The following is a 72,089-nucleotide window of genomic DNA, read 5'->3' as shown; positions in this document are numbered from 1 at the left end:
TCAAGAGGGGCAAGCAGAGCTGAACAAGTGTTAGATAAGGTTGCTAAAAATAGAGATGAAAGATAGAGGGCAGTGGCAGTTAATCAAGAAAAGCAGTGAGTGGGAGTGGGGGAGAGCGTAGGGATAGTGTAGGGTATGTAAGTAATGCCGATAAAAGTTTAGAGTAGACACTTTAGTAGGGGCTAAGGTAAGGTTTGCAAGTAAAGGGTGGGGGTATTAGGACTATACATGTAATAAGGGGAACACAAAGAATTTAAGGTCGATAAAAATAACGATAAGGCAAGATAAAAACAGAAAAGGATAGATCAATAAATAGAGAAAGCACTATATAGATAGCGATAAAGAATTAATTAATAAACAAAATAATTAATTTAACTGCATATATTAAATGAAGTACAAGCAATATATATATATATATATATATATAAAATTTAACAAAGGGAAGCCATTAAATCGTAAGACCATAAAATTGAACACATTCGAGTTAGTAAAGGGGGTTAAAGTTCACTAGGTGGTGCTAAAGTGCCAATAAGCTGTAAGCACGTAAAAGTAATGAAAAAAGTGAGAAATTAAAGAGACTTAAAAGAGTGCCTTATTAAAGAAAAATTAAAGACAAGTGACCATGTAAAGAAACTTATAGGCACCCAACTTAAAAGAGTGCTTAATGATAGAAAAATTAAAAAGTTCTATAAAGTTCAGAGGTGTGGAGAGTGAAAATAATTAAAGAAAAAAGGGGGAATGTGTAAGCCACTGGTAGGAGGGTCGAAGTTCTATATAATGATTAATAACTATTAATTAAATATAAAAGTAAAAATTGGGAAAATCTAAAATGTGTGTCTATAGAGAAGGGTTAGGGGGTATGTGTGAGTGTGTGTGTATGTAAAAAGTGACTGAAATGTGTGTGTGTGTGTGAAACTCGAAAAAAGATGAGGCTATTTTAATGTATGTGTGTGTGTGTGTGGCCCACCCCCAACCCAGAGGTAAGACCACATGGTGGTGGGGAGTAAGCCCACCATGTGGAACTTCCTCCCTACCTAATAGTAAATGTAAAAAAATGGATGTCTATGATAAGTGTACAAGTGAAATAAAGCACACTGCCAACAGTAGATGCATAATTTATTTTTTGGAGCCAATGTTTCTGCACATAAAAAGTAATTAGTAATTAGATGAAAGGGACAAAAAATAATTCAAATGACAAACCATTGACTATGTTAAAAATTATCCTATCATTATGAATTAATTGTATGGTACTAGCCCGACCAAAGGCTAGTTGGGAGATCAGTGTGTGTGTTTAGATTTAATAATCCCATCAATAAATGAACCATACAATTAATTCAATCATATGGATTATTATAAAAAGATGCATTTGAGAAATGGATTGAAACTCTTTAGGAAAACTAAATTGAACTAGCTTTGAACGAAATTGTAATCCAAAAATTGGAATGGAAAACTAAGAGGAATGGCAATATAATTTTTCTTTATATTGAGTTTACAAACTTAAGCAAAGAATCAGTGCAACGGTGTCAAATCTGTCAGGTAGTCTAGGCTCCAAGGGCAAGGTCTACTTACCTGCCACCATCCAAGAAAAACTAGGTGTTAGAACATCATAGTCTCAATTGGGTAAATGCCTGTATTCCCAAGTGTGTTATTGCTTTACCTAGGTACATAGACGACCATCTAGATTCACGTGTAAATTTATGAAAGAACCATGCCATATGTACAATTGGTGTCACAGATCTAGCATAAAAGGGATACATTCGCGAGTGACTAAAGTGTGTGAGACAATCAGGGGGGTAGTCCTTGCCCTTACAAGAAAGCAATCAAATGGGGGGTAATCTGCACCCTTAGGTTAGACCAACTCAACATTTACAATGGGTGATAACCCAAGAGAGGTAAAAGACCTAAACAACTAGGTCTAAAGCCAAATGGATGTGAGGGGGATAAAAGTGTTAGGTATAGTCAATAAAGAATTAAAAGAGAAATAATTTACATATTCAATACTAAACTTACATGATCATAAAAATTGAATGAATTCCTAAGAACACCAAAAGGGGTTTAGATAAAGCTTTTATTAAAAAATCAAGCAATTAAATGGTCCTATAATTATATAAAGAGAGGGTAAGAGAGCATTAAAAGGCCAGGAGAGAACCTAAAATAAAGGCAAAAAAGAGAGACCTACAATTTAGACGATAACAAAAGTACTTAAAACTTTAATCTAGAATGGGTAAGCTAGACAAAAAGACTTTGAAAAGTTAGAAACATAAGAGAGATTTTCCTATAAAAACACAACTAGACACAATGTACTTCTTAAAGAATAAAAGCTACAAACATATAAAAGAATATATATATATATATATATATATAAGTGTATATATAAAGAGATATAAATCAATAAATCTGAGAGACAAATTAAATTCATACCATAATTAAGAAAATATCTTTAAAAAACACTAAAATTAGATGATAAAAAGCTAAAGGAGAAACAGCCACGTGGCAATGCATGGTAGTCAACGTAGTGGACAAGGGATTGTTAATGCTCTTAAGAAGGCCACGCCGCCAAGGGCAGCAATGCAAAAACTAGGCCATAGTCTGAACGAATCCAGCTATGAACCTCAGCAAATGCGAGCCTAGTGGCTCTCAGAGTTGGCTCAAAAATAGTTAGGCTGCTTGTAACCAATGCTCTACAAAGAAAAAACCGTTCGGCTACTTGCATGCCAATGCATGACGTGAAGAGTTCCAGCTATGGCGACACCATCAACAGTAATGCAGTCAGCTAATGGTCAGGCTATGGTGAGTCTCAAACATGGTGAGCAACTAAACACAGATCACGGTCACAAAGAAACTAGAATGAGATGAAGGTAGCTACGCAAAACACAAGTGCCTTCTACTATTGTTTTGTTAATAAAAAAGGGGTCAATGCACATGAAGAGAGTTTGCAGCAAGAGCCATGATAACTTGCGGGCAAGGGACACTAATATCAGTAAAAGGAGGGTCTCTCAAAGCGCAATCCATTTGGTAGGTTATGACGCAAATAGTTTATATGTAATAGAAGGAGGTGGCCATCAGAGTTGGAGCTAACACTAAGCAACGGAGCTTAAATGTAGTAGTAATGGTATAGAAGGAGGCATAGTAACTTAGGGCAGAATGCAGGGGGTTTCACCGAGTCAACGGGGTAAGGTGAATAGTGTCAAGGAAGTGAAGGCTTCGTCACCGTTCGTGAAAAGAAGTGTAGCCGACAATTGTAAGAAAAGCAAGTAACAACTAAAGAGACACGGCAACCATGACAATAGAGTGCAACCACACAAAAAAGAGACTACCATCTACAATCTTGTCCCAACCAAGGATGCGGAGGTTCCTTAATTAAGGAAAGACCAAGTGAGAAGCGTGAGTGTACTACATAGAAGAAGAAGAACATCTATCTCGCTACAGACTTGTGAGGAAGCCAGGCAAAACAAAAGCTTGAAAAGAAGAGGGAAGAAGAGGACCTTGAAAAACATGAAGTCCACATTGTAGAAAGTTATGTAGAAGAACGGTTTGCAGGGAGCATGTCAAGCAAAGAAGCTAACAAGTAACTAGCACAGAAGAGGTACCATGATGGAAGTGGTCGTACTCAACGTAAGAGGCAACACAAAGAGCAAAGATCCAGTGGGACGGTGTGCAGCCGAGGGAGAAAGTGTGGGGGTACCATCAAGAGGGGCAAGTAGAGCTGAACAAGTGTTAGATAAGGTTGCTAAAAATAGAGATGAAAGATAGAGGGCGGTGGTAGTTAATTAAGAAAAGCGGTGAGTGGGAGTGGGGGAGAGCGTAGGGATAGTGTAGGGTATGTAAATAACGCCGATAAAAGTTTAGAGTAGATACTTTAGTAGGGGCTAAGGTAAGGTTTGCAATTAAAGGGTGGGGGTATTAGGACTATACATGTAACAAGGGGAACACAAAGCAATTAAGGCCAATAAAAATAACAATAAGGCAAGATAAAAACGGACAAGAATAGATCAATAAATAGAGAAAGCACTAAATAGACAACGATAAAGAATTAAGTAATAAACAAATTAATTAATTAGACTGCATATATTAAATGAAGTACAAGCAATATGTATATATATATAATTTAACAAAGGGAAACCATTAAATAGTAAGACCATAAAATTAAACACATTCGAGTTAGTAAAGGGGGTTAAAGTTCACTAGGGGGTGTGCTAAAGTGCCAATAAGCTGTAAGCACGTAAAAGCAATGAAAAGAGTGACAAATTAAAGAGACTTAAAAGAGTACCTTATTAAAGAAAAATTAAAGACAAGTGACCATGTAAAGAAACTTATAGGCATCCAACTTAAAAGAGTGCTTAATGATAGAAAAATTAAAAAGTTCTATAAAGTTCAAAGGTGTGGAGAGTGAAAATAATTAAAGAGAAATTTGGGAAAAGCTAAAATGTGTGTCTATGGAGAAGGGTTAGGGGGTATGTGTAAGTGTGTGTGTATGTAAAAAGTGACTGAAATGTGTGTCTATGTGAGAAACTGGGAAAAAGATTAGGCTATTTTAATGTATGTGTGTGTGTGTGTGTGTGTGTAGAAGACATTTACAACACCCCTTTCCATAGTGAAGAGTAGACAAATTTGAAGTAGGAAAGAGAAATGTTAAATAGATAAAATTTTAAATAAGCATCCACAAAAAATGAAGTAGCATCATTAAAGGATGAACAATTTTTTCTAAAAGAGGGAATGTGAGTAGTAGAGCTTTGATAAGTCATTGGCAGCATCACTTTTGTTGAAGAGGGGAGTCTACCTACCTGCCACCATCCAACAAGAAAAATGATAAGAACCATAAGAACCAAGTTTTAACTTAGTTGGGAAGATAGGTGTCATAAACACCCCTCTCTTGTTATCGAGATCACAATAAAAATAGAAACTACACAATAGACTTAGCCAAAAAATGAAAGAGAATACATTGGGGTGTTTTTTTCGGGTTAGGAGAAGACAAGAGTAAAAAAGAAGGAAGTTAGGTAAGTGTGTGAAAAAGTTGTAAAGACAGAAAAATGGTATTTTTGGAAGAGAGTTTGAACATTTACAAGTAAATAATGGAAATATGGGGGAATTAAAATGGGAATTTTTTGGTACACATAGGAAAAAAGAAGGAAAGGTAAACCTAAAAGAAGGTTATTGGTGTATGAAGAGAAAAAAAGAAGGGGGAGGGTATTGAAAATATTAGTGGGAAAAGTTGGGGGACAGGGTTATTTTCTAAGCAAATGAAGTTGTTGGAGTGTTTAATGGGAAGAGAGGGAGAACAATAAAGGGAGGGAATGAGAGGAAGGTTAAGTAAATAGGTAGGAGGGACAAGAAAGGAAGGGGGGTTGTTATAACAAAGAGAAGAAGAGGGTAATAAAGAAGATAATAATAGGTAAGAAAAAATAAAAAATTTAAGATCTAAGGGGGTGCTTTAAAGAGCTAAAGAAAAAGAGGGGGGGGGTAATCAAAATGAAAAAAAGATGAAAAAACCTCTGAATCCATGTCTAGGGGTGATGAGGTGGTGAAGATCAAGCATGGCAAAGCGCACGCAAGATTTCCACTTCGGTTCTCATGGATAATGGCGTGCCAAACGTTTGTTGGTAGCCAAGGACCCCTCTATCTTACCCTTTAGCATCTTTCCAGAGGCTTGTTACTTCAACAAGTGGAGGTTGCCGCATTACAAGGACAATGTCATCCTTTAGGGGGCTTGGCCATTTGGTGAAGGCATGCCCTATGTTCCCCAGTCATCAAGGGGGGGGGCAAGGGGTAAAGTCAAGGCAATAGCAAGAGACCATCCCTCCTCCGCAACCAATAGTGTTGGCCTTCGCATTCCCAAGATCACCCATGAATTGGCTTGGATCCTAGTCCAAACCAAAAGAAACTAAGCAAGTCAAAATGCAAAAAGAAAAGCAAGAAGACAGAGCCAAGCTATGAGGCAAAGACTGACACCCATGGTCATAGACCCTCCTCTGTCATAGGTTCAAGACAAAAGCAGGGGGTAGAGGTACCTTTGGAGAGGTATGCTGAACAAGCAAGAGGATCACGTGAGATGGAGGCATGAACATCCCTGCCTCCCGATGGGTGAGGTGGTGATCCCTCCCCCTTCATGGTTGAGCAAACAACTTCGTCGTCAGCATTACCCCCGACAAAGCCACCAAATGTGGTGATCCCTATTGAAGTGCATGATTCCTTTGTTAGAGGTCAACATCTCCTAATGTCACCTAGAGAGAGGGCCTTGTTTGTGGGTGTGCCCGCCCAGTGAGTGAAGCTAGGATAGATGAGTGAGGGTCAGTGTTATGGGTGTGCCTGCTAATAGGGTTGGCAAGCTACCTAGTGCTGGAGGGGTTGTTGCCCACGTGCGGGTCTCTTCAGGGCCTTCTTGAGGCCTGCTGCGCTGCCGCGTGGCATCCCCTTTTGAGGCCCCTAGGGAGTCAACTCCCTTATGAGCAGGTCAGCTGGAGGGCAGAGGGCACAGCCCCTTCATATAGGCCCTACAAATCCCGGTGGAGAGCTAGGAGCAGCCGGCTCTAGAGCCTAGCCTGTCGTTGCCAAGCCCATGCATTAGGGCCTTGTGCAGCCCCATATAAGGGGCTGTTTGGGTCGGCCCCCTAGGGCTATGGGTCAGCCATGTAGGTAGCTGGTCGTCCCAACCCCTTGCTGGCTGACTAGGAGGCTAGGGGCTATTTATAGGCCCCCCCCAACTTGAGCATTCATTACTTCATTGCAGGGTCTAGCAGAGGTGTAGAGCCAGTCTAGTTAGCACTTGAGGAGCAGGGCAGTGGAGCGATTCATCCACTCCCTCGTGCTCCCTTCTACTTGGTTGTAGAGCTGTTTGTTCTGAGCTCTCAAGTAGCCCATTGGTTTTGAGGTTTTCCCCCAATTGTGGCAGGGTTTTCTCCAGAGATCACTTGCAGTGTGGGGATACGGTGGGCAAGGAATGGTCAAAGAGGACTTGCAGTCAAGGAAGAGTATGTGCAGAGAAAAGAAGCTGCACAACAGTCAATAAATGGAGAGGACAGTGGGGTCAATGAGCGCGGGACCTGAAAGTTTGATTGTAGAAGGTAAGGATTTAGAATCTATAGAGCTGGGAAGAGTACAAGGTACTGAGTGGTGCACACATGGGTGGGGTGCGGCAGTCGAGGAGGGGTGTTGGAGTCAAGGGACTTTGGGTAGTACACAGTGGAGAGTGCGGGCAGAAGGCGAAGTAAGGAAGAGGGGAGTGGCTGTGGGCTACGGGCTGTGGGTTGTAGCTAGCTAGGGACAGAGTTGCAGAGGGTAGTAGGCCATAGGTAAGTTTAGAGTTTGAGGTAGTAGGGGAACGCAGGGAGTGAGGTGGGAGTAGCTAGGTGAGAGGAGGGGGTTATTTATAGGGGAGAGATACCATAGGTCGGTGATAGGAAGTTAGAGGGTCGGGAGTTGGGGAGATGGAGGGCTAGAAGTCGGGTAATTTAAAGGGTTAGTTAATAGATGAAAAGGCGTTAAGCATAGGGAGTTTATTTTAAAGGGTTTTAGGAGTAGCTTAGGTGGTTAGGGGGGGTTAGGGTATATAGGTTTTTAGAAGGAATAAGAGAAAATAGGGAAAACGAAGGAAAAAAAGGGGGAAATAGAAAAAATAGGGGAAATACAGGGAAAAATAGGGGGAAAAGGGGGGAATAGGGGAAATTGGGGAAAATAGAGGGAAATTAGGGAAAAATAGGGGAGATTAGGGAAAGATAGGGAAAATTAGGGAAAGATAGGGGAGAATAGGGGAAAATTAGGGGAAATAGAAAAAATAGGGGAAGTAAGGGAAATATAGGAAAAAATAGGGGAAAAAATGGGGGAAAAGGGAAAAAAAGGGGGGAAAATTAGGGGAGATTAGGGGAAGGTAGGGAAAATTAGGGGAAGATAGGGGAGAATAGGGAAAAGTTAGGGGAAATTAGGGGATTTAGGGACAATAGGGGAAGCTAGGGGAGGTTATGGGAAATTAGGAAAAATTGGGGAAAATTAGGAAAAGTAGAGTAAAATAGGGGAAAATTAGGGGAAATTAGGGAAAAATAGGGGAAAAGTAGAGTAAAATAAGGGAAAATTAAGTAAAAAAAGAGAGTTTTAATTAATAAAAAGGAATTTAGTGAGAATAAATGTTGGAAAATTAGGAGAAGGGGGAAATTTTTTTTAAAATAAATTTTAAAGGAAAAGAGAAATGAGGGGAGTAAAAAAGGAAAAAATTAAAGAAAATAAAAAGGAAACCGAGGGGTATAAAGGGAGGATGGAAGTGAGGTGAGATAAGGATAATGAATTAAAGAAGTTAAGGGAAAATTTAAGGGGAACATTAAAGATGAAAAGAGGGAGGAAAAAATGTAAAGTAAATGTAAAGGGGGGAATGAATAGGAAGTGTGTGTGTGTGTCCTTGCCCTTACCCGAGGGGACATCGCATGGTAGGGGAAGAACACCCATTAGTGGATGTCCTACCCCACACCAAAAAGTCTAAAGGGGAGTCCCCTTATAAGCGTATGCAAAATGGGATAAGTGTTTATACATGGAGGTTGAATTTATGATCACCATGTCATACAATGGACATGGATGATTTATACTATTTCCATAACTATCTTTGAAACAATCAGGCATAGAGCACAATGTTTGCGTAGTCATGAAAATTCCACAAAACACAACCTTTGTTGAAATTTACCCATTAAGTTTCCAAATTGCCAATCTTAGAAAAGTTAGAGATCATCTTAAAATTTGGAAGGGATACAGAAGCATAAACCATAGAAATGTGCATAAGTCACACAAAACACATTAGGAAAAAGAGCTCAAGAATTTGTTATTCAAGCAGAGCTTGCATAATGAAGCTGTTAGTGCTTGATGTTTGTGATCCAACCTTTAGTTCTTTTTGTTGAAGCATCAATCGAAGCTCTTTCTTTTTCTCTAAAAGGAGTTGAGATCAATCACCAATTGGGAGAACCAATACTCTCTCTGCTAGAATATGCATGCCTATATCTACTCACATCATGCATACATTCAAGCTTCATCTCAAGCAATCTTCCATTATTCAACACCATACACATCCATAGATAAAGTTAAAGAGAAATCTCTCTCTCTCTCTCTCTCTCTCTCTCTCTCTCTCTCTCTCTCTCTCTTCCTACCCTCCCTCCTCCCCGTTGTCTCTCTGTCTCTGTCTCTCTCTCTCTCGTAGCACCACAACACTCAACATAAGAGACAATAGAGAGTCTACACAATGGTTGTTGCAGAAGTTTATAGATTGTATTGACAATTGTAATGGATGGCAAAGGAGGAGTTGGAACTTAGCTCTATACACTCATAGACTCATACATAAATGCCATTTGCACCAAGAATCTTGGGGAATCAAGCTGATGAGCTTGATCTCCAAATTTGATACTACACTAAGTCTAGTTTTCCCCTACTTTACAATTGGGATGCCACCCTTGCCTCTTCATTGAGGTTAGAATTCATTAATCTCTCCTTTACAACCAAGCACTACAATGCTTGCCTTGAGTTTATATTTTCTTGCATCATAGAGAGACACACCCTCTTGTTTCAAGAAAATACTTGAAGAAAGGTCTTTGAAATTCGGGTAAGAGATTTTAAATCACCCTTAAAAAATGTCATTGATGACCTTAAAACACATTCTTTATAAAAATTGCCTTCAAAACACTTTGAAATGGTATTTGATGAGGCTTTGATGAGGATGGAATTATGGCTTGATGAGACTTTTAAATGGAACTTAAAGAGGCTTAACCTTAATTTCAATGGAAGGGGTTTTGAAGGAAAAAGACATCCTGAGAGGAACTTGAAGTGAGATATGAGCTCAAACTATGTTTGAGTAAAAGAGGACAAAAAGAGGTTTAAAAACTTTCAACTTATCCTGACGAAAAAGGGATTTTTACTTTGAGAGAAGACAAATGACCATGTCAAGAATAAGATATGAGGTTACCATATATAGATGAGGTAATGATCAAAGTCTACCACATGGCAATTACAAATGCCATGTCATCCTCCTCCCGAGCTAGTGACTACTCTGACTATTGTGTTGTAAACCTATTTGCGAATCCATTTGGATGTAACAGTAGTCCTCAATCATCTTGATTTCATGGAGCATCAACTGCAAAAAAATCATGAACACACTCACAAATCCACTAGCCACATTTTATCCCGGTTGAAGAGGCTCTCCACTGCCAGTAACTATCCATGTGCATGGGCTAGAATAGCCCCTTACAAGGACTTAGGGTCATCCAATCTCTTAAATGACGGTGACATGAGAGGAGCAACCTCCACGCAACAATCACCACCATAATGATAAGTGGTTGCTATTGCGGCCCTCTCTAACTGGATCAACTTGTACAAAAGTTTTGAGGAATCATTCCTACATCGCTCGATAGGATGAAAATATTGTGAAGCACGAGCACACAGCTCTGTGCTTCTACTGTACTCACCTATGTTTGTGAACTCTCGACCTCCTGCAACCTCTTCTAACAGTTGGTTGCTTTCCAAATACTGGGGTGATTTCCTTGGCTCAACCCCTTTAGTCACAACTTTAAGTACCATGTCAACTTCTATCAAACCAGACTTTTGCACAATCTTTTCTTCCTCTCACTGATGAAGCAAAGCCAAGTGCTCCAAACCTTGTTTTCCCATTTGTTCTCCATCGTATGGGAACCATCTTGTCACAATGGGCTGAATGAGTTGCACATTTGGACCCAGTTCATCCGCATAGAGTAGAGCCAAGTTACTCCTACAACCATGTGGGACATAGATTTGTGTAAAGCCTTTAAGTCTCTTCCCATAACTTTCTATATAGCCTTCAAATCGTCCCATGGATGTTTGTATATGCTTTTGGTGCCCTCAAACGTCAGTAAGCAATTCCAAGCTTGATCTATATTTTCACTCCACGAAAATGGTTGTAGAATAAGTGCAGGATGTAATTCCAATGCCGGAGGATTTGCAACCAAAGGAGGGTGTGGAAGTGCTTGTGTTAATGCAGGAAGAGGAAACTGGTTCTGTGAATGCTACATGTGAGCTTTCTTCCTCTTCGTGCACTAGCACAAGCACTTTCACACCGTCCTTTGGTTGCAAATCCTCCTGCATTGGAATTACATTCTGCACTTGTTCTGCAACCACATTTGGGGTAGCAAAACCATATACAAACATCCATGGAGCATATACAAAAATTGATGGAGCATATACAAACATCCATGGATGATTTGAAGGCTAAACAGAAAGTTATGGGAAGAGATTTAAAGGCTTTACACAAATCTATGTCCCAAGTGCTAAACCTAGTTGTAGGAGTAACTTGGCCCTACTCTATTCAGATGTTGTGGGTTCAGATATGAAACCGGTTCTATGAATGCTACATGTGAGCTTTCTTCCTGCACTAGTGCAAGCACTTTCGCACCCTCCTTTGGTTGCAAACCCTCCTACATTGGAATTACATCTAGCACTTATTCTGCAACTACATCAATGGAAACCGGTTCTGTGAATGCTACATGTGAGCTTTCATGTGTTGCCACCACTGGCAAGACACCCATCTTCTCCACCTTCGACAAGACTAAGGATGAATCCCCTGCACCTGTGAGCCTTCCTGCGCTGGTGCAAACACTTGTGCTTCTACTTTCAGTGCTTCCCCTTTCTTTTTCCCTTTCCCCTTCTCCTCCTCTAGCAGATTCAATGCCCTTATGTAGGCTACTTCTTCTTTTAGGAACCCTTCCTTGAAGGATTTATACTTTCGGTGGGACACAACATTGACCATGAGCTTCACACACCCAGAATCTTGAATCAATCGGGCGTGTTTGCCATTTTGTAGCATTGTAAGCTGCATTCTGGAGCATCGTAGGTTGCAAAGGACAACATATGAAAACTGTCTTACTCTTCGGGTCATCATAGACAACCACCCGCTTAGACGCGACTGCCAAAAGGAATTCATGCACATCCATGAAGACATGATCCTGGCCTTCCGCCTGTCTAAAACTATCAGTCAAGCTTCGAGTCTTGGGCATGTTGTGTGCTTTACTGCTTGCAAAGCCTGAGACACAGATGTGTTTTCACTATTAGGTGTGTCATGAAACTTCTCTATGCAAGTTTCTTCTCTTATGACTAACCTTTGAGCAGTAGTTGCAACTAACATTGGGACACTCACATCGATAATGGCCATTATTTTTGCAAGATTGACACACAACCCCAATGTTTGGGACATCTAATTTTTGCCTATTTTTTATATTGTGTGCCTTTTTAAGATCATTCACATCAAATGCATAGTTTAAACCTTTCATCTACCCTCTGATCATGCCTCTGATCATGATCATGTTTTTAACTTCTTTCAGTGAGTTATCAAGAGGTGGAATTGGATAGGTTGGTGAGGGTGTTGAATCAAAGGATTCAATATAGTTATCAATAGGGGTGCAAGCCCCTATCTAATTGGGTTGGTCTCTTACTCACATCAATCAACTCATAAGTTTGTTGTTTATTTTCCTTTTCCCTCGGTCACTTGGTACTCACCTGCATAACCTATTAGCTGCTCTAGATGCTAAGTGCTACTAAGGATGCAAGGGGAAGTGAAGGAACCAAGCCCCAATCATGGAGTACTTTGGCAATTTTTGGTCAAGTTTTGCCCAACAAAAGTAGGTGTTTTCTTCCATGGCAATAACAAATAGGCTCACTAGGTAGTGGAATACCCCTATTGTGATCACAACCTCCGAGAGCATTCTTCAAAGATCCAATGGTCGTTGACCTGTCATTCTTACCTAAAATGGAGATGGCTTCAAATTTTTTATCTTCAACTTTTAACCAAGCTTTCAAAATAATGCTGACTCAATTATGATGCCTTGTCTATTTTGATGATGGTGATGATAGGCATTTCCTCATCTACCATCAATGTGTTAATTACTTGGATGGTGTCTAACAAATCAATGATGAATGTGTTTTGATCGCATCCTAGTGTGAATTGCCTTGCAAAAAACTCATGACAATATGAGGATAGTTTCTCGTCCCTTAGAACTAGTCACTATATTCGCATATATTGTCATCTTAGGTACTTTTGTGAGTATTGCTTTGCATTCTGCATCAATGTTAACTTCTCTCCTTTCAGAGTTGTTGTGGACAAGCTTGATAATAGTCTTGACATGTCCTTCTTCTGCATAGAAAAGTTACTATACCCTGGCTATTCCTTTGTCTTGATTCTATCATAACAAATGGACAACCGATGTCAATAAAGTCACATAGGAATCTAGGCCAAGATATGACAGGCCCCCATGCCCTTACCAAGGCCAAGGAAGAGGTTCGAACCAAGGGGCCACGATATATCGAGACCAAGAACCTATCATGGCCATATTTCACAAAGCCTCACAGTACTTGGTGCGACACACTAATTTGTGTGGCTAATGCATGAGCATTTTTTGGATCATTCTCATTGGCTCCAGCTCTTCCTTGAATGCCTAGCTCTTGCAATTTTTCTTGTGCTATGTGATCAGTGCTTCTTTCTTTACTGTGGGAGATGGGCTATTGTCTCCTTAGTCATCTTCTTTGGTTTTGGCTAGAGTGTGCCATTCTTCTCTATAGAAATGGCTTGGTTGAGAAGCTCTTCATAAGTTGTAGTTAAATTAAGTATCTCTAGTAGTTGGAGATCCATTGGCATCTCGCTCAACAACGAAGTTTACATTATCTTACTTTCTAACAATCTGCTCAATTGGTTGATCAAGATTCTCATTTGCAAGAAAAAATATTGAATTTTGTATCCCTTCTTTTGCATCAACATTGAGTTTGGTCCTAACATCTTCTTCGGTTACTTCTTGGAAAAACTACCTCAAGAAAGCTTTTTTCATGTGCTACCAACCTTGAAAGCATCCAGTAGGGAGCTAGTAAACCACCTTTATGCCATTCTCACCAACTTGCCCGGAAATCATCTAATGTAGTTATTTTTTGTTGTACATATATTGATTGCACACTCTCGGAGGAAATTTTACATGTGGTTGTAGGTTTCTTCGTGTTCTTCACCCTTGAAATCTTGAAACTTTACTTTGAGGGGTTGAGATCCTGTCTTTTGATGCCTTGGTACGAAGGGACTTCTCATACATAGCTTCTCCATTTTCTTGCCCTCGGGTCTTAGGGGTGCTATAACTTCGGAGAGAAATAGGTAGACCAGACCTAGACCTAGAGTCGAGGAATGGATGACTTGGATCTTGAAACTTGGAATAAGTGGGTCAGAGATCTAGCCTTGTACTGCTTACAGAGATGAGACTAGGGACACAAGGGGAGTATGAGGATAAGAAGGAGCAACAGTTCTCTACAGATCCACCCTTTTGGGGACCATTTCAGTAGAACAGAGAGAGACATTCCAGGTTTCTTTCGATCCGGATCTGTGACACATGGATAGCCGAGATTTGTTTCTTGCAGTGTGCTATTTTCCACCCGAGACCTCTCACTTTGCGAGGGATATTCAAGATGAGGCAGAGACATCTCCACTTGCAGCCCTTTATTAGTCCATTGTTGACTTCTCCAACCACGGAGAAGTCCTCCTAGTTAGAGACTTTAACACGAGGATAGATGCCCGTCAGGTACCACTCCTTGACTTCAGGGATGATTCCATTCTATTGCCAAACATTGACCTTGAGGACGCAAGTATGCTATGGATTTCGGTTAATAGACGAGGTCCATTACGTGCTTCCATTACCTCATCCACCCTGATGTCTTGAGGATGATGATGAGATTGATATGTAGTCGATCACTAACATGACTATGTTGTACTTAGTACTTAGTACTACCATTCTGCATTGGTGTGGATGCTCACAGCTCGTTTGTACCAAGATTTTCATAGTCTCATAGACCCATCAGTCTTCCGAATACTTTAATAAATTTCCTCTCTCTCTCTCTCTCTCTCTCTCTCTCTCTCTGTGTGTGTCTCTCTCTCAATGCATGTATTTGGCCTGTTTGGTTTCGATGAGGATTCCCTCATAGTACCAGAGATTGATGCAACTGAGAGGGGAGATCGTGAGGCAGTCGACAGATGCAGATGCACCAGTGACAACACATGGGAGGTATCTACTCTAGTTGGGGGCTATCAATGACTTGATCATATAAAGCGGTCTTTGGAGATTGGCCATCATCTGGTAGGCTCACTTGTTTCCCACATGGCGGGGGAGAAGTATCGTGGACTACTTGCTCCACCCATTAGCCTTTGCCCACGTATACATGATTTTATTCTACCTCCTCCACTCGAGGCCGACCACTCATACCTTGCCTTATGTACATTGGTTGCCATGCTAGCCATGAGGACCCCTCGCCACCCACTCGCATTCAAATCCATTTTTATTGTGCTCTTGACTTGGTGTACGTGAGCCACCTGGCTTCTAAGCTTCTAGTATTGCTTGGAGAGGGGATGGACCTCGCACATGCATCGGATACCCTTGTCTCAGTGATACATGATGTTGCCACCAGATCCCTCCCCAAATGGGAAAATGCCCCAGAACCCTTGGTTCGACAATGAGTGCAGAGTGATGAGAGCCCACCTTACACGTGAATGAGCATGAGACACTTGACTTCACCAAAGGCACATCGGATCTCATGCTGAGTGACACGATGTAAGAAGCGGGCTTCCTCATACATGGGATGGATAAGGTGATCAGATCCTTTTCACAGAGAAGATCCTACTACGAGATGGGGGCTCTTGTCGAAGGGGAAGTCGCCCAACCCCATCACAGATCTAGTAGTCTGGCATACATATGCATGCTCTCTATATGATGTCCCAAGTCAAGCACCACCTCTATGCCCAGAACCACTATGTGTCATTTGTTTACTGCACAAAATATACGGGCTGCTCTTCTTCGGCTTCATAACCGGAGGTCACCAGATCATGAGGGACTACGCATTGAGCACTTTGCACATGGACAGGAGACCTTGACCCCAATCCTATCACAACTGTTCAACAATGCCATATGCCATGGCTTCCCACCAAGAGGTGATGCTTCCAGGCACACTTCCAGGACCCTCCGACGAAGGGTTGGCTTTTTAACACGCTGGTGAGACCGACTACCATGTATGCAGCACCTTTCTGGGAGAGTGATATTTCAACGATAGAGTGGAGGAGATTTGAGACGCTACAAGTGATTATGGGATCCAGGATGATTTGGAGTATGCCCTCAGTCCTCCATCAGATTATACAAGCAAAGTTTGCCATGACCCCTCTCCAGGTTGATGCAATCTTTCAGATAGTGGCGTTCCTCCACAGAGTCAATGGAGATTACCGAGGTTAGCATTGGAGTCCCCAAGTGACTAGCAGAGAGCGGTGTTGATACAACATGGTATACATATGTATCCACATCGTTTGGTAGTCACGGCATTCGGATGGACAAACTTCCCCCCTTTGAGTACAACTTGGATGCACCACCCAAGATGAGATCAACTGTATCATACGGTTGGACCTCCTCCAACTCCATACATCTAGGGCTTGGGGGGGAGAGGAGTTCCTCACCAAGATCTAGTTCTACCATGACCACTTTGTGAGGGTCTCAGAGCATGGTCTTGTCATCAGAACTCAGTATCTCAAGGACAAGAGAGTCTCACACACATTGAGGATCGCCATCGGTCAGTTCTAAGTCTTGTCACATTAGCTAAGGATTGAGGCAGAGAGAGCTGCGGGCATACCCAAAGAGCAGAGGACTTGCACACTATCCCAGATGGAGGAGATCGAGACAGAAGAGAACTTTCTATGTGTCTGTCCAGTCTATTATGAGATCCGAGGACGATATCACTGCCTCTTCCAAAAGGGCATGGCTTTGGTCCACTTACACGGTTGATCCATTTTCCCGATCAGGTCTGTGTTGGGTTCTATCTGATTGAGATGCAACGAGAGATATATTGATGCGACAAACCAAAGAGCAGCAGGAAGGCCACACGTCACCGAGATCGACAGAGCAACATTATGGACTAGTAGTGGGAGTCTCCACCACGATGTTGCCAAATGAGGCACACGCTCCACATGCGACACGGAGGGGGCCCTGCACGATCGAGGTCCAGTCAATCTCATCCCTCCTTAGAGGTGATTGCCAGAGACGAGGAGTCACCCTTGAGACCACGCCCTCCACCACATTGAAAGACAGATCGACAGACACATTTACAAGAGCTGCTCGCATCTCATTAGAGAGCTACTAGGTTACCTGGATATATGAAACCTAGGCATGTACTAGGAGCGTTAGCTTTGAGGACCTGACACGCTCCTGATATTTTGCCACTTCTACTACTTTGTTCACTAGCTTAGCACTCTAGCTTTCAACAAGGTCCTTAGTGAGCCCTTTGCTTCAGCCCTTAGTGGTTTGTATGAGTTACCTTTAGGCTATGCATTTGTCTCATAGGCCCGTGATGCCTCCCACAGACGTTAATACCTCTCTCTCTCTCTCTCTCTCTCTCTCTCCTCCAAGGACGCTACTTCTATCTCTTCAGGGATGGTTTCAGACTCCCCTCTCGTTTCCCGTCTTACCCAGGTCAAATTGTATACTTGGCTCCACTCAAAGGATGATACACTAAGTTTCTCCAGCTAAACAACATGGTCCAATAGGCCCTAGGGAGACAGCAAAGCCGACGTCCAGTAGATTGATGCGCAGATTAAGCTTGGTGTAACAAAGGTGAAATTTACTTAAGAGACATGACAGACTCGCTAGTGGATTGATTCGCAAATCGGGCTTGGTGTAACAAAGGTAAAATTTACTTGATTGTTTCTAGCATAGGCGGCCTTTAAATGGCTTGTAAATATAAATAAATAGTGCTCTAAGAAAGAGAAGCCTATAGTTGCCACGTGACATCCTATGATGGCTATCCCATAAGCATAAATGTATTTTTGCCTAGCCTAGACTTATATAAAAGGGCCCTACTGTCCTTCGTACTCATCTATCATAGATAATAAACTCACTGAAAATTGAGCCTTGTTTGCTCCAAGCTAAAATAGGACATCAACTCCTAGATTAGGAATCAACACCCTAGCATGTTGCTTGTGCAACCCCTCACAAGCAACGGTCTCTCACATGGATTCCAAGTCCTTTTCATTACTTGCCGTCCTATCATTCAACTCCTCGCTACTATTATTTCTGCCAGCTCTACCTATAGATTAGGGAAGATTTAACTAGATTTTAGGCTAGCTTAGTACAGTGCCACTTGTTTGATGCAGGGCCACACCTAGGAAATCACAACGGACCACAAACAAACTAAACGTCGCTAGTGCTCCATCATAGGTTTTATGCCACCACAGCCTTGACACCCTTGGGCTCCCCCTTGGGATTGACCCCCCAACCTCCAGAGGATCATTGCAATGATGCCACACCACAGCTTCCATGGGCTCATACATTTTTATGTATTAATGTTTCTATGATTATGTTGTATTTGTCTTGGGTGTTAATGCCCAATTTAAGGCTCCACCCATTCATGTCATCGTATCACGTTCTTTCAGTCACATAGACCCCTTAGTCTTTTCAAAGGCCTTTAATAAATCTTCTTTTTTCTTTCTTTTCTCTATCTATCTAGCTATATATACACACACACACACACACACACACACACACATATTTTTTTTGGGTGAAATCCATTGGTCATTATATTACAATGAACAGTTCTCATGGAAAGGGACAACCAATTACAAGCATCAGAAGATATCATAATACGACAAGAAGGAAGGATAATTTAGATCTTGCGCATGCAGACACTCATAAAAGGATTGCCTTAAGGACGCCCCGAAGAACGGATACTACACACACACACACACACAACAAGTTATAACACCAATGAGTTGTCGCAGATTATTAAGCATGATACAATAGCAACTTAGAAGCATCATTCTGCTATCTGCAACCTGCTTTAAAGGAACTTGATATGAAGGCTAGCTTTGTTCTTTGAACATAGAAAATCCATCATGTGACTGGCGAACTCCACCACTGAATCTACAAGAGGAAAAAACCTTCAGGACAACAATACAACTAATGAGTCCAAACTCTGGTTGTGGAGGAAACTAGAAAGAAATCCTCATGTGGATACAGGCCAGGAATTCAAAAGCATATTGAAGTTAATACAGATTATACACTTGTTTCATGACAAACCTGGACTATGGAAATGCCTGCTTATGGAGATAGACCCCTAGCAATTCCATATTATGCAACACCAAAAAACACTTCCAACTTAATCATATCTTCCCTCTTTTTCCCAAAAGACCATAATGTGTAATTGCATAATGGCTGAGCATATCCCTTCATTGAACAGAGCATCTGCAGCTAACCTAATGCATACTACAAATACCTGATAAGGGCAAATACAACCAGTACAAGAATCACAATAGCCAGTAACATTAACATGAGGCTCACAAGGGAGCAGCCACCAGTCGCCTTTTTGCTCAAAAAGCCTAGCCGTCTCTGCACATTCTGCATCAGCATACCATTGCTAAAAATTACACACGTTACACTGGATAAAAGTGACAAAATGTGCACATTGCGAACTGTAGGAGGGTTACATGACACAATAAAGAGAATTAACCAGAAACCTTTAAGCGTGTGTTAGTGGCATCTGCATCCTCGTCCAATTCATCCTACAATCAAACAAGTTATCAATGTTGATCGATGTTTACGAACAATAAACAGATGTGTTATGCTGAGATGCTATCACATAATGATTTTATGTCAAGGACACTTACCAGAAGCTTTGTATGCAGATCCAACTCTTCATTTACAGCCAAAGCAATATGCTTCGTGCTTGTAACAGTTTCTTCTAGCTTTAACAGATCCTCATCCTGCTCTGCCATGTGAAAAAATTCGAGAAACAGTGTCGGTGCAAAATAACTAGCAGAATCCTACTGACAACATTCGTGTTTTAATTCTACAACTTGTTAGGACATCCTTTGTAATAGAACATCAGTTATGTTGGAACTTTCTTCCAAATGTCATTTGACAAGAAGCAGCTTTAAAATAGAAAACTGAAGCCGGGCAACACATCTTATCATAACCAACAAAGTCAGTGTACCAGTTCTCAAGGCCATTAAAAAGAATCTTTGCAATACTTGAGCATTCAAGCTATTTAATCAAGCAGTTTGTCTCAGCTTCCCACGCACTTGGACCCTCAACACTATCATACTCATCCAAAAGGCAGGGGGTCCCATGGATCCAAGCAACTACAGGACCATTATGATCGGGCATGTCATGTCCAAGATATATGCTTCAGCGTTAGATATGGAGGTCAGTCGCTATGCAAAGATGCAGGGACTCAGAGCAGATGGACAGGTAGGCTTCCGACGTGACCACAAAACCATGGATCATATCCTGACACGTAGGAGTGTCATAGAGGAGGCTAGGACACGGAGAGAGAGGGTATATTAATGCTTTGTGGTTTTCCGCAAAGCCTTCGATACAGTGCCTCGAGCACGCCTCATTAGGTGGTTACAGGAGCTGGGGTATGGGCCGGAGATAGTTTGGGCTGTTATGGCACTTTATGAGAGGATCTCACGCAGGGTTCGGACAGGGGGCGGATGGACAGATGAGATCCCGAGCACCATTGGGGGTCAAACAAGGTTGTCCACTCTCATCGACCTTGTTTGGCCTCTACATAGACGAGCTTGAGTCTTTTATGAGGACACTAGGGCGTGCTGGTTGCTCTCTTGCTGGTTACTTGCTCTAGATCCTTTTGTACGCTACAGTTTCGTGTGTCATTGCACCGACTCCATATCGAGAGTAGACGAACAAACGGGATACCCAGGGAGAGTCGTATCTACACACTGTGTGAGCGCTATGGGCTGGAGTTAGAGAAGCACTTTCTCTTCCATTGCGTAGTCTACTATGAGATTCGTGGACAATACCATTTCCTTTTCAAAGACGGATTCGAGGGCCTCTCCAGACTCCTCTTATACCCTGATCAAAGATGCCTGGCAGCTTTTATTCGCGAGGCAGTCCGACATAGAGATTGTCTCATCAAATCGAGGAGACAACAGTAGGGGACAGTGCCCAGTCCATCCCAGAGTACGATCACAGAGTTCTTCCAAGTAGAGCAGGTTGCTTTCCCAGCCACGGTTAGCAGGAGGGGCAAAGACCCTGAGACTGAGACGTGGCACACCCCGCAGAGGACAGACATACAGATCACTCTCATCGACATCTGCTCTATTTTCAGACGTGGGGTACAGCCAACTGGGGTTACAATGGCGCTCGTCAAACATCAGGTGAGAGGGCACGACAGGTTACTCATCCAGATAGCATTCAGCAATCCATTATGAGCTTCTTGCCTACACTGCCTAGTCCGTCGTTAGGTATATCTTGATGTTCTATTTGCCTATTGTATTGTATTGGATCAGACTGTGTCTCCACATGAGGATGATGATGCCAAGATGGCTGTATATGATAATGGTGGACATGTACCATGATATCACTAACTATGTCTACACAGTTTTCTAGCATGGGTTAGGATGCTTGCTTAGTAGCTCCACCCTTTGCTGATTGTATCAGGTTTTTCTTCAATCTCATAGACCTATCGGTCTTTAGCAGACTTTAATAAACTTTATTTCTTTCTTCCTTCTCAATTCTGATTGCGTCATGTCCACTGTTGCCTCTTGCTCAAGTCACCAAAGAAAAAGCCTGTAGTCGTCCTTTGGCTAGACTCTGATGGACCCTCCTCGTCTCGCCTCTACATGGAAGAAGTTGATCTCTCTGTCATTGGGCCTCCAAGAGTAGCCTTAGAAACGTAGTACAGATGAGGTACCAAATGGCTGACCCCGGTGTTCAAAGCAAAAAAGCAGCAACTACGCAAGCACAAATCACGACAGCGATTGCACTACCGCAGGTGGCACGCACAATGACAAAGGACACCAAGTTATTATATATAATGGCTAGTAGGAGGGCTTGTGTCTACCAAGAGGAAGCTCATTGCGGAATCATTTTGGGGATTCAGGTTCTCCTAGAATGGCTAGGAAGATGTGAGCTACGCAGCTCCACGTGGCAACCATGTCGAGGGTCCACCTATTGGATTAGGGTTGGTCACCTCCCCACTTGTGAGCCCCAATATGAGGAGTGCGTCGGGGGGGGGGGAGTTGGACCATAGAATAGGAATAGGCATGGGGCTGCCACATGGGCAGCACATGGGCTGCCATGTGGGCAGCAGAAAGAGAGAGAGGAGATACTTGGTAGATCAGGCCACTATGGTGAGCAGGAGTGGTGCAGGAGTGCCACAAGCTTTCTAGGGCCTAGAACAGGGCTGAGCAGAGATGTAACAGTTGTAGCAAGTTATGGAGGGCCTAGGGGCTTGGGAAAGATGCTAGATATGGGCACGCCTCCCTAGGGCCAGTGGCAGCTTGCCACATGGCCAGGCAGGGCCAACAAAAGGCCACAAGGGGGCTTGAAGGCAAGGACCTTCCTGAAGGACAACCTTGATTCTTCGTTTGGAGGAATTAGCTTCAGTGTCTAAAGGAATTAACTACCCCAACCACATCGATGTCGATAGCAATGCTGACACCAATGGACCCTCTTTTAGTGAGGTCATGGCAGATCTAGCTTGTGGAAGCCTTGGCCATCATTGTGGGTACAACTACGGATATGGTGCTTCCTCATATTTAGATGGCGAACTCTTCTCTCGAGGCCTAGACGACATTGAGGGATATGTATGAGATCAATAACGATGCGATAATCTTTGACCTCGAGACAAAGCTGCACGGCATTAGGATGGATGAAGGGGAATCGCTACAAAAGCACATCACCAAGATGAAGGTGGTGTGGCATCAGTTGGCCGCAATTGGTCAAAGGATGAGCTCAACTAGGATGGCAAGGCTATTGCTAGGACCTGCTCCCCCAGAGCTATGGTAGTTTTGTGACTACGGGTAGAGGACGGCACTGGCGAACTTCAATGAACTAGTTCCATTGCTACTGCAACAAGAAGCTCGGGAAAAGAAGTACAATGGTATGAATAAGGATCACAAGGCCTTGATAGCGCAGGACAGGAGCAAAGGCATGGGCAAGGGTAAGCCTGGCAAAGGCGAGCCCAAATCTGACGAGACAGAGCGGAGTCTTCAGATAAAGACAATAAGAAAAAGAGAGAAAGAAAAGAAGTGCTTCTACTGCAATGAGCCAGGACATTTTGTGAAGGATTGCAAAAAGAAAAAGGCCGATCAGAAGAAGGGAGCCAGCTCAGAGTCAAAGGATTCAGCTCAGTTGGTGGTGGCACATGAACTTTTCTTGCTGGCAACTTGGAGTGCTATTGAGATTAGGTATGGACCCCGGTGCTACTGTCAGAATGTCTGAGAAAAGAGGAATCGGGATGAGTCATCTGGATGCTTGGCTCGTATTGTTGAAGCAAAGGGGATTCTTCAACAGGATCTAAGGACTCAGAGTCAGATGGAGGCTGTGACTCAAAGGGCGACAACAACACAAAACCACAATTGGAGCTTCACAATCCAGGTAATCTAGATTTATACCTGGGATATGATGTCTCGGGTATGTTGTTTGGTTGCAGACCTAGCAAAACGCAGAACGGGTTGAAACAAACCCTGAGAGCTGGTGCCTGGAGAACTTCAGGCTGTTCACCCATCATCAGGGGGACAGTTGGAGGATACTAGTACTTGGAGAGCTCGAGTTAAGAGGGTGCAGGTTCATGAGTGAAGGTGGTGGTGCCATCAGGTGCTGCCAAATATGGACCTGTGTACCAGAGTGATGTGCGAAGGCGAAACCGGACCTGGCGGAGCAAGAGCCACTGGTTGAAAACCAAGGAGAAGCCATTGGTTGAGAGGCCATTGGTGAGAGGGGGTGTTGGATTAGGGTTGGTCACCTACCCACTTGTGAGCCCCCATATGAGAAGTGCATCATTAGAGTGGACCATAGAATAGGAGTAGGCATGGGGCTGCCACATGGGCAGCACCTAGGGGCATTAGAGAGAGAGAGAGAGAGAGAGAGAGAGAGAGAGAGAGAAAAGAAAAGAAAGAAATTTTATTAGAGTCTTCGGAAGACCGATGGGTCTATGAGACTGAAAGAAAACCTGATACAAATCACAGTAATGGTGGAGCTACTAAAACGAGCATCATCACCCGTGCTGAACCCTAAGTCTGATCATACATAATCAAATATATATGGATGTAACAATGAAAAGAAAAGAAAAGGATTGGAGTGGAGCGGAATCCTCCGTATGTCATGTCGCCCTAGCTGGTGCATAGCCGGTGATGGGACGCTGGGCAGATCAGGCCCACCATGGTGGGAAGGAGTGATGCACGAGTGCCACAGGACTGTCCATGGATGGAGAGGACAAGCATACCTCAGTACGTACTGGTCGGAAGCTTTCCAGGGCCTAGAACAGGGCTGAACCTCTATGTGCTTGGTACACATATGAAACACAGGATTGCGCACAATAGCCAAGGCATTGTGGCTGTCTGTGTAGATGGTAGTAGAAAATGTCTAGCTGATATCAACATCTGCAAATAGGGTAGGAAGCCAGATATACTCCCAGTCAAACTGGCCTTCAATAAATTAAAGGGCAGTAAAACTAACAAGTAACCAGTCAACACTGTTACATTAACAATTCAGCAAAAGTATTACCAGCAGGCTGGGAGCTAGAGTGCCCCTGCACCAAGACAAAGACACAGATTGGCCCCAAACCTTCGCGCCCCTTCGGTATTTATTTAATTAAGCGAGAGTCCTTGAATCCAGTCTATACAAAGAATACATTCCTTCTTACAATTGGGGAATTTTACATCCCATTGGGCATCCACATACTCTACATAGCCTTTACTGTTCACTGCTCTCACCACTCTTGGAAATAGGTTTCCATTCCTATTCCAGAAATCTTGCACACAGACCGAAACAGTCACTAGTAACCACACTTGGCCACACAAGTCCCCATAGCTGTCACTAGTGCCCAATTAGCCACCTATCTGCTCAAAGCAGAAAAGGAAAGCATACCGGAGCTTTCTCCACTGTCCAAGACTGCCATGACCAATAGTCTCTCACCCTATGGGTCGCACATATCCTGATGCATCAACTTGTTTTCCACGAGAGGATTGGCATCACAACACAGCAAACACTATGGCAGTCACACCTGTACCATCCCTCTCTAGGTTCAAGGATACTTTCCATCTCACGCATGGATTCCTGTGTACCAACGATCTGCCATCTGCCTAGCAACCACTGCCTACATGTGACTCATCTCTTTGGGAAAAACACAAGTATGTTTGTACACGAACCAAGATACCTGCCAAAAATCTTTTGCATCATTAACCCAAGCATCAACCCTGCTGGGCTCTGCTTTCACCATTTCAAGCAATAGGCATCCAAAACCGTCCCGAGTACTTGCATATACCTCCAAACTGTTACTAGTAATTCTCTTTGAATCACACAATCCCTCTACTTGCTACAAGTACTTCCCAAGACACTGATGCATCCAAAACAATGGATGATTGCATACCTGACCAGATAGTCTAAGGCAATATTTCGCGCTCATACACGAGCTTATGCACATCAACAGGGAAGGCTATCAACCCTCTGATCTGAGTTGCCACCCAAACAAAGGCCAAGCAATGCCTGAGAGCAGCTCACTCCAAGGCTATACCAGACAGCAAGGCGTACCTCCCCACTCAAGGCTGCCCGTACACAAGCGTGGCCTACAGTCATACATCCAGGTGAGTGTCCGTACAAATGTCTTGCATCAGCCATACACAGCGCCTTTGTGGCCCTTACAAAGCCTTTATACAGGCGTATTTCGTACAGACACACGAGCATATTACATACACCCACATGACTGTTCATACCCACAGTCCCTACACCAAGCATATGCATAAGTCTCCGTACAGCAACCCATACATAAGCGTGAAGCCTTCGTACGTGCACGTGAATTAACTTGTGAGCAAGCCGTACAACCACAGCTACTACCGAACAGGCGTCCATACGTTGGAGAGCCGTACTCTTGCGCTTCTATTTCCGTATGATGGGGTATACAAACCGTGGAGGCCCCATACGTTTTCGTATGTGCGCTCTTATGTTCACCGATCTCTCCCCGCCCCAACTAGCCCATCCCAGGTGCTTCCTATGTTCCAATCAAATCAGAGCCTCGTGGAGCTGGCTGTCTGCAAGTGCCACGTGAACTTGCCACGTGGTTGACCCACGTCAAGATGGGGCTTTGGGGCTTTTGCTCCCCAAGGCCCTCTATCGACCCCTCCTAGGGTCCATTAGTCTTTCACTTACCCCAAGGCATAATTAATGCCTAGGAGACCCCTTTTCACACAAAACAACCCAAGCCTTGCCCCTTGTTTTTCATAGGGTCCTGCCCACATGCAAGCTTGCATGCAAGCACCAAAAATCACGCCCTCGTGACATACCCCTCTCTTGAAACATGGCAAGCGACCTCGATTGCATCTGAAATACATGTGAACATATCATCATTAAAGCATGTATTACAAATTGTCATAAGATATATGATTGTTCAGAGCCTAGGGTAGCAATCTATATACACTGCAAAAACCAAGTCATAGTGATGACTAGTACACTGATCATAGATGTCCCAAGGTAGATATACTATCAGCAAGCAGTACCTTGGGTGAAACATACAATGTCACCGAGCGACCTCTAGATATCTGAGCCTACTTAACAAAGAGACAAAGGTACTACCCCTCTCTTGAGCATCAAGAAATGCTCTAGACCCACGCTCTATTGAGCCTGAAGGAGCAACAACCGAAGTTGGCTCAAGCTAAAAAACTTCCAAGTAAAGCTGAAACAACTGAGGTGTATCTGCCACTTTGCATACAATGGTGAATGATTCTGAAACTTCACCAGATAGAAACTTTACCTCTAACTGTCCTTCCCTTCTCTGCCAATACCTGCTCTGGAACTAAGATATCATCAAGTTCCTCATCCTCTGGCAACACACAGAAAGCATCACTTCTGGCACATCTCCCTGGAAAGGTGAGAAGATTCACATTTCAAGGATTATGAACCCTCCAAAGATCTGGTAGCTTCAAGCATTAAGCTACATCACTGATCCGCTAGCATATGATGCCAATCCCTACCAAAGCATTCATCTCTTGTCACAAAGCTGGCTAAAAAGTCTGCACTGATTTCAATAAAGCATCAGTACGGCGATGCCTTGCACACTAGGCCTAAACTGCATGTAGCACCAGAGACAACCATGTATCTGAAGGAATCCATCTCTGAGAGTATAATGCAAATGCTGCTGTCCATCAGACCACTGATCATAGAACCTTGCAAAATCCCCATCCTCTGCATCCTATTCCTTCATTGCATCCAACTCAGGAGGAGAATATCTCAAGGTCTAATGATCTGTCTGCATAGTGAATTCAGCCCCTAGCAAGTAATGCTCCCATGCAGAAAGAGCAAAAGCCACAGCCAGCAACTCTTTTTCATATACTTGCAAATTTCTTTCCGCATCTTGCAACATTCTACTCTCGTAGGCAACAACCCGTCCATTCTGCGTGAGAATTGCACCAATGCTATTCCCACATACATCATAGTGGACAACAAAAGGCTGACCAACATTGCCATTACCCATAGCAGGGTTTGCTATACCAATCCCAATACTCTGCATACAAAGCGTGCCTACAGGAGCTCCCATAGTGCCATGCATTCCACTTTGCATCCCTGGCTGCATACTAGTGTTTCAATTCATAACTCTCTGCATTCCGACCTGCAAACCCCCAAGCATAAGCCCTTGCATACCTTGCATTCCAGGCTGAAAACCAACAGGGTAATTTCCAAGCATTCTTTGGCCATTCCCAACTTGGCCAGCCATTGCCTGAACACTAAACCACCACCAAAATATCTTGGATGCATTGTGGGGTGCGGAATAACGTGTTGTCCCTGATTTGCATGCTGAAAACCATTGCCTTGGCCATGCAAATCAACACCACGACCATGAATAAACTGTTGCAATGGAGCACCCTGTCCATTTGGCATACTTGTTGGCTGTCCATTCAATGGCATATCTCCATAAGGCTGCCTACCAGCATTCTGATCATCTTCAACCAAAGCTCCCTCAAACAAAGATTGTCCATCTTGGGAGGACTCATGTTCCCTATCCCAATCCTCGTCACTATGTGACATACTTGCTGAATTCTCCTTGCTGCAGTACAATTACAGCAAGCAATACTTGCACCAGAGACAACCACAGGCTCACCTCCTTAAAGAAGATGGTGATGTCTCCTCTCCAAAGCAACCACGGACTCACCCTTGAGAAAGTTGGTGATGTCCTGACAACAGAACCATGAAACCGGCCTTCAATAAATTTAAGGGCAGTAAAACTAACAAGTAACCAGTCAACACTGTTACATTAACAATTCAGCAAAAGTATTACCAGCAGACTGGAAGCTAGAGTGCCGCTGCACCAAGACAAAGACACAGATTGGCCCCAAACCTTCGCGCCCCTTACAATATTTCTTTAATTAAGGGAGAGGCCTTGAATCCAAGCTATACAAACAATACATTCCTTCTTACAACTGGGGCATTCCACATCCCATTGGGCATCCACATACCCTGCATAGCCTTTACTGTTCACTGCTCTCACCACTCCTAGCAATAGGTTTCCATTCCTATTCCAGAAATCTTACACACAGCTCGGAACTGTCACTAGTAATCACACTTGGCCACACAATTCCCCATAGCTGTCACTAGTGCCCAATTAGCCACCTATCTACCCAAAGCAGACAAGGAAAGCATACCGGAGCTTTCTTCACTGTCCAGGACTGCCATGACCAATAGTCTCCCACCCTAAGGGTCACACATATCCTGATACATCACTTGTTTTCAACAAGAGAATTGGCATCACATCACAGCAAACACTATGGCAGTCACACCTGTCCCATCCCTCTCTAGGTTCAAGGATACTTTCCATCTCATGCATGGATTCCTGTGTACCAACGATGTGCTGCCATCTGCCTAGCAACTAAATTCAACTTAAAAGTATGAGAGCTAGCACCAGATAACACATCTAACTTATGCCAGGCCTCAAAAGGGGATTTCAAATCTGAAATATGATGCACATAATCATCTCCCAAACCTAATGCAATAATGCATAAGCTTTCTCTAGCCTTTTAGCATCTGCAGGTGTAGTGAAGAAGAGTCACTTGCCTTCCCTTTACCTTTGGTTGTGATGGATTCACCTTCTTGAGATGATTGATTCCCTCACTTGACCAAGTCCCACAAATTCTCTTTCATAAGCACAAATTTGATTTTCATTTGCCCAGTGTGAAAACCTTGGCCATTGAACTTGTCTTATCTTAAAGGTGGCCATGAGAGGGTCTTACCTTTATATTTAGGCAGTGTCTGCTCTCTTACAAATGGCTTATGAGTCTCAACCATACAAGTGCATATTCCAAAGTATATTCACATATCATAAATGCATCATGAGCTTTTCAAAAACTGTCAAATTGTAGGACAGTGCTCCAAACGTGAAACTGAAAAATGCCTTAGACCACTTCTAATGATCAAGCATCCAAAAGCCCAAAGATTACTGACATAATAATCAAACTTTCTAGCAATTAACCATGTTCAATGGTTCATAATAGAAGAAAATGTCACTGTTACCCCCAAATTGAACAGTCTGAAATTGGAGGCCTCAATTGAAGACTTCAAGAGCACAAACAAAGGGCTTTCGGTGGAATGGCAGCCCTTACTGTAGAGAGTGCCAGCATGAAGCAGAGGCGCATTTTCACGCGACATTGTCTGTGGGAGTGTTGCCAATTCTGACTGGTTTTTTACTAAATGCTCAGCAACCACTCGACCAAATGAGCTCAAATTTGGACACAACACTCTAGTAGTCGCCCAGCTTCAGCTCATAGAAATTAAGCTCTGGTACAGCACACAGGCCGGGGGAGCCATAATGTCGGCGGGTAGACAAATTGACGGTGTGGACAGCAGCGACTTCTATCCTCTAATTGCTTGGGGCTGAAGAGTCGCCCATAGCAAAGAAGTATGTGGCTCAGAGGGCTCAAGGAATGGTCCACTACAAAGGGAGAACAAGCTCTTACAAATTGTTTGGAGAAGTGGGAAAGATGGAGCTTCAAGATGGAGGAGGTGAAGAAGATGATGATGCAGCACTTTCAGGGTGGATTCTCTGGAACCTAGGGGCTCTGATACCAAATGAAGAGATGGGTGGGATAGAAGAGATTCATGATGACACAAAGGAAGAGCACAAGTAAAACCAAAAGCATGTATATTGAAATGAAGGGAGAAGATCCCTTATATAGAGTGGAGAGGAAGGTGTCCTAGATCATAGTCACCTCCCCTATATCAGTGGCAATCGGCCCCTACATCATAGAAACTGCCTATATCAAAGGAACCTCCCATGTGGGGGGGGCCTTATACATACATCATCACCTGTGTCATGGTCTGACACCTCATAGCACTAGATGTGCTTCTTCTACACACACAAACATGTGACTCCCCTAGATGCACACATGCATCTTAGAGCAAGCCCTTGATCACATTTATCCCAACACATCACTGATCTGCTAGCATACGATGCAAATCCCTACAAAAGCATTCATCTCTTGTCACAAAGCTGGCCAAAGAAAGTCTGCACTAATTTCAATAAAGCATCAGTATGTCGATGTCCTACACACTACCTAAACTGCTTGTAACACAAGAGACGACCATGCATCTGAAGAAAAAAAGAAAGAAAGTTTATTAAAGTCTTCGGAAGACCGATGGGTCTATGAGACTGTGAAAATCTTGATACAACGAGCAGTGGTAGTGGAGCTACTAAACGAGCGTCCATACCAATGCAAAATGCAAAAAATGCAAAAATGCAGAATGGCAGTACTAAATCCTAAGTACAACATAGTCATGTCGATGGTCGACTATATATATCAATCTCAGCATCATCATCAATATCATCATCATCCCCAGCAACAGCAAGACATCAAGATGGATGAGGCAGTGGAGGCATGAAGTCGGCAATAGAGTGCTGTCGGCCACTCAACGATGCGGTCCTGGCACGTCTCCTGGTGGTAGCTCTGCGTCTAACTAGGGCTACTATGACCCCCGTCGGTCACGCTCCGACTCTAAACAAGGAGGGGATGTCTCCAAGTGTGATCTGTGTGTCGACCCTCTGTTGGAGCTGTCGGGTCACGGGCTCCAAGTCACGGTCATGTCGAGGCCTCATCTCGTTGGGGTCCATGTGATCTAGTTGAAAGAACTCCGTGATAGAGCTCTGAGAGGGATCAACCGAGGAAGAAGTCTGCTCCTGTCTCCGTGCTCGGAGTATCCTCTCGCGGTATCTAAGTGCCTCATGAATGAAACCTGCCAAACACGGCTGGTCTGGGTAGGAGAGGAAATGGGCTAAAATCCCATAACTATCTCTGAAGAGGCAGTGGAAACGTCCTCGGATCTCATAGTACACAGGACACCTGAAGATGAAATGCTCCTCTATCTCAACCTCCTGCATGTCACATAGTGTGCATATGCGCCGCTCCCTGGGTAGTCGCTCTGCTCTGCTGCTCTCGATGCGAACTCTGTGTGAAGAGACCTGAAACTACCCAAGAGTTCCCTAACTCGATACAGATATGTGATGACCTGAAATGCAGCATCTAGCTGTAAAGGGGGTGACCCAAACTCAGCCTGAATGATCTGGTGAGGAACGGATGACTTACCACGAATCATCCGCGATAGCATGAGAACCTATAGCCGCTCCACACGGGCCCACTCTGTATCCGACAAGTCTGGCCCCCAACAAGGGCTGCCGTACATCCCTGCTGGGCGAGCCAAGGAGTCAAAAAGCAACCCCTTGGTGCGTGGATCCTAAAGATGTGAGCGGAAGCACTGCCTCTCTAGCCTGGCCAATGAGGCATACCCTCTACTCAAGCGTGCCTGCATCACAGGTCTCATAGTGAAGCTCGGTCCAGAGAAGATAACCCCAAGATAAGTGTATGATGAAACTATCTCAATAGATGACCCCGCAAATATGAACTGCTCCTAACGCATGATGGCTCGAGATGTATTGAAGATCACCCACGTTGACCTTCAAATCACGAGACTCACAAAAGGACTGTAGTGCGTCTAGGTGTCTCTGAAGCCCCTCTGCTGAGAAAGACAAGAGAGCCACATCATCTGCATAGAGCAAAATCTGGATCAGCGTGCCCGCAAAAGAGCAACCTACACCCCCTTGTGTCTGCATCATTGTCTCAAGCTCGTCAATGTAGAGGCCAAACAAGGTAGGCGACAAAGGACACCCTTGTTTGACCCCGATGGTACTCATGATCTTGTCTGTCCACCCGGATCCTACCCGAACTCTGTCAGAAACTCTCTCGTAAAGTGCCATGACAGCCCAAATGATGCAACAATAAATCCTCTGGTTCCGTGACCTCGCCTCCTCGATGATACATCTGAGCGTCAAAATGTGGTCCATGGTTCCATGATCACCCCGGAATCCGGCTTGTCCTGCTGCTCTGAGTCCTCGACACTCTACAAGTCTGCTAACCTTGGAGTCAAGTACTAATGCATAAATCTTGGACATGACATGTCCAATCATAATGGTCCTGTAGTTCTTCGGGCTCATGGGATCCCCTGCCTTGTGGATGGGTGAGATAGTGTTAATGGTCCAAGTGTGTGGAAATCCCAAACAAACCGCTTCATTAAAAAGCTTTGCTAAGATCGGGGCTAGGAGGTTAATCCCATATGCAATGAACTCAGTGCATAGTCCCTCATGATCCTTCGCTCGGCCATTATGAAGTTTCATTACAGCATCCTTTACCCCTTCTCTAGTGAAGAGGGTGCAGGATGTGGGACGAGGCATGTGTGAGAGGCTAGGGACTGTGGCTGATTTGGGATGTCATAAAGTGTGCGTGCATAATCAAACCAGATCTGGGTGTCGGTGAGTGGCGGAGGGGACCGTCCTTCTAGAAATCTCCGCCAGAAGTCCCTAGAGTTGTTACTAAACAAAATGTTCAGTAGCTCCTCCTCGTTTCAACGAACGAAGTCTAGTTTCTTCCTCCGTACCAGTCTACGGTATTCACGTAGCGTATCTGGTGCGCTTGGAAGACTGTTTTTGGTTTCAAATCTGAGTTGACAGCGTAAGGCCTGACACTCATCATCGTACCAACTATTACAGGGTACGGTTCCAGGGGGTGGTGGGCGGGTGAAGCCGGTGGTGTGGGAAAAAGCGTGAATGGCAGCCTTGTGTAGTGAGCGGGTGACAAGGGTAGCACGATCCTCTAAAAGGGATATGAAGTCAATATAAGCGAGAAGTATGTACAGACGGCCAGAGTAAGAAGGTGAGTAATCTCGATCAAAGCGTATATCGTGGTAGGTGGAAGTGGGGTGGAAGGTGCTGTGCGAAGGGAGGCGGAGATGCGAAAGAAAAGGTATGTATGATCAGCCCCTAGGGGGAGAGGTGCTACAGTGAAGTCAGTAATGCGAGATGTGAAGACAGGGGATCCCATGATGTAATCAACACTGGAGCCCCCCCCATGTGGAAAGCATGTGAAACCGAAGGACTTCTCCACGGCTAGAAAAGTCAACGATGGACTGATAAAGGGCAGCAAATGGGGATGTCTCATCATCACCTCGAATATCTCTGGCAAAGTGGGAGGTCTCCGGGGGGAAGTAGCAAACTGCGACAAACAGATCCTGGCTGTCCATGTGTCGTGTTCGGATCCAAAGAAATCTGGAATGTGTATCTCTCTGCTCTACTGAAATGATCCCCCGAAGTGTGGAAAAAGGACTGCAACTCCACCTGAACCTCGAACTCCTCCTGTACCCCTCATCTCATCTCTGTAGGCAGACTCCCATGTATATCCACTGACTATTGGAAGAGGGCGCTCTGGACTCTGATGTGTCTCTGTATAGAAGACTATGTGGCAGCCTGTATAGGATTATGAGAAGTTCCCTGGTTCTGACCATAAGGTATCATTATAGTTCCAAATGGTGCAAGACAGCGTCTCGGATATCTGAGTCTCATAGACCCCGCTTCCCTATGTAGGGGAGGGGGCAGGTGTCCTACGGGGGCCTATAAGAAGTCGTCCCTCTCGTACCACTGCCCACTTCCCCTCCTTCCGGGCCTGATCCTACCGCTGCAGCAAAGAGCGCCTCTCCTCAACCTGTAGAGGTGTGAGGTCCTCATCCATAGAGATCGCTGGCTGATCTCGAAGGACTGACCTGCGTCGTAGAGCTGAAAGTCGTGCCTGAGTGTCATGAGATCGTATGATCAGGGGTTGCTCTCGGTTGGGATCTCTCCCCACCCACCATGCCCTCTCTATCTTGTGCTCAGCCACACCCAGGGTAGCGGTCACGAATGCAGTCGCATCTACCATCGGTGTAGCCTCAGTGCGTGGGATCCCACGTACTCTGATGTTGAGAGCCTTACTGGCTCTCTGTTGCTGCTCCATGAGGGTAGCCAAAACCCTGTCCTGCACCATGAGGAATCCATCTCTGAGAGTATAATGCAAATGCTGCTGTCCATCAAACAATTGATCATAGAACCTTGCAGAATCCCCGTCGTCTGCATCCCCATCCTCTGCTGCTATCAACCCTTTGCTCTGGCACAAGAGTTGCCCCCCAAACAAAGGCCAAACACTGCCCGAGAGTAGCTCACTCCAAGGCTATACAAGACAGCAAGGAGGCACGCGTACCTCCCTGCTCAAGGTTGCCCGCATACAAGCGTGGCCTTTCCATATAGTCGTACCTCTAGGTAAGTGTCCATACAAATGTCTTGCATCAGCCGTACATAGCGCCTATGTAGCCCGTACAAAGCCTTTATACAAGCGTATCAATTCTGTACAGGTAGACGAGCATATTTCGTACACCCATGTGATTGTTCATACCCACAGTCCCTACACCAAGCGTATGCGTAGGTCTCCGTATAGCAACCCATATACAAGCATGAACCCTCCGTACGTGCATGCGAATTAGCCCGTGAGCAGGCCGTACAACCACAGCTACCTCTGGAACGATCGTACAAGGAACGATCGTACAGTACCGAACAGGCATCCATACGTTGGAGAGCCGTACTCCTGCACTTGTGTTTCCATATGATGGCGTATACAGACCATGAAGGCCCTGCACGTTTTTGTGTGTGAGCTCGTGTTCACCCATCCCCCCCTCCCCCCGACTAGCCCATCCCAAGTGCTTCCTATGTTCCAATCAAATCAGAACCTCCTGGAGCTGGTTGCATGCAAGTGCCACGTGGCTACTTGCCACGTGGTAGACCCACGTCAAGATGGGGCTTTTGCCCCCCAAGGCCCTCTTTGGACCCCTCCTAGGGTCCATTAGCCCTTCACTTACCCCAAGGCATAATTAATGCCTAGGAGCCCCGTTTTTCACACAAAACAACCCAAGCCTTGCCCCTTAATTTTCATAGGGTCCTGCCCACATGCAAGCCCGCATGCAAGCACCAGAAATCATGCCCTCGTGACACCTAGCATAAAATAGATGCCACTATGCAACACCCTCGTGCCGTAACAACTAGCCTAATCACTTTCCGGAAAAGCATGCATGATTAGTGATGTCTTATCATCATAAAGAAGCCCCACATGTTGTGTGCCTTTCAAGTAATGGAGGACACGTTTCACTGCCTGCCAATGCTATGTTTTGGGTTTGTGCATAAACTTGCTTACTTGGGAAATGGCATACTGCAGACAGGCCATGTGTGACACAGGTAAATCAGGCACAATTAGCAAGACAATCATGGAACAAAGACAGTCTTAGACACAGGTCAGATGTCACAAGGGTGCGATTTCTGGTGCATGCATGTTGGCCTGAATGTGGGTAGGACCCTGGGAAGACAAGGGGCAAGGTCATGGGTTGCTTGGTGTGCTAGAACCCCTAGCAATTAATGTCTAATGGGGTGTGGAATGCCACAGATGCAAGAAAGAATGTATCCTTTATGTAGTCCGGAATTCAGGGCCTCTCACTTAAGGAAATACCGAAAGGGGCGGCAACGTTTGGGGCCAAACTGTGTCTTTATCTTGGTGTAGGGGCACTCTAGCTCCCAATTTGCTAGTTGTATCTTTGCTGAATTGTTGATGTAATAGTGTTGGCTGGTTATTTGTTAGTTCTACTGCCCTTTAATTTATTGAAGACCGGTTTCATGGTTTTGATGCAGGGACATACAATCTTCTTTAAGGAGGTCAGCATGTGGTTGTCTCTGGTACAAGTATTGTTTGCTGTCATTGAATTGCAAGAAGGAGAATTCAGCATCTATGTCACGTAGTGATGAGAATTGGGATAGGGGACAGGAGTCCTCTCAAGATGGGCAATCTTTCTTTGAGTGATTTTCTGTTGATGCTCAGAATGTTGATAGGCAGACATATGTACTTATGCCATTGTGTAGAGGCCTATAAGGTCGGCCTACTATAGCAGGAGTTGGGCCTCCTACAACCCTTCCCCATGTATTCAAGGAGAGCACTCTATCCCATTATCCACACATGCAAACTCCAGCCACACAGAGACGGTTACAGCCAGTCTAGGAATAGCTTGATACGATGCTGGTCTAGACCTGCTTGGGGCAACTCATCACCGAGTCCAAGGTGGAAATGCCTTACTTATAATTATATATTTCACTTCACAATGATATATAGAGCAACTACTCCCTACATTCATGCGATTTCAGCTCAGGCTCCTTCCGCATAGTAAGTAGCACAGTTGTGCAATCATGGGATAATGTATCCAAATGCTTCTTGCATGCAAGTCACATGTCTCTAGTAAAACAAGTCCAAAGAAAACACTAAATGTCACAATCAATGTGCGTACACTTGACTAGTCCGTTATCAATTTTCTTTATCTTCTCCAATCTAAGATAGTTCTGTCGCAGCTATTGTGCTCTATATCTGCAAACTACTTTAAAAGCTTTTACTTCTTTGTAACTCATCACATTCTTTTTCAGTGATATCAGCCAACTCTTATTCACACAATTTACACATTTTAGTTTTACTTTCACACAATTACAAGAGATGATAACATACCCCTCATAATCTGCCGTTGCAGCCCAATAATACCGGAGTTATCAAGGCCTGATGTTCTGTTGTTTTCTTTAGCTTCTACTTTCCCATCTTGACCAAGAAGATTGCTCCTACCATTTATGGTAAAATATTCCCAGATTAGTTTCAGGAAACTGCTTAAAGAGAGAAACACTGCTGTGCAACAACTTCAAAAGATTCACTATACTGAATCACTATCTTCCTTAATGCCATTACAGCCTATTATCACCAATATAGCCTCATAAACTCATGCGAACAATGTGTCACAGTGCAGCATTAACCCATATTATTTTCAATAACAATACAGCCATTCAACATCACCTCATCAACTCATGTGACCAGCATCTTTCTGGCATTAAGCATATCTGTTAAAGGGATGGATCTCATTCACATGCTCAATAAATCTAAAAACACTGTTTAGGTGATTTCAGCGCATGGACACATGCTCCAGTCACTAGTCACCTACTCCAAGATCTCACATCTATGGTATAATATTGCAACGATGTCTACTATAGGTGAAGGTGGTTACTGTATGATATAGTGTCTCAAAATATATTGGATGACCCTCATGGTTGTAATAAGAAGTCAACACTAGGTTATGAATTGTGTAACCAATGTTTAGGGCTATAGTCTATCTGAAGACCTCAACTCTAGCACCTGACTATAGTTAGGCTAAGGCACCTAGGGTTTTGGAGTTTACACCCTTGATACTAGGAGTAGGGAGACTATTGGTTCTTATATGTAACAAAGGTGAATTTTACTTGGTCATTTTTAGCTTGGTAGGGTTTTAAATGGCTTTGTAATGGAGTAGTACTTTAGTAGGGAATCCAAATGTTGCCACGTGGCATCTTAGGATGGTTATCCCATAATTCATGTTGAGGACCAAACCTGTAAAATGAGGGTCCCATGCATTCATTCATGATTGGGAATCAGATAAACATTCATCACAAGCTCATCATCCATGCTCTTGGCTGAAACTGAGCTGAATTCAACTGGGACTTGACTCCTAGCCTAGGAATGACCTTCCTAGTCTATAGCTTTTGCAGCCCCTCACAAGCCATGGTTTCTACCTAAGATGCCAGGTACTTCGATGATTCAGCACATGGATTCCATTGTTTTTATGCTGTTCTACACATCTATTACTGTCTACTCTCATTTCTAATTACATAAGTTGTGGAAATAAGGTTAGACTAGCATGTTGTAGGCTAGTTTAGCTACATTGATATTAGAGCCTTTTCAGGGATCTTTGTGGGAAAAACATATCGTTTTGTTTTGAAATTTGGAGCATGGTGTCTTGAGCCTTGGGCCTACTTCTCTGCAAAATTTCATCGCCGGACGTTTTTTCAATCATTCTCAGCGCAATGATCTCCTGAATACAAGCCCTAAGGTGCTGCATCGAAATTCCCAAATTTGGACCAGAATAGCCTAGGTTCCAGCAGAAATTGGTTCCAACAGAAGCAATTCTGACCATCAGCAGCTATGGTTTCACTCAAATTTGGGGCTTTTAGGGTTTTCCTTGCTTATCCTCCCTATTCTAATCCATTTATACCTAGTGTGGACATTTGGTTGAAGGATTGAGCCCTAAATTGGTTAAACTGGGAAATTTCGGAACTGACCAACCAACAAGTGCCACCTGGCCAGCTAATAATATTCATTGTCAGATTGAATTTCTCTACGTAGTGGTTCAGATATAGTTTTGAATCTTACACAGGCTCCTATACAGTGTTCTGACAGAGGTGTTACTATTCAAACAATGTTCAAATTCTGCAGACAATGCTTCTATAGAGGATCAGACAATAGATTCTGTTCAAACAGTGCCTTCCACATTGTTTGACAGTGTTTCTGGCAGTAAACCACTGTTCATTAGAGCTCTACAGAGTTTTTATAGGGAGATTGATTGGCTGCCCATCATCTGCAAGGCGGCCTAGTAACCTCAGCAAGAAGCATCAGTTGTTAGACTTGGCCCCCATTCCAGGAGATGAGGCATTAATGGAGTCAACCAGACTGGGTAATTGCTCCAATGAAGGAGTCCAAGATGATGGCATGGACCATAATGATGTCCCTGGCAGTAGCAAACACGATACTCCAGAAAGCACCTCATTTGTGCAAGCTTCTCATGCAGGTGCTTAAGGACATGACAATGAATTCTTTTGCCACTATGAACAGGAAATTAGATCAGCTCAAAAGTAGCTATGTTCATGAAGGAAAGAGGCCCATGGAGCAAGCCATGGAGGATGACTCAGATTCTGAAACTGACACCATAGCTTGGCCTAAGGAAGATCCTCATGGATTCATGTCTTCCGCTACGAAGGCCTATCATGTTAATGATGGGATATCTCAAGAAGTATGCCACAGGCACACCTTAGGTTTTATGTGTGTGTGCTAGAGGCACAGTTAGGTGCCCATAAGCACTGTTAGGTGGTGGTAGATGCCACATAGGATGATTGAGAGATTCTAGGAGCTGATTGAGGAGATGATTGTGGAGCTTGGTGGCTCATGCCTACATATGGACCTCACCTTTCTTCATTCCATAAGCAAGCAAGCATTCTCTCATTTCGTGTTTAGCTTCATGCTTTCCTTTCACTTCTTCAACATGGTATCAGAGCACTATGATCCTCCTTGAGCCCATTTATGCCATGTCTTCTTCTTCACCTTCCTCTCCATTTTGCCCCTTTCTGCCCAAACACTTGGAGGGCTGAGTTCTCTACCTACAAGCAACCATTCCCAGGGTCCTTCTGGCTGGAGAGACCCTTCATATGGGCGAACTTCCACGTCAAAGGAATTAGACAATGGTGCCCACAAAACCGCGCAACAGTCGCCTTCTTCTCGTCGCCATTTCGTTCAATTTGACTTGCTGGAGCAGCCATTCCAAAATTCCTCTGAGCCAAGCTTGCACAACAGTATGAGCTAGCTCCTGTCCAGATTTGAAGTGAAATGGTCCACCAGGGAGGGAGAAATAGACAAAAAACCAGCCGACTTTCAAGCTGCTGGCTATGGCGACGTGACGCGGCATTTCGCCTCTCTTCTTCAGTGGCTCTTCTCTGGTATACCAGCTTTATTTCTACCTAGAAAGCCCTCTTTTCTTTGCTTTGAAGAGTGAGATACAAGCCCTCCAAGATCAGGCCTCTGTTTTGGACAGTTTTGACAATGTTGTGAGTTTGATGCTACATTAGATGCTACTTTAGCATTTCTGATGTTTTAAAGTGTTGAATAGCATCAGTACAATTGTGGCTACAACTTTCCTTTAGGTTGCTATACCTGGATTTGCTTGGAATACTTTCATTTAGCCACCTTTATGAAGCATCATTTCCGTTATGATTTTTAGTATGGAATTTGGTTACAAGTCTTTGCTACACTAAATGCTTGTACTTTGAAAGCTTTTCAACTCTTTATAGCCTTGTAAGAGAGTAGACACTGCCCATTTTGGGTTAGACCCTCTCATGGCTACCTTCTTGAATATGGATAAGTTCAATGGTAAAGGCTTTCACACATGGCAGATGAAGGTTAAGTTTGCATTGATGAGGGAAAACCTCTGGGGGCTTGTCAAACCTGCTTCAACTTCTTCTTCAACAGCCTCTAATGCTGGAGAATCCTCAGCTCCTACACACCCGGCACGAGATCCTGCTAGAGAGAAGAAAGCCTATGGCATTATTGCTCTTGGCTTAGGAGATGACTATATTCATCGCATTTCTGATTTGGAGTCTCCTTCTGAAGCTTGGCAGAAGCTTGATATTATTTTTGGGGCTAGCTCTCACATCTCAAAATTGTCACTTAAGATTGCTTTCTTTGAATTGAGATGGCTAGTGGCACTATAAGATGGGGTATTAGACAAATCCTTTTTTACGCATATGTTGTACAGACAATGTTATATGGGGTGGAAGTTTGGGGAGGAAGTATCTCAGCATCAAAATGGGATGATATTGAGAAGATGCAAAAATCATTCATCAGAGGCACTTGGGAATCAAAATTACCACACCCTACTCAATCATGCTTCTAGAGACTGGCACCAAACCAATTGAAATAAGGGCATTGGAAAGAGTTTTCAAATACATCAAGAAGGTCAAGGCCATGGACATAAACAGACTACCAATAAAGGCATGGGAAGCAAGTAGAAGACTTCAAAAAACAAATAAGAGTAAGATACTATCCTCAGGATGGTGGCTAGATATTCATGGCTGGTTCCAAAGGTGGAAAGTTGCCTCATATTTAGATAGCCCCTCAGACAAAATGGATGAGGAGACACTGCAAAAAGCGCTCCTTGAAGCATTGCATCACAAATGGCAATCAGCTAAGAAAAGAGCTAAGTTTGAATACTATTGCCAACATATTAGTCCCAGCTATTGGAGCACATATGCTCAAGCAAAGGACAATTTTCAAAGATACATAAGCATGCCCATACCTATTAATGTCAGGTGTAATATTGCAAGTATGCGTACCCGTTCTCATATGCTAGAGGTGGAGAGAGGAGCCTGGGGAGATACTTCGAGAGATCGACGAATTTGCCAAATGTGTGATTTGCAGGACGTGGAGACAGAAGCACATGTTTTATTGACATGCCCACAGTATGCCCACATAAGGAAAGATTTTCAGAATGTCGTAGAGAGGCACTCAAATCTTGTGAGCCTACTCACGCATGTACATCCTCCTATCTTGGGCACATATATTAGTAGGATTCTTAAGCACAGAGAACAATGCACGATGTCGCAGGCTATAAAGCAGTGATACTGTGTTACTTTATCACCCCTTCCTCTTTGGAGGACAGAGACTTCCTTTTTTGTATCTTCTCTCATCAGATGAGGTCCCATGGGTCGTTTTTCGGCCCCCAGAGGACGATAATACAACATTCTATTCTATTCTATTCTATTCATGTCAATCACATGCGGAGTCTCATGACTCAACTTGCTTCTATCAACTCTCCAATCACTACAGATGATGCAATGGCAGTATTGCTCAAAAGTATGCCTGAAGATTATGATCATGTTGTTACCACTTTGAAAAATCTTCCTAATCCTACTCTTGAAGGTCTTATTACTGCTCTTCAAGAAGAAGAAAGGCACAAGGAACTCCGAAGAGGAAATGACACAGCCTATGCCATAAAAACTCAAATGGGCAAGTTTCAACCTTGCAAACATTGTGGGAAGACTAATCACCTCTCAAAAGATTGCTTCAAGATCAATCCTTGCAAATATTGTGGCAAAAATAATCACCATGAAAAGTTTTGTAAGGCAAAAAAGGAAGCAACTACAAAACCAGAAACTGCCAATTTACTTTTAGTTGAAGTGCCTCCACAAGATGAGGCCTCCTATGAAGATTATGCTTTTTGAACCATCTCCATATATGCTCCAGATCTCTCTTTTATGTTGAGTCAAGGTACTCTGCCTGGATAGTCCTCCAAAATGAATGGAATAAACTGTTGTGTTCTTTGTAAACACCTCTGGTCACCATATGATGTAGGCCATGTGTATGTGTTTTGTTCAATGGTACCTCCTGCAGACATTGTGTGCATGTACATGCAGGGGAGATAACCATTGGAAGGTCTTATGTATCCCTTTGTTTGACTTCACACCCTTGGGAACCCTTGCTAGCATGAGATCCTAGCCATAGATTTATCCTTGACCACCATGAGATGGCATGAGAAACTATGAGACTAGATGTATCCTTGACATAGCCTGAGACATTGCCTTGAGGGGGGGTTTGATGGGATATCTCAAGGTGTATGCCACAGGCTGTGTGTGTGCTAGAGGCACAGTTAGGTGCCCATAAGCACTGTTAGGTGGTGGTAGATGCCACATAGGATGATTGAGAGATTCTAGGAGCTGATTGAGGAGATGATTGAGGAGATGATTGTGGAGCTTGGTGGCTCATGTAGAGGTGCCTACATATGGACCCCACCTTTCTTCATTCCATAAGCAAGCAAGCATTCTCTCATTTCGTGTTCAGCTTCATGCTTTCCTTTCACTTCTTCAACAGTTAATGGGGCAACAGTTCTTTAGAGTAAGGAGTCAACACGGGTAATGCTCCAAAGGGTACTAGCCTTGAGGCAGGAACCTTGGCTGAGATGTCAAAGTCGAAGATGGTGGATGGACTTCCACCCATTACAGCAATGATGGTGTCTGTAGGGCTGTCTAGAAGGCAAGCAGCACAGGGATAAGTTCCCACAAGAGGCCTCGTTTCGGGCCAGCAAACCACTTGAGTTGGTTCATGCTGACATTTGTGGCCAAGTGTCTACATCATCATGGGCAAGATCCAGGTACTCACTTCTCTTTGTGGATGATTTCAGTAGAATGACCTGGGTGTATTGCTTGGCTAAAAAGTCACACTTTCGAGAAATTCAAGGACTGGAAGGCCAGAGTTGAAAAGGAGACAGGGAAGAATGTCAAGATGTTCCGTACAGACAGGGGGGGAGAATTCACCTCCAATGAGTTCAACACATTTTGTTGCAAGCATGGGATCAAGCGACAACTCACCACAGCAAGTACATCTCAACAGAACGGGGTAGCTGAGAGGAAGCACAGAACCATCACGGAGACAGGGCTTGCTATGATACGAGGAAGGAACCTTTCTAAAGCCTATTGAAGTGAAGCTGTTAATACAGCAGTACACATCCTCAACAAGACCAAGACGAAGGCCGTCGAGGACAAGACTCCATATGAGGCATTTTATGGTAAGAAGCCCTCTATCACTCATCTTCGCATTTTTGGTTCTAAAGCATGGGTGCATGTGCACAAGGAAGAGAGGACCAAGCTTGATTCTCGGAGCAAAAAATGTATCTTTGTTGGGTATAGCGAAGAATCCAAGGCCTATCAACTCATATAGATCCTTATCAGTCGGGATGTCATCTTCGAGGAAAAGGAATTTGAACCCCAGGAGGAGCCTCAGGTTGAGGAGGAGGAGATTGTTCAATCCCCAAACCCACCCCGCCCCAGGTTGACCATCCAAGAGGTGGCAAAAGCTGATATTCCACAAGGTACTGAGGAAGACCAGGATGTTCCAAAAGCAGTTCCAGTTCCTCCTCCCATTGAGAAGCAAAAGAGGTTGCCCCAATGGTACCTAAGAACATTGGAAGACTCTCGGGTCACCGATATACCTGAGAGTAGCAGTTTCGGATTGCGTCGGTCCCAACGTCTTAAGAAGACCCCATCCGTGAACTTTGCGTTGGTGGCTCAACTTGAAGAGCCAAGGTCCTTCGAGGAGGCAAAGGACAATCCAGAATGGCAGGCTGCCATGCAGGCAGAGATGGATGCTATCCTGAAGAACAATACCTCGGACTTAGTGGCCAAGCCCCCGCGACGGAAAGTTATCGGCACTAAGTGGGTATACAAACTTAAATTCAAATCACACGGCAGCTTGGATAAGTACAAAGCAAGATTAGTGGTCAAAGGTTTTGCTCAGAATGAAGGCATGGATTTTGATGACTCCCACAACTCGCATGGTTACTATCCGGACAGTGATTGCCCTTGCTGCCCAATTCCATTGGCCTATTTTTCAAATGGACGTGAAGTCCGCATTCCTTAATGGAACCCTGGAGGAGGAGGTGTACGTAGAGTAGCCACAGGGCTTTCAAGATCCAGGGTCCCCATTAAAGGTTTGCAGGTTGAAGAAGGCGTTATACGGGCTGAAATAGGCCCCCAGAGCTTGGTACCAAAGGATAGATGTATTCTTTCAAAAAATAGGGCTAAGTCGGAGCCCTTCTGAGGCAAACCTCTACTTGTTCATTGAGAGGGGGTTGCGATTGGTACTCATCCTCCATGTTGATGATCTTATCTTGACAGGTGACCATGTCAAGAAGATTTCCCAGGTCAAGGAGCTACTCATGACTAAGTTTGAGATGACTGACCTTGGGTTATATCACTACTTCCTTGGGATAGAAGTGAAGCAGGCCAAAGACAGGATCTTCATTTCACAGGAGAAATACTGCAGAGAACTTCTGAAGAGATTCCAGATGGAGGATTGCAGGACGGCAGTAACTCCCATGGAGGTCGGACTCAAGCTAAGTGTTCACGACACATCTCAGCCGGTCGATACTCCTTTGTACCGACGATTGGTAGGAAGCTTGCTTTACCTTACCAATACTCGACCTGATATTTGTTATTCAGTTGGGCTATTATGCCAGTTCTCTACTTCTCCAAGGAAGAGTCATTGGGATGCAGGCTTACGGGTGCTGAGGTATCTAAAGGGTTCTTGCACCTACGGGATCACAATACACCAAAGGCATCGAACTAGGCGGGTTTTGTGACAGTGATTGGGCGTGTGATGCTGACACCAGAAGATCAACAACAGGTATTGCTTCTTACTTGCATCTGGTGCCATCTCTTGGATGAGTAAGAAGCAACCCACAGTGGCCCTTTCATCTACCGAGGCAGAGTACAGACCTGCATGTACAGCAGCTTGTGAGACACTGTGGTTGAGGTGGATTCTGGAGGACATGGACGTGAGTCAGGATGACACAACAGTGCTGATGTGCAACAATCAGAGTTGCATAGCCATTGCCAAGAATCCAGTGTTCCATGCGCGGACCAAGCACATTGAAGTGTTGGGGTAAAGGGCAGTGTGCCCACCCACTTGTACAGTGCCCATGTATACTCATATATATATGATAGAGGAATAAGCTGGAGTAGCTTTTACTCCACCACTTTTGGTGTCTCCTATCCCTTTGTGTGTGCTCTCCTCTCCCACAACTGGTATCATTCTACCGGGAGCTTTGGAGAGCTTGATTCTCTCATTCACAGGGAGATTTTGGGTAGACATCATCCAAATCTGTTTGCTCTACAATGCAGCTGCAAGAATCACTTTGGGTTATCTTCCAGCGCTCCAGTGCTCTAGCAACCTCGCGTTGGAAGGAGACCGCTGTCCGTTGGTCTTGTAGTTGTCTCGTGGGAGCCTATCGTTGGCTGTTGATGCATCCTTTGCAGCAAGTGGCTGGCCGTTGTGTGCTTGTTGGAGGCGTTGGTTATCATGGGCAGCTAGTAGATAGGCGTCAAGAGCAATTGTTGCTGCTATTCTGTGAGCCAGGAGTCGGTTGGTGAGCAACTTCTTTGGCGTAGGAGACCGTGAAGGAGCGCTAGAGAGCTGCATATGCAACTTGTGGTGGAGTTCGCACAGTCCTCCGATTGCGATTCCGTCAACGCCAGGCTTCCTAAAAATTTGCAATTGTGCTACCTATAACCTCACATCGAGGTTTCCTCCCTGCAGATTTGGGTCTTATTTTGGCGCCATAGCCATTCTTGGCATTTGCAGGTTCCAGTCTTGGCATAGTTCTTTGCCATTGTCTCTAGCTCATCTGGGAGCTGTTGGGGAGCCTCTGGATTGCATGTTTGATGCAGTTGTATGCCTTGGAGATAGCCGGTGTTGCATTTGAGGTCTTGGAGCTGAGCATTGGCTGATTTTGGTCTCTTTGCGGGACATTTTGCAGAAGTACGCCTTGTGGACATTGTGTGGGATATGTGCTTGTGCACTATGTAGCTTCTTTTGGTTGCAGTTGAGCTTTGTTAGCTCGTGTTTTCCCGTGCATTTGGGTCCTTGTACGGACATACTCTGGTGCATCTTAGTCCTTGTGAACATTCCGTTACAGTTAGTCAGTGGGTTGCATATCTTTTTTGTAGATACATCACTTTGGCAGTGGCAGTGGCAGTGACACATGCTTTGACAGTGGTACATGCCTGGTTGAGATGCATTGACAATTTGTTGGATGCATGGTTATTTGCCTATGTTGGATACATACGGTGGTACGGTGATGTATAGAGATCCTGTCAAATGAGCATTGTTTGGAGCTGTTTTCAGGGCTGATTTGTTACCGTATTCGGGGCTGATTTTATGGCATTGTGTTTGCCATTGGTCAGGACATTACAATTGCTGCTGTTGCTGTTTTTTATGATAAAACAGTCATTTTCAGGACTGAATATCTCTTTCCTGGTGCGGAATTGCACTTTGTGCCGAACTGGAAAGTTGTCGTTCACAGAACATACTACAACTTTGCTTTTGGAAGCAAGTTGATCCGGTATAAGCTGCAGGAGTTACAGCCTCTGCAAAACCACAAAAAGTTGCAGTCTACTGTCTATCTATGACCAATGTGCAGGAAGCTGTTTTTCCGGTGAGAATATCTGAGAATCCACAAGGATTTTTCTCTTGAGGTCAACTGATAAGTTGTAGATCTTTCTACCAGCTACAACTTTGCTGTTTACAGCTTTGGCATCTGGTCTTTCAGTGAAAAGATATCGCTGTTCAAAAACAGGGACAGCGTGTTATTTTGCCCAAAGTGGCTGTGAGGTATTGTTGTAGGAATTTCTCTTGCACAACAGTGAATTGGGAACTCACAGTAAATTACAGAAAGTGATTGGAATCTCACTTCAGTCCAAGGGCATTATTGGCATTTTGGCAAGTCACTTTGGCACATTTGGAAAGTGGTGAATGCTTGATTTTGTTGCCAAACAATTGTGCGCTTGAGGTGATGCATTGGTGATGCAGTAAATGCCATTTCGATGCATTATGGATTTGCATTGGTGGATGCTGCACTGATGTTTATGGATAGTTGAGCTGGGCTCCTATTGCCATTGGTTGAGCAGGCATTGCTCATTTGGTTCAGTGCATTTCTTACTTGGATTGCCAGGCATTGGCAGGTTACTGAGCTGCATACATACTTGTTTATGCCTCTTTATGGCTGAGTGCTTTTGAGCATTGGATCAGCCAGTTTATTTGGAGATCTAATTGGTCTGGACAACACCATATTTTTTGGTCATTTGGGTTGCCTATTGCACTATATTGCTCTTTGGTTGTGACCTATTGTGCCACAGATATGGCATCTACAGCTGGTAGTGCCCTCTTTGATATTGAGAGGTTGGATGGATCAAACTTTCAGTATTGGAAAGAGCAGATTTATGATGTGTTAGTGCAGAAGAGGCAGCATAAGCCCATTCAATGCAAAGGTGTCAAGCCTAATAGCATTAAACAGAGTGATTGGGATGACATGGATGAGCAAGCATGCTCTATCATTCAGTCATCACTCTCGAAGTCAGTCTACTTGCAGGTACAGGATGGTGTACAGGGTGTAGACTACCATGCATATGAATTTTATACTCGTATATGCCGGATGTATGACCATGATAGTGTTATGTTACAGCATGATGGGCTGAAATGTCCTGATGGGCTGAAATACAGCTTTGATATGCACTCCAAAGGTCGATCAATTGGTAGAAACAGGTCATGTTATGGGGATATCCACCTTGTTATGCCTAGTGGCTCTATTCTTGTTCTACAGAGGGTTAGACATATACCAGGACTTGCTACAAGCAAGATCAGTACTGGACAGTTGGTTGAGGCAGGTTATCATGTCTCTTTGGGTGATCATGCATGGAAGATTGCTAGAGGCAATTTGGTTATGGCTAGGGGATCACGGGTTGGATTCTCTTATGCATTGCATGTATCAGGTGTCCAGGATAAGATGCTGATTAGTAAGCAGCCATCCAGTAGGGACTACAGGTTATGGGATTCTTCAACTAGAGACTTGATACGCAGCCATAATGTCTATTTTAGAGAGGATGCTATGTTTAGACAGCCCAAGACTGTGGATAGCAGGAGAGTGGTGTTCCAGGAGGGTGTAAGTGCACTGATACCTCCGAATTCTATGCAGGGACAGCCCATATCCCTTGGAGTGGGAGGCTTTTCCCACGGTGAGCAGGTTATAAAGTTGGGACAGCCACAATTACTTCCTGATTTTGGTCAGAGATGGTCAGATGTCTCTAGTATTCCAAGGTTTATACTCCTATGGAGATTGTTGATGCATCTTCTATGGACAGTTACAGTTTACTCCCAGGATGCGGAGTGCCTCTTGCAGATGAGGATGAGGCTATGCATGGTGAGGAGGATACCTTGGCTAATGATGCCCGGTATGATCCATTGGCTGGTTATGCCAGGACAGATGTGGTTTCTACAGTTATTGACTCGGGTCATATTGCACATAAGCAGGAATCATTGATATGTTTGCTTCGTAAGTGCCTCCATGACCAGAAGCAATCCCCTCGAGCTTGGCTTCATAGGTTTGATACCGTTATGAGAGCTCAGGATGTGATGCACAATGAGACAGGTTATGGTCTCAGTATTCAGGAGGTTGCTATCCTTCTGAGGTTACTTGCCATATGGTTCCTTATGGATAGGGATGCTTTGCAGTGGGAGCTGCATGATCTTGATGATGTTTATCAGATACTTGGTTATTTCAGTACGGACAGGGAGAAGTTACTGAGTACTCCATTGCCTGTATTGGCTCCATACTTGAAACACTACAGGTTTGACGATCACATATCAGTTGAGCAGCAAGTTATGGTTGATATGGCAGCCATAGTACTTCATGCATCCATGACTATGTTGAGACTTGGTTCTCACATGTTTGCCATTGAAGCTACACTTCCGGTTCTTGCTTCCGTTGCAATGGGAGTTGGTAGCATGATTATGGTAGATTTTGGCAGTAGGGAAGCGGTTGTGGACATCGGGTCCTTATGCTTCCAGGAGCAGCATGCAGGTGATGTAGGTTGGGTAGACCAGTAGAGGTCTATTGTAGGGCATGTGCTTATGGTCACAGGTGGTACAGAGACATTTTCTTTACACAGTGACAGTTCAGGTGCTATGGACTTAGCACAGGAGCACGTGGTGGTGAGAGTTCACTCTCCCAATGAGATCTGGCATGAGATCTTGGTTGACAGGCATCTACAGCTTGTCATTTTCTATCCTGCAAACCTGATGTCTGCTAGCAGCTTATTCTCTATGCACTTTGCACATTGTAAAGTGCCGATGGGCATAGGATGACGGTCTGGTCATCTTGTTTTTCAGCCTATGGCTGATTGTATTATATGTGTACTATACTCCCTTAAAGGCACACTGCCTTTAAGTGGGAGGTTGTTGGGGTAAAAGGCAATGTGCCCACCCACTTGTACAGTGCCCATGTATACTCATATATATATGATAGAGGAATAAGCTGGAGTAGCTTTTGCTCCACCACTTTTGGTGTCTCCTATCCCTTTGTGTGTGCTCTCCTCTCCCACATGAAGTTCATTACCACTTTGTTCGAGAGCTCATCATCGACGACGTGATTGAGCTCATGTACTGCCCGACCGCCGACAACTTGTCCGACCTCTTCACGAAGGCACTTCCTCGAGAACAGATGGAGCACCTCATCAGACGTATGGGGATTGGCCCACAGTTGTGACATTGAGGGGGGGTGTTAGAATCTCACTGTGCCCACCTGTGAGCCCCCGATTTGAGGGGACAAGGGGCAGTGAAAGGGGGCATCAGAGGGCTGGTCACAGCCTGCAACAGCAGGTATGAGGGGGCTCTAGGCCTCACATGGAGGCACCAGCAGCAGCACAGACTGGCCGCCCAGGGCACCCTTATATAGGGGCCTGTGGCTGGCCAAGTCGGCCCAACCAGGGCCACCGGCCAACCATGATCGGTTTATAGGGTCCCTATGGTCGGCCACCAGATAGGGTAACCGACCCTGCTGGTCGGTCATTTGAAGGGGCCTGGGCAGAGCCTATAGAAGGCCCACTTCTGCATTCAGCCCAGCATCCAGTGCATTACAGAAAGCCCTTCTCCAAGGCAGTGTTCAGCACTCAGATCTGGGACAGTTTTGTGAGAGAGAATTCATCAGTTCTCTCCAGCACCCTGTTGTGACTTGTATTGCTCCCTTGGAGCCATTTTCTGCCCACCATCCAGTGGATGAATATACTCTCTCTCTCCGTCTATACTTGCTGTTATTTCTGAGTGTGTGTTTGTTGCATCTGTGATCATCTATTTGAGTTGAGTGTGTAAGAGTTGGAGAGATCTTGGGTGGATTTAGTGATTCATTTCCTCCTCATTTCTAACAATCAGAATATAAAGTGGAATATGCTCCAATGTCACGACTATGGACCACTCCCCTCGTCAAGGGTGGGGCAGCAAGAGCATAAAATCAGAGATAGAATGATGCCGACTGCCTGTGGGCGCAGCCCTGTGCCGTCTCTTGGTCATAGCTCTACGTCTAACAAGGGCGTTAGTGACCGCTGTTGGTCGCACTCCCACTCTAAAAAAGGAGGGAATGTCCACAAGCGTATTCTGTGCGTCAACCCTCTACCTGAGTTGTCGTGTCACTAGCTCGGGGCCCCTATAAGGTGAGAGCATGTATGGTCCGGCTAGAAGAACTCCATGATCATGCTCTGAGAAGAGTCTGAGACGGGATGAAGTGATCATGGTCTAAGGAAAGAGATCATGCTCTGAGGAAGGAGATCTGAGATGGCCTGAAGTGAAAATCCATCTGGTACTATCCATTGAGTCTCCTCCCAAAGATGGTGTGCATGACTATATGCTACGAATGAAAAAGTCCTTCCACGGCTTCTATCCAGGCATAAGTCCCCTCACACCCACCTTGCAAAGCAAGGCCCTACACTTTAAATCTAGATCAATTATAGTGAGACCCCCTTCCGAAGTGGGGAGAGTGAGAGTCTCCCAAGCAACACTCGATGTAACGTCATCTGTGCCATCAAGTCCAATCGGTCTCTTAATCTGGCTGATGCAATCCCTTGAATGGCACCAGCAAGAACACACTAACCATGCCGTGGCCAAAAGGACCTGGTTGACTACGACTACTCTGGAGGCAAGGTCAACTTTGCAGAGTCCCAAAAAAGGAGCTTTCTCCTTATACTCTCCAACAATGGAGCCCAAGCCAACCTAGCATCCTAAGTATCTAACAGAAACACCCCTCTCAATCCAAGTGAAACCTATGTCGCTTTTCCAAACCCGAATGTCCTCGTCACTTATCCAAAACCCATTGGATTTATGCCAAATAATATGCACCCCGTAGCAGTGCTAAACAAATCCAATACTACCCTAAAAGAAGTGAGCGTCTGTGGCGTGGCATCCAAAAAAACACCTGTGTCATTGTAAGGGGAGACATTTTTAGATCTCCATATCAGTCCACCAAAGATTCCTTAGAGATGGGAACTAAAGCTTTTGGATAGGGAAATATGTAACATCTTCACAATGTTGTAGAAACAACAAGGACCTATAGTACCTTGCAATGAAGTAAAATGGGTTCACTGCCTTGAGCTGAAATGCTGCCCCACTTGACCAAACCCAATGTCTTTTTAACTTCAAACCTTTAGACAGTAGCGATTGGTAGTAGAGCATAAAGCAATGCTACATGAATAGCATGTCATGCTGCCTGTCACAAGCACTTGGCTTTGGGCTGATCTGTAAAAAGAGGAAACCCCTCTGATCCATGCATTTGTAAAGCCAAAACGAAGAAGAGCGCCCTCCAAAAAGCCCTAGTCTACTGTGTCATAAGCTTTCTCAAAGTCCAGGAGTAGAATGGCTAGCCTCTGGGCACTGTGCATGGCCTACTGCGAAGCCTCCCAGAATGAGAAGATATTATCAAAGATGCTTCTCCCATGTACAAAACCAATTTGCGTTGTCATGAATAAGATCAGGAAGTAAGGGCTGCAATCGCAAGCTTATTGCTTTGGCCAGGATTTTGTAACACGTGCCTAGGAGTGTGATAGGCCTCCACTGGGACACTAAATTTCTCCAACCCTCCCTTTGAGAGAAGATGAATGAGACTCTCCATAAGTGAGCCAATGCCTTGCAAGGCTGAGGTAATGTGATTATTGACTCTACCCCGCATCTGTGTTCAAAATGACTCCCGGGCATGAAAGACATACTCTGCTCTCTCATCAAACAATATCTACAAATGAGCCCTTGCTGCAACAAGGCGCTCCTCCAAGCATCGGTGAGCCTTTTCTGCTCTTCCCTCTGCAGGGCTGCCAAATGTTGGCGAATACCAATCTCTCGTCTAACAATCTCCTGTCTCCTAATACTGGCGACCGAATGATAAAAGTCGCTAATACCAATCAGGGCTACAACCATAAGTGAAGGAGATGGCACTCCACCCTCCATATGTGGCATCCATATCTGCAAAGCTGCCTTCTCTACATAAAAGGCATCTGGAATCCTAATGCTAGCAAAATGTCTCCTCAAGTGAGGCTTAGAAATCATGAGAGCTAGCGGAAAGTGGTATGAAGTAGGCACACCAGTGGCAATGCATACTGACCCACCTCTCTCTAGAGCCCAATCATCAATATAAAATCTATCAATTCGTACATGTGTAGGCGTCTTGTTCGACCATGAGAACAGGAGAGACTGAGTCTCAGTGTGAAAGGCATCATCAATCCAAGCATCTTTGCCACTGAAACAAAACAAGAAGGCATCCCAACTGCTCTCTCCAGAGGGTACATGCCACCCTCTCTATCCCCTTTTTTATCAGAAGGCAACTTACCATCTTGAAGTCACCTCCAATGACCCATGAATCTGCAATGGGGAGCCAGGAGAGCAACTCCTTCCACATAAGGACACGATCACCACTATTATTGGGAGCGTATAGGTTCCGAAATCCAACCTTACGTCCCCCAATCAAGAGAATAATTCACTGAGCTCTAGAGGAAATGACCACTCAGTGTCCAACGACCAAGGGAAGAAAAGACTGTGAAATTGAAATGCAAGTACCTCCTTTAGTGCTGTGAAGGCAGTTGACCAAAAGGTATGACACGAAAGAAGTTTGCTTGACTTGGCATAATCTCTGGCATCCATTTTGTGCTCTTGAACACAAAGAATATCTATAGGACCCCCTAGCATAGTTACCAGGGAACGGGAACGTTCTGGAAATTCGAGTGTCGGAACGGGAACGTTCCGAGAAGGGGAAACGGGAATCGGAACACCACGTCATACACAACACATCATCATATGGCTTAAAACTATGTTAGAAAATGAAAGAAACTAACACTTGTTTGCAGGCTATGACCTTCCCACTACCCTTGCCACTTGGCCTGCCACGCAAGTTCCTTTGTTGTGCCATCTGTCGCCCTCTCTCTCTGGGCATACCTTGCCCTAGGTCTCCCTCCCTATGCTCTCCTCATTTGGGGGCTTATAGATGGGGAGGTGACCTTTCCAACACGTACATGTGCTCATGTCACCCGCCATGTGTCGCCATGTTCAGGGCTTGTTTGCAGGCTAGGACCCTGCCCACTCCCCTCTCCACTTGGCCCGCCATGCATGCGCCTCCAGTTGCGTCATTTGTCACCTCTACCAAGTCCTTCTTCAGCGCCTAGATCCCATGCTTGTATGCTGCCCACATGGCAGCTCATGTGCTGCCATATGCAGCCCCATTCACTGTCCATGCCTAGGTCTACCTCTCCCATGCTCTCCTATATGGGGGCTTACAGATGGGGAGGTGACCTTTCCAACGCCTCTGCCTCAACCACCATGGGAAAGTATTGCAATGGACTTCATTTTTTATTTGCCAAGATCAAAATCATGGAATGATGGGATATGGACTATCATTGATAGATTCAGCAAGCAGGCTCATTTCATTCTAGTACGCAAAACCATAAAGGCATATCATATGGCCAAGGTTTTTATGGCACAGATCTTTAAGCGTCATGGAAAGCCAAGTCCATTGTCAGTGACCGAGACCCCAGAATGACTAGTCTATTCTGTAGAGCCAGATTTGATAATATGGGGACAAATCTGAATTTTTCTTCTTCTTTCCATCCCCAGACAGATGGTCAAAGAAAAGTAGCGAATTTAATAATACTGTTCATAGCTCCACATGGAAAGCCCCATTTGAGATCATTTATGGAAAGGTGATTCTGCCACGTATTCTGAGGACTAAAGACGAGATATTTGCAGCTGGTCAGTATGTCAGAGACCTCCAAATAGCTTTTAGCCGAGTTCAGACAGCAATAGAAAGGTCTCAAGAAAAGCTTAAGAAGGCTACAGATGAGCACAAGAGAGAGCTATATCTCAAGCGAGGGGATTGGGTAACTCTGAAGGTCGAAAAAGTCAGGCTCTGCAAGCTTAAAGGCAAACAAAAAGTGTATGCAAAGTTATCTCCTAGATATTATGGTCCTTTCAGGGTTACAGAATAAAATTCATGAGGTTGCATACAGATTGGCACTACCAAAGCATTAGGATTCACAATGCCTTTCATGTGAGTCTGCTAAAGAAATATCAAGGACCGGAGCCTACAGACCAACAACAGAAGATCCACCAGAAGTGGATGAGCTTGGAGGAGATCCTTTAACCATAGCAGATCATGTACCATAGCATACGCAAAGGACCCCAGGGCAAGCAAGAACTATTTGGCATTGAATGCCAAGTAGATGGATGAAGACATGTTGTCTGATCATCCACAGCTCCTAGATATTTACAAGGAAGCTTTTCAGTTGAGGTCAACTGAATAGAAGCCGAGGGGATGTCCCCAAGTTGTAAATACTCCAAGTCAAAGTTCCAGTTGACCATTTATTTGATCATAGTTATAGAGTTCTCCATTTATTTAATTATGGTCAAACGGTTACTTTTTCTATTGGTCAAAGTTACTTAACCCTAGTTAAGTAGACATAACCTTGGTTGGGGAGACTTGGCCCACGCCAAGAGGGTTAATTCAGAGCTGACTTTGGTCAAAGAGTGTTAGTTTCGACCAACAAGACTTAGTTTTAGCCAAGGAAGGTTGATTTCGATCAACCAAGTTATTCCCGACCTTGGTCGGAGAGCTTTGACTTTAATTAAGGCGCCTTGAACCCTTGTCAAAGCCCTTAATTACGGTTTGAACCCTTGTCAAAGACCCCGGAGTTTGCCTTTTAGGTTTCATGTAACTAAGAATTAGACTAGAATTTAGACACTTGGCACTTGCCAAGAGTGGAGAGCCTTGTGCCTCCTTTGTATTGGGAATTTTCTCACACTTCGTAACTCAGCCCGTGTGCTGAGCTTTGTATTCAGAATTTTCATCGCCCAACCCTTGGCTTAGGTGACAAGATTTGTCTACCAAGTAGTTACCGTATCCATTACAAAGTGATCAAGACTAGCATCTGCAGCTGACAGCAACAAATGCATTTTAAACGAGAACTGCTCTCAGTGTGCATAAAAAGAACTACAATGAATTCCCTTAATTCTCTCTCTTCAAACATCTGAAAGCTAGGACTGAACTCAAACTCCAAATTCCTAATAAAAGAAACACCTGCCTTCCTAGCAATTCATCTATTAAGGCAATAAATTCAAGTTGCAAATGTAATTCAAAAACGTTGTACAACAGCGACAATTTATAGTTTAAAACTTTATGAGAGCAAAGGGCAGCATGAGGCTTCACCTGTTTGACGCCTGAGAAGAACTAAGGCTAGTTGTCATTTGATTCATCCTGGCACGGAGACCTAGGACCAAATCTTGTCGTTTACTTAGGTCTTTCTCGGTCCTGCAAAGCATGGCAATATTAGAAATACTAAACTCACCAAAGTAATGACATTTTATTTGTGCATTAACAAAACCAAAGTAACGTTTGAATATGATGTAGCTAGTGCACAGTAATAACATTTGAATGATGTACCTAGTATGCAGAGTAGTAATCATAGGCCCCAGTTTTAAAAAACTATAGTCCCCTTATAGGTTGGCATGTCAGAGTTTGATGCTCGACCATATGGGAACCTACATAGATCTAGATTGTCACATCATCTCAATAAGTGCATCCACTTGTTGGTAATTATTTTTGTATTTATTTTTATTTATGCAAATTTCAAGTCTTTCAAAATAGGATGATTGCCTTCTTACAATTAGGTGGCCCATTAGCTAGAATCTAGGGACCCTAGCATTTCAGGGTGGACGCCCAGCACTGAGTTAGCATTTGATGGTGGACTACTAGCACCGGAGTCCACCAAGTGTTTCTTGGAGTACTTCTACATGAACTTTGGTTATACTTTCTCCAGTTTCAAGGAGGCGATTGTAAAAAGATCATTATATATGCCAAATTTTCAAGATTGTTCTTGTAATGAAAACCAAGTATCATTTGAAATAAAGAAACATTCTAGAGTACATCTATGGAAGGGGTGATCTGTTAGAGAAAAGGATTTGCTTGATCTCCAGCAACCTTGACGCAGCAGAATAAAGAAGAGTATTCAGATCTTGCAACAAACACTTGAATGCCAGAGAGAACACTTCAGATATGGAGAGTATACACAGATATGCAGCCCAAAAAATCTCATAAATTGAGGTAATGGTCTCTGTTTGCTGATCCTTCTGCTGTAGACTCCTAGATCACCACGTGTCCCCACCAGACTTCAAATAGCTGCTCTATGCTCCACAAAAGTATGCTCTGATGTGTACTGCAGACAAAATCTCTCTTTCATGCAGTTTTTATGCTCTCCTACAGGCATGCGTCTGCACTTAGGTCTGCTGTAACTGTCGGGGACTTGTGCTCCTGCAGAACACTCTGTTGAAGTGGTACTCTTCAATCAGATGAGTTGATCTGCAGGCTGAGGCTACTTCTAGCTAGTCCAAGGTCTCTGAAGTATTTTTGCCCCCCTGCATGGGGCCCTTTATATAGGGCAATAAGCCCCGACGATTGGTCCATCTGTAGGTTTTCAGACAGCCGACTCAGTCTCTAGATTTTACAGACCTGCCGACCACAGACTAGTCTTTGCAAACCAGTCTGTTGCTGTCTTCTGTGCCTATAAGGCCTGCGCTTTTTGCAGCCTTTGCTGCTGCTCCCTGGACCTGCTTTTGTACCTGTTCCAGATCTGTACCTGCTGTTGTACCTGACCCTCTTGGTGCTGCCAACCAGGTACTCTCTGCCATAGCCCTTTTCTTGCTACGCATTGTTGTAGATCCTGTGCCCTCACCAAGGGTCTGTTGTCAGCCTTTGCTGCTGGCCAGGGTGCTGGACCTAATTTCAATAAAAGACGATCTATGTGCCGTGCATGTGGCACCTAGTCTGAAACTTTTCTCTCCCAACGTATACAATAAGAGGCTCAAAAGTGGAGGTGGCCCTAATATTCCAACACCCCCTCTCTTGGAAGTCTATGTCCACCTGTGAGCCCCCATATGAGGAGGACATGGGGGGGCATATGACTGAGGGGAAGGGATAATGCGGAACTAATTGGGCTGCAGGATATGCAACAAAACAGCAGCATGAGGGCTGCAAGGAAGGCCAAACAGAATGCCTCTGGAAGCCCCTTATATAGGCTGCCTAGGGGGGGTCAGTTGGGGCCGAAAAGGCCAGCCCCTACCAGGATTCAGCCATATCCAGGGCCTGCCAGCCTCCTATAAAAGGGCCCCTTGCCCCCCTCAATTATCCATCAGCCACAGAAGCCAACAAGGCAGCGCGGAGCAGAACACACCCAGCGAGTTCTCAGTTTTGTAGTGCAGCCCTGCTGGTCCTCTTTGCAGCCCTGCTGGTCCTCTTGTGCTCGCCTTGAGCTAAGTTTTGCCCACTATTTGCTAGAGGAATATTATCTGAGTTCTCTCTCTCTTGTGGTACGCTGTTTATGCTCTATCTTTTGAGTGAGGATTCATGTGGGGTCTGCATCATTGAGTATGAGACAGAGCTGTTCCTATTCCGCATAGGTTGTGAGGTTAGAGAGATTCTTTCCTTCATTTCCAACATGGTATCAGAGCACGGTCTCTAGACGCTCTCACATCAAAGGAAGTATTTCTTCTACTTGGAAGCGTCTCCGATTTGAATCAGGTTTGCAGCATTCTATTCTATCTGCCGTAGACTCTATTTGGAGATTCTTTGCTGTGTAAAATTTGCAAGAGACATGTCAAGTTGGAAACCTCTTTTGCCTCTGCTCTTCATACCTCCTCTTCTAGTCATGTTCCCTCTTATACTATCCACAACTCTGGAGAGTCCAGGAAGCTGGATGGGACTAATTGTCCCATCTTGAAGGTAAAAATCAGGGGCTCAGAAGCTGTGGAAGCTCACAACGGGCACGGAGTCAAAGCTGGAGGATATTTTAGACAACAAGGTTACGTGTCACATCATAGGAGTCAATATCAAGCTTTCTCAATTGATTTAGTACTTTCATTTCTCATTCAATTGTTTCCATTTCCATTTCCATTAGTTGCATTCTTTTGAGGAACATAGGGGCATGGCCCTACGTCTTTGCTTGGCACATGGGCAAGTCGGTCCTTCACATGGGTGACACTCCACGGAGGACAAGAGAGGGCAAGGGATGAGCCTTAAGGACAACAAGGACAAGTGGCAAGGGATGAGCCTCAGTAAGGAGAGCATGGAGGAGAGGAGAGGGCAAGGAGGAAAAGAGAGGAGAGCAAGAAGGAGAGATTGGAGAGGAGAGCAAGGAGGAGAGGCTGGAGAGGAGAGCAAGAAAGGCTGAGAGGGGTGAGAAGGGGAACCGTGAGACGGGTGAGAGGGCTGGGCCTCTCCAAACTCCTCCTATACCCAAATCAGAGATACCTAGCAGCTTTTATTCACTAGGGAGTCCGACATAGAGATCGTCTTATCAGATCGAGGAGAAAGGAGCAGGGGACCGTGCTTGGCCCATCCCAGAGTACGATCACATATTTCTTTCAGGCAGAGCAGGTTGCTATCCCAGCCATTGTCAGTAGGAGAGGGAAAGACCCTGAGATCGAGACACGACACACCCAGCAGAGAACAGACACACAGATCACACTCACATCTCCTCCATTTTCAGACCTGGGGTACAGCCGACCGGGGTTATAGTGGCACTCGTTAAATGTCAGGTAGCGGTCAGGAGGGCACGACAGGTTACTCATCCAGATAGCAGACAGCGATCCATTACGGGCTTTTTGCCTACACAACCCAGTCTGCCGTTGGGTATAGCTTGATGTTCTATATGCCTATTGTATTGTATTGGATCAGACTGTGTCTCCACATGATGAGGATGATTCCAGAGTGATTGTATATGATTTTGTTGGACATGTGCTATGATATCACTGAGTATGTCTACACAGTTTTCTAGCATGGGTTAGGATGCTCGCTTAGTAGCTCCACCCCTTTTGCTCATTGTATTAGGTTTTTCTTCATCCTCATAGACCCATCGGTCTTTAGCAAACTTTAATGAACTCTCTCTCTCTCTCTCTCTCTCTCTCTCTCTCTCTCTCTCTCTTCTCATGCTTTTGCACATGCGCCACTCTCATAATACCTTGGAATTCCAATCTGGTGATGCTCCCCCTCATGAGCTCTTGCTCATCAAGCTCCATCTCTAGGTGTGCTCCTCCATTTTGCAAATGGTATTGAGAAGGTCCATAATCCCATGACTGGTCAATATTTTCCATCCTCCACCATAGAGTCTAAATCTATGCACCACTATTCGATATTTGTTATGAACACTGTCACCCTACTACCTCAATGGGACATGGTGCTGTCACTAAGAAGAGTTCCTCGGTTACCGCATTGAAAGATGTCGAGTCATACTAGTCCTCAGCTTTTCTATTTCTGCAATCTTGAGCAACATATCTAGGCATGTTGCAATAAAAGCATTTCTTCTAGTTCTTTCTCTTCTTCTTGTTTTCAATATCATTCTTGGCATCCTTCGTTTTCAATGGCTTTCCTTTGCCAACCTTGGTCTTGGGTATGAGAGCCTTCTCGTCGCCATCGTTACTTCCATTGTACAACTTCATTTGGGCTTCTTTATGAAGCAACAACAGACTCAGCTTCTCGAATGTGATTAGTCTCGTCCGTTCTCTAGAGTGAGAGTATTCATCAATCCTCGGTAGCCCCTCGGAAGCTTGCTGACCAAAAGCATGGCCAACTGATTACTATCCACCTAATGACCAACTTCTGTCACGCAGAAATGTTGCTCCATCTGTTTCTCACAGATGCTTGGCTCCACGAGGGTTAGTGCCTCATCTTCTTTGGCATTGCTCTCACACACGTGACTTTTTGGGATTCCTGTGCCAGTGTTTACACACCAGATTTTCCAATGCTGCTTTTGGAAAATCTTTCTGGTTATTTGGGATTCACCCACACAGACACGGTTTTGATTTGTTTTTTGTATGGGTTCGATATTGGGCACTATGGACTCTCTAGCAAGATAGAAATCATAGTCTTTGGTGATCCCTTTTTCCCCCTATACTCTTTCTTCAGGCACTCTTTGCAGCAATCTTTTTTTGATTGCTTGCAAACAGGTACTTTTGATCATGATGTATACCATTGTAAGACTAGAATAAGTCCAATCATACAAATTTATATTTTTATTGTTCTAAAGATAAAAAATCTACATAGGAAATAAAAGAGAAAATGAAAGAGAAGGAAAAAGAGGTAAACAAAAGGAAGACATACTTACCAAGCAAAGCAACACTTATGTCGTCATCAATGCCCAAGCATAAGCAGCTATATTGGGTTTCTAAAGACCCGCGGAGTCTCTTGGGCAAACCCAGTGCTTACTAAAATGCGTCAAATAAACAAAAGAGAAAGAAAACAAGAAAAAAAGAAGAAAAGAAGCAGGTGACTAAGCAAAAAACAAGCAAGTCAAGAAACAAAATCTTCCAAAAAACTGAAATAAATCTCTCTCTCTCTCTCTCTCTCTCTCTCTCTCTCTCACTCTCACTCTTATTTAAAACAAAAAAACTAAATGGCCCTTTACACTTATGTATCGTTTCCTACAAAGAGGCAAAAATACATTTCTAACTTAGAAAGCACAAGCATACTCAAACAAACTCTCTTTTGAAACTAAAAGAAAAATGGGCTTTTCAGCTCCCCGCTTTTTGTTTTTAGCTTATGTTCAATCATTCTAAACATACCTAAGGCCAATACACCATAGATAAAAGACTTCATATCTAAGATTGTGCGTACTTTTTTCATTATTTTCCTTGGATTATACCTCTTGTGTTATAGTAAAGTGATCAAATTACTACAATGAGTGATAAAAGACTCCTTAGTTGTACAAAGGTGGGAAAATCTATGGAATTGGGAAGAAATGACTCCATATTTTGCCAAATCAGAAATGTTTGAGTCAATGTGAGTCATTTTTATAATGTGTAAACCACTATATTCAGGTTGTTCACGTTTATTATATATATCAACCTCTAATCCTATGGTAGATTGAGAAAGTCTAAGATCTAAGAAAACACAAGAATCCCCTCTTGAAGTGCAGTTTAGTTCACAAGAGTCACGAGGATAGATTCCTTCTCCAAAAGCACTAGCGTCTTTGTACATAAAGTCTTGAAAGTTAGGAACATGACAAATAAATCATCTATAAAACACCTAACTTGGCTAAGCTTATGTAAAATGATAGGGCATGTATTGATAGGAATAAGACGTTGCATAAACTCAAATTCATAAGTGAAAAGATAAAAGTTTGCTAAAAATACGGCACAATTAGTGCCCATGGATATTCCTATAATTTGTTGAAACAAAGAATCACCTATTGTGATGTAAAGATTATCTAAAAGAAAATATATCCAAGAGCAAACATCTTCCACACTTACTACCTTTGTGTATCTTTTCTTTTTAGAACCTATGTCATGATCTTTATTTTTTAGCCACAAAAAGTCAAAGCATAAGGCTGTTTTCTCAACTTTTAGCACTTTGCATCTATCTTTGTCAAATCTCAGCTTGAAAACTTTAGACGCTAGCTTTTTTATTCTAAACTTCAGGTCTTCTAGCTCAATCTTTGTGTAAAGCGTGGTAAAATCATAGGTTTGAAGAAGAATAGGAGACTCTTTTTCTTGAATGCTTCGAGAGGAATTAAAAAATTTTACAACAGGAATCACTCCTACAGAGTCATTTAAAATCCAGCTTGAGTGCGAGGGGACATCTGCCTCTTTTAATAAGTCCCTCCAAAGTTCATGGACACTAGGCAACATGGCTTTGAAGCAGTAACTTAGCCATTTAGAGACATCTGTCAAAGTAGTCTCACAAGCAGCTGCAATAAATCTTGGCTTTTTTGGAGTTTTGTGAAACTTCCAAGCAGCACAAAGAAAAGGAATACTTGGATTGCAAACAAACCCAGAAGACTTGCAAAAACTCTGATGTTTTGAGATCAAATTTTTTTGGGAAACCAAGGCAGGGGCGTAAGTTTTGGCAGACGAGTTCACTTCTCTTAAAAGACATTCTAAGTAAAACTTTTTGCAAATAAAAACAAAGTTATTAGAACATTTGTCCATATAAGAAATGACAAATTCCTATGGAATTTTCGAAGAAGAGTTTCATCTTCTTTAGAAGGATGGTTACCTTGCTTTGAGCAATTAACCGAAGGAACTTCTTCTAGTTTCAAAGCAACTTTCTTCAAAATCTTCCCTTTCCATTCTGATAAGATATTTTTAACTCCTAAACATTCTTCTAATTGCAAAACAAACTTTGAAATTCCCTTATCGATAGCTTTTAAAAGGCAAGACTCTTTAAAAGAGTACAATCGAAATTTCGTGCCTTTCATGAAAAGGTCTCTTAAGTTACTAGAAAGCAAAATTGAGGTATCAGCTGTGACTACATGTCATAAATCAGCATCAATAAAGCTTTGGAATCTCTTACTTTTACGACAATAAGGTTCTCTAAGGATAGAAGATTTTGAATGCTCTGAAAGCCTTTTACCTCTCTCTCCATAGTTGAAAGCCTTTTGTCCTAAAGTTTTTACATACTTCCAAGCTACTACTGGATGCTTCCAAATTCTTCTCACAAAATGAGGGAGAGAATCCATTACTTCAGGAGACTTCAAAATTGAGTTTAAGCCTATCTTGTCAAGTGAGGGAGAAGTAAAAATACAAATCAAGCGTTCTTTATTTAGATAGACTTCTTTGCTTTGAAAGGAAGCTTTTACTTTTAAGAAGCGATCCAACGAAGTTTTAAGTTGTATATAATGGAGCTTATTTAGCTTCAAATCCTCAAAAGAGAAGTTTTCCAAGGTGTATTGAAGTTTAAAAAGAACTTTGACATTATATTTTTCAAAAACCTTTATTGAAAAAAGACCCAGAGACATTAATCTATCTAGGTAGAGTAGTCTTCTTTTATAGTCTCAAGAAGCAAAAACTCTTGGAACTGAGGAAGTTGAAGGAACTAAAGGAGGGGGAAGTGGAGAAAGAGGAAGTGAGGGAGGCAACTCACGAACATGTGAGATTGCAAGAGAGCTAGGACAACCCCATAACATAACTTTAGGTTTCCATACGATGTTAGGTGTATGACTATGTTGGTAATGAGGAATGTTAAAGGGCTTGATATGAGTTCTCCACATCAAAGGGTTCTTTTTAGAGGTTCTTTTATTTTTATGAAGAGTTGATTTTCCTTCCAAATAAAGTTCTCATCCAAAACACGAGGACGAGCAACCTTGTAAAAATCCTTGGCATTATTAAAATGGCCCTCTATATGCTCAATGGGAAAGCAATGAAAAGATTCGAAACCAAACTTTGCCATTGCCGCATATAAGGGTTTTGAATTCTCAATTAAAAAATTCTTCCTATGAACTTTTCTAGCTTCCCTAACATATTCTTGAAAACGAATAAAAGCTGTCCTATAGGTTTGTCCTACATAAAGCATATTACTACTATGTATGTTATAGACAACATAAATTACTTGTGGGCACGAATAGAACTAATAGAAACAGAAGTATTGAGATGCTTGTTTCTAAGACGTCTTAGTTTATTAAGAATTCTTATGTTATTATTAGTATAATGAGTACTAACTAATAAAGCCTTAAAGTTAGACCAATTAATGTTACCTTCCCAAAATCATGAAGATTATTCATGTTTGACCTAGCTAAAAAGTTGAACCTTTCTCTATATATATTTCTTCTAACTTTTTTGTTTTGATTTACCGAGCTAGACCCAACTAAATCACCTACCAAAGAGACAAGACCATCACTACATATTTCCAATGTTGTTCGGTGAGGTCAAACGATCCAACATTGGGGAACTTGGTTGCACTCCCCCTACCCATCCCAAGGCAGTTTCTCCCTTGCTATATCCCCTAACTCTAGGAGGAGCGAGACTAGTATTTAGAGGGGGGCTTTTGATCATGATGTATATTTGTCATATCTTGACATCTTCTCTTGATGTACTTGAGCACATCCTGCTTTGGGATTGTGACTCTGTAATATAAAAGGAAAATCTTTTCACCCAAAAAAAAAATGTGTGTGTGTTGTTGTTTGTTTGGGGGGGGGTATGTTAGAAATTACCCAACAGAGGGTACACACAGCAGAAGACTGATAGAATTGCCCACGAGCTCACAAAGTGTGCGTGTGGGGTGTGGAATCACAAACTTCTTAACTTATGTGCATAGATGTGCAAGCCAGTAAATAGGCAATGCTCATAAACAAATATAGAAGCAACTCTTTATATAACTCTTTATATTTCTGTCCGCCAACCAGTCTGTGGCTGGTCCAGCCTATTAGGGCTCACAAACCGGGGCCTTTTGGCCCACTCTTCTAGGGCCTTGGCCCTCCAATCAAGGCAAGGGTCCAGCCCTATATAAAGGCAGGTCCCTGCCTCATAGCAGCCTCCTTTGCTGCTTCAACAGGCCTCATCCAGCCCCGTACAGCCATGTACCCTGCTCCGTACAGTTGCTGATGTCGGCGCCACCTGTCCCAGGTCTGCACAGCCTTGTACCCTGCTCCATACGCTTGCTGATGTCAGCACCACCTGTGTGCCTCTATTCGCTGCTGTGAGGGATAGCTCCTTTGCCATGGTAATGGAAACTATCCCGCATTGCAAAACTGTTCATCTAGGGCTTCTGATGCCCAAGTCTCCAGATTGGGGGGTGGTAATATAATCTGAAAGCATTTGTATATTATATTAATTACAAACAAAGAAACACAACGCCTCAGATCAAGGGCACCCATAACTGCTCATAATTCGGTACATATGTACAGGCCCGTTCATGCAATACAAGTGTCAATTGCTCTCTTTCTTGTGATCCGAGTTGCAGCGTCCGTTCTTTAATGGCATATGTCCACAAGCAGAATGTTATTTTGACAGGACTCAAACCGCATTCTAGTCCATCTGGTTTTCTCCAGGCTGTGCTAAGTCCCAACTGCTCCTTGGAGACATGTGACTGATGTCCATTCTCAATGACATGTATTGTAGATCTTGCCTCTATTCTTAACGAAGCTTATAATTGCCCTTAGTCCTACAGAAAGGTTCACAATACATGCACTCCTAGTTTCCAAGCGAAGATACTATATATTAAAGAGACAAATAAATTTATTCAGTTCCAAGCTATAATAGCGGTTAGGTGAGAGTCATAGGCTGGGCTACTGCAGAAAAACCTGCTCTCCACTTCCACCAATGCTTATAGTGTTCCCGTATGGACACCTTGAAGGATGAATCAAAGATTAGAGTTATAATAGACCTACCTTCAAATAAAAATTATTTATAAGGGAGGTCAATCTCTATTTTAGTTTAGTCACGTCAATTTTCCCAGTAAGTTCCTATGATCTGACATGTTTCAGTAATAAAGCAGTCAACAACTCCGTTCTATCCGATGGCTTTGGCATCAAAAGGAGCAGCAAAGACGTCCTGGCACATTAACTTTTCTTAAACCTTGTTCCTCAAAGAACAGACCATATAACAAGGGGGGGGGGGGGGGGGGGGAACATTTCACAGGGTTTCATTATTGCGGTCTTTTACTGCCAATGTATACGTACAATGATTTAGTGAGGGAGGGATTGTTCAAAAGCGACTGAAGGCTGTCAAGCTTGGTTCCCAGCATCGTAAGTTTCCTTCTAATGGCGGAGATAAGACGCGAGGCGTCTGCTCCTGAGGCGGCAGTGGAATTCCGTTCAGCGATGCGACCAGCGATATCATCGGCAAGCCTGATAGCATCCTCGAATTCTCGCATCCATGAGTCGGTCTGAGCCATGTTGTCGCGGAGGATTGCTGCTAAGGATGGAATGGAAGCAGCGATTGCAATTTGCGATCGGACGAGAGAGCTATTCAAGATCAATGCATTGGACCACAAAAGCCAGACAGGGATCGATAGATCGGACGAAGAAATCGGCTGGTTGAGCAGAGTGCTTTCCGAAGAAGAGGAACTTGACGTGGAAGACTCGCTCCCAACCTTACCAGAGTTACGACTAACCTCAATAACCTGCTTTTAGATATATCTATCATTCATTAGGCCTCCCTATGCTTGACTGAAATGCCCAAGACAGAGCATAAAATTGGAGGCCCCTCAAGTAGGAGATTAAGAGCATGCAAAGAGGAGTAAATGTGAATGGCCCAAAATTCATATAAGGCAATGTTGGGAGCAGCCAATGGGAATTTAGAACACCCAAAATAACAATGCATCCACCCAAAAAGTGCACCAACCATAAATTAACATGTAACAAAGCATAAATAATCACAATAATGTTATTTTTTCCATCTCGGAACCACAACCTTCACTAAGGCCTACCCATGGCAGGCCAAAAAAGAAAAACTAGTATGGCGCAAGGCATGGTTTGAATTTCTAGATGGCATAGAGGTATTTGGCATCTTTATGAATTAGTGTTTGACACCAATTTAAACTATTTGTTGACACTCATGTAAATGTAAAAGTTGACAATAGAAGAGTAGTTCATGTATCTACAACAAAAGTAATTAAATAATTTGTTGACATGTAAATGTAGAAGTTGAAAATAGAAGAGTCTTATTTATAATTTTATGTATCTACAACAAGAGTACTCTACTTATCATTTGTATAAAGGTACCAATGATAACCTCTCTGGCATCATCAATGGCCTGTGTGCCTGGATCTGCAGTTAGAATTCATCAAAAAATAATATTTCTTGCTTGTGTGAACTTTAGTACCTTTTTTGTGGCGAATGGACCTTGCATTTTTAGCTATTGACCTCACAAAGTTGGCATACCACAAGGTTCATCATCTGTGATGTCATCATTGAGATCTCATTAATGATGATTGTGTTGGCATTGTTAATTTGGGCGTGTCTCATGTCTGTCCGATGTATCATTGACTTGAACATCTCATTCCTCTTTAGTAGTGTGAACTAGTAGTGGACGGTTGTTGCTTAATTAACCTACTCTCTTCACCTTCTCCTCCCTTTGCTTCCCTCCACCTTCCTGTGCCTCCCTTCACTTTCCTTCGCTTCTCCCTCCATGTTCCTTCGCCTTCATTTGCTTCTCCCCTTCGCCTCCCTCCACCTTCCTTTGCCTCTCCCCTTCACCTCCCTCCACATTCCTTCGCTTCTCCCTGCCTCCCTCCACTCCCTCCCTCCTCCCCCTCGCCTCTCACTCCTCCCACTCCTCTCCCTCCCCCTTGCCTTCCACTCTCTCTCCCCCTTCAGCCCCTTCTCTTCTTGCTTGTTTTTTAGAGGCTTTCAAAGCCCCCTTCACTCTACATGCCTGCACTCTATCCCCCTCCTCCTTTTGTACTAAGTGGTAGAAGCTTCTGGAAGAGGACACTTCTAGAAGAAGCATTGTTACACCCCCTCCCTCTTCTACCTTACGTACAGACGCCTGCTACCTTATGTTAATCAACCACTGCGCCCCCCCTCTTGTCGAAACAAATTAATTAATACTCACAAATTCAATCTGGGGGTACCCATTAGCATGTGGAGCTTGTAATAGGTTTCAATGAGTAGTTGTCTTTGCTGTAATAGTTGAGAGCCATGTTGCATGAGTGTACCGACGTCATATGTTTGCTCCTTTTGAACTACATCTTGATGGGAACACTATCGATGCACTCCAAGAGACTGAGATAGAAGTGCTCATGCAATGAAGTCATCAAGGATCTTGGCGGTGGCCTTAGATAAGAGGACACTAATTCATAACCTCAAATGCAAGTGTTCTAGTGGTCATATATGTCTTTGTGATAGGATTGGAATCAAGGTTTGGGGTGAGTACAAGCTCCAATGTTCTTCTCACCTCCTTCATATTGAGACATAATTTGTTATTCAGATCCTAGTAAATGAGGGGGTTGTCCAACAAAGATCTACTGCTCTCTAGTCGGCCCATTGCTATTGACATTCAAGGAGACATCGATGATAGATAGCATTTGTGTATGGAAGATGGTTGATTCAAGGATCACCTTGAGGTAGATGGGGTCATGTGTAATGGTGTACATTTGACAATAGCTATGCTTCACGCAAGCATCACAAATAACTTCTCCCTATGTGGTCCAGTCTCTTCAGTGCAAATTTGTAAGAAGATGTTCTATAGGTCATATGGTTGTGTCCTTGAATTCCTGTAATCCTTCAATGGCGATAGTTTCCCGCATTTGGGTATGCAAAATTTGGTTCTCCCGCAAAAGCTACAATAGCAAAGTTCTCAGATTAGCCTTGAGCATGTTCTTTCCCAACTCACTAAGAGCTATCCGATCATGATCCAAGATCATGTTGTGGCTTGCAATTTTTCTTACTTCATCTGTAACGTGCATGCTTGTGCACGTCCCCTCTTTCCAATCCATCTTAGATTCATATGTTAGATCATCTTTTACACAGTCCTATCTATTATACCAAGCATCAAAACAAATTACTGAAATATTAAAAAGATTGAACGATCAAAGAACTTGAAATGACTTTTGATTTGTCATTATTATTTTTTTCGTATTTTGTTTGCATTGTCAATGGTGGTTGGGGGGTGACTGGAGCATTATTGGAGATGGTGTTTAATATTGAATGATAGAAATAGAAGAGTACCTCTTGTCTACTGAGACGTGTCCTAAAGAGAGATGAGATTTGTCTGATGGTTCGCTTTAGCAAAAAAGAAAAACCATTTGTTGTTGTTAAAATGTCCACATTAAAATAGCCAGAATAAAGTAATGAACATAAGATAAATTTTAGATTTCATATTTTAAACAATATAATATATTTAAATGAATATAAATTTATTTATATAATATTATACAGCCACACATAGTGTGGTTGGAGAGGTGGCGTGCTTCCTCTTGGAGAGCTATAAAAACTAGGAGCATGCCCTTCCCTAGTGATGTATCGATGCAATGATCTATCGGTCCATCCGTTTTTATTGTTAATGGTTGAGGAAACTAGATTACCTTTTTGAGTGTTTGTTCGGTCGTGAAAGTATATGACAAATCATTGTCAAACAAGCCTAATGATCTCTGGTTTAGCATTTAATCTATGAACAAGGATAGCGTTCGAAAATCACATGATCTGGATGTCACTTTCGATGATGAACTAAACCTTTTATTATTCCATGATATCTAATATCACAAATTCCAAGAACATAATTGTATGAATTAAGGAACCAGGGGCATGAGTCTATTTCTTTAGAAAGAAATTCAAAATAGCTATACTCACATGAGTCTAATTTAGAAAGAAATTTCAAAATCGTTATACTCACATGCACAAAGAACCTATCTAACCACCCTTTAATCAACCTGTCCTATTGATTAGCCCATGTCGTACCTAGTTAACCCACCTTACATGACCACCCCCTACCCAACCAACATGTACCCAAATTAGTCCCCGTCGTTCTCCACTAAATGATTCAGCCTTTTCTCTCCTTCTCGAGCCTTATATAAGCTCTTTCAATCTCGGTTGTTACTCTCGCTCTCATACGAAAAGCCCCTCTCATGGCTTCTAAAATTTATCCATAAATTACCTTTGCTCATTTGGTATTCACATTGCACTAATGTTATGATCTTATAAGAGACTAAAATAATCATGATGAGCTTGATGAGCTTTATGTTGACTTTGTCGTGATTTACGCAGACCTTCCAATGTAAGCCCAACTATGCAATGAAATCCGTAGGACAATGACCACGTGCTAAGATTATAGCACGGGTCAATAGCTACAACCACACAGGCATGTGACAAACATCCTACTATAACTATAGCATGGGTGAGAAGCTATGATCATACTCATTCACTAAGATTTTAGGACAATGATCACGTGCTAAAATTACAAGCATGATAGTGATGCTATCAAAAAGCCATTTTAAAAAACTTTTCAAAAGCACGGTTTAAGACCACCATTGTGCTCCATCGCTCCACCCCCTTTAATATGCTCCTTAGTTTTTGTCCTTTATATATGTGAATCTTAACAACAAAAGCAATCCAACTATTTTGCTTCACCTTATCAAAACGTCTTCATTCTTGTTAGCGTATTGAAAGCCCAGGTGCAAGCAGCTTGGACCACTTGGGTGACTACACGGGAGTGTTTTTGTGTGATAGGAGTCTTTGCGAGGGGAGTAGTTCCATAACTTTGGTGATCATGCCCACCACGGGACGGTGATCGAGTCCTACATCGTGACAACTGATAGAAAGATTTTTCTAGAGAATACAATCGAGACTGGGAATATCCATGCTGATTCACCGGAGACCAGTCTATACTCCAACTACAATGTTCCACTTAGAAACAAGGGCTACGTAACTTAGTGGGTAGAGATATACTCCTCTACGTGCACTCCATCAACGATGTGGCTACGCTAGCTCCTCGCATCACCGAAATCTGATCAGTTCTAGGCAAGAAGGCTGGTGGTGTCAGTGGTGGGCACCTTTTGCCTTGCAAGCAAGTAGTGTTATCACAATCAAGAAAGACGTTGAAGAGGATGATATTAATTGCAAAAAAAATTTGTGATCACAATAACCTACCCGTAGCTCATTTGTGGACTATACAGCTCTTAGAGAGTGCGACACAACCGATCTCGACGATCTTCTTACACTGACAAAGGACATGTACAATATAATCACTACTACAAAGGATGTATACAATATATTGGGATCATCTAACCAAATTGCTACAAGTGAATAGAGCTAAACCACGACTTGCACAAACATTCAATGTAAAACAATGCTCAAACAATGTGTCATATTTAACTCGCACACAAGAACTTGAGAGATTGGATTAATAGACTTCAAAAGGCATAGAATCTTACCTTGATATAATCAATAGAAACTCTGTAGCGAACAGCTATCTCCAATGTTGGAATTGTATGAGAAGACTAAAGATCAATTAGAACCTGACTAGCATTATTACTTTTATAAATCCTTAGTCAAAGAGTTTTAACAAAAGCATGTTGCTTTATCGGAGCTTTATCAAGTTGGAAAAAGCTTTTTATCCTCAGCTTTTTATGTAGGGGGTGCCAAGTGGCTTCATATAATGCTTCCAAGTAGCTTCATGAGGATTGAGAAATGGGAAGGCGTTCTATAGGTTGCCTTGTGTAACAAGCCAACTTTTATTAAGGTGAAGTCACCCCCAACAAAGAGACAGCAAGTTGATTGAGGCTTCTCAGAAGGTGCATGTGAAGGAGTTAGTGAGTGATGTCTATTAATGCAAGCAATTATGTTGCTATCACCAATGTTGGTCCCTCACATGTCAATCCCATCGATCGTGTTTGTCTTGAACATGATTTCTAGAAGATAAATCTTAGGAAATCAGAGGCCTTTTAGTCTCTGGGGATGGTGGAAACAAGTGTGTGGTTCGTTCTTTTGTGGATATTCAACTAGAAAGTCTTTATAGGGAATACAATAGTCTGGAT

General features: G+C 43.5%; 1 protein-coding gene across 1 annotated transcript; it reads right to left on the bottom strand.

The window, feature by feature from the left end:
- Nucleotides 1–18,674: 18,674 nt before the first annotated feature.
- LOC147904233 (syntaxin-52-like) lies at nucleotides 18,675–66,719 on the bottom strand. The gene is made up of 6 exons (XM_087393668.1): nucleotides 66,295–66,719; nucleotides 56,058–56,159; nucleotides 36,884–36,990; nucleotides 19,655–19,755; nucleotides 19,505–19,549; nucleotides 18,675–19,385 (listed from the first exon to the last, which is right to left on the bottom strand). The coding sequence occupies exons 1-6, from the start codon at nucleotides 66,507–66,509 to the stop codon at nucleotides 19,254–19,256; spliced, it is 702 nt and encodes a 233-aa protein (XP_087249794.1). The 5' UTR covers nucleotides 66,510–66,719; the 3' UTR covers nucleotides 18,675–19,253.
- Nucleotides 66,720–72,089: the final 5,370 nt, after the last annotated feature.

The sequence above is a fragment of the Dipteris shenzhenensis genome, chromosome 2 (assembly GCF_047967505.1).
Source record: "Dipteris shenzhenensis isolate YYH24624 ecotype China chromosome 2, Dip_SZ_1.0, whole genome shotgun sequence".
In the NCBI taxonomy this organism is placed as follows: Eukaryota; Viridiplantae; Streptophyta; class Polypodiopsida; order Gleicheniales; family Dipteridaceae; genus Dipteris; species Dipteris shenzhenensis.
This window is presented reverse-complemented; position numbering and strand designations above follow the sequence as displayed.

Bases quoted from the DNA above. Each gene is read 5' to 3' on its own strand.
- LOC147904233 (XM_087393668.1), bottom strand. From the start codon at position 66,509: ATGGCTCAGACCGACTCATGGATGCGAGAATTCGAGGATGCTATCAGG. The intron at 36,991-56,057 runs GTGAAGCCTCAT...CATAAATGGTAG, and splicing joins TCTTCTCAGGCGTCAAACAG to GAGCAATCTTCTTGGTCAAG. The intron at 19,386-19,504 runs GTTTCTGGTTAA...ATGCTGATGCAG, and splicing joins CCACTAACACACGCTTAAAG to AATGTGCAGAGACGGCTAGG.